Below are 71,684 nucleotides of genomic sequence, written 5' to 3'. Positions count from 1 at the left end.
AAGAGACTGTGGAGTGAGGGGTTATAGCTTGTTAGAGATCTAAAATCTCACCACTGGGATCTCTAAGGAAACAATGAAAGACAAGAATCAAGATTGGCCCGGCCCAGGTGGCTCACGCCTGTAATCGTAGCTACTCAAAAGGCTGAGATCTGAGAATCACAGCTCAAAGTCAGCCCAGGCAGGAAAGTTCATGAGACTCTTATCTCCAATTAACCACTAGAAAACCGGAAGTGGTGCTGTGGCTCAAGCGGTAGAGTGCTCACCTTGAGAAGAGCTGAGGGATAGCGCCCAGGCCCAGATGGCAAGCCCCACAACTGACAAAAAAAAAAAAAAAAGAATCAAGACTGAATTGATCTCTAGTGTGTACAAGACTCTTCTGCTTTCAGACACCCACAGGGAAGAGGTAGGGAGGGTCACTGCTAGCTAACACTCAAAGCTACAGTCAATGGTCACTTTGTTCTCCCAAGATGCTTTGATTGACTGTCTACTTGGGCACTGAGTCCTATTCTGCCTATAGCCCGGAGACCAACAGCTAAGGAAGAAAACAGACACATAGAAAGTATTCAGCAATATCTACTGAATGAATGAAGGAGATAATATGTGAATGGATGAATGAGAGATGGAAATGAACAATTTCTAAGCTAGTATAATCCTTCTGAGATGAAAGATTTTCCTCCCAGAACAACATATTATCTTCCTAAGAAAACCATATCATACCCTCAAACACATGACACTGTTGTGTCCTATAGTAGAGGAATCAAATATAACGTTTGCTTCCAAAGTGGCATATCATACAGAAACAAAACTTTTAAATAATTCAGAAGTCTCTCTCTTGTTCTTTCTCTCTCCTGAGTTCAGTGGGTTGAGGTGTGAAAATGAGAGAAGACAGGAGGGACAGCAAAGTCCATTTGGAAGTGCTCTGGGGAGTGCTAGAGACACGTGTAATTTCCCACATACGTTGATGATCTCTTTTATTTAAAGGCTGATACCACTTCTTTTGGAGTTTCTATTATTTTCCTCCTAGATAGGTCTCCAACAAGTCAGACTGAGCCTCCTTTCTGTTCCAATCCAGCTTGAAAATGGCCTCGAGCATGTCACTTCCCAATCCATTGAAGAGGTTTTAAATTTTAGCAATCAAGAGTCCAGCAATGGAGATTCATTCCTGTAATCCTAGCTACTTGAGAGACTGAGATTAGGAGGATTATGGTTTGAGGCCAGCCTGGGCTAAAAGTTCATAAGACTCAAAAAAAAAAAAAAAAGAAAAAAAAAAAGCTGGGTGGTGGTCCACACCTTCCATCCCAGCAGGAACTGTAAATAGGATTGTGGTCCAGACTGGCTCATGCAGAAAGGCCCTGTTTCAAACCCCCGGACTGCCAAAAATAAATAAATAAATAGCAAGTTTAACCTTTCCCTGCAACACCATGTCAAAGGATACAATTGGGGATCTATAGGGAAAATAACTTTCTAGCCCTGGAAGCAATATGGATGTCAAAAATGGGTGAAGATCCAGGTATCAGAAGAAACGGCTCATGAATTAACCCTTCTTTAGCTGAATCTACGGAGATCTAGGCAGTTGTCAGTCAAGAGAGAGATGTAAGGCTTCTCTGCAGTTTGAACTAGTTGTATATGCTTCATCATTACATTGTACTCTGGCTTATCATTTGGGGAGCAAAGGATAACACCTCAAAGAGCTAAAAACCGTCAAGCCAATCTGGTGAGGTTCCTGTTGCTTGAGAAGCAAAGATAGGACAACTGCAATTTGAGGTCAGCCTGGGCAAAAACTTAGCAAGACTCTACTGCAAACACAAGTCAGACAGACTGGGAATGTGGCTTAGTGGTAGAAAGCTTGCCTAGCATGCATGAAGCCCTGGGTTTGATTCCTTAGTACCACATGAGCAGAAGAAGCTGGAAGTGGAGCTGTGGCTCAAGTGGTAAAGTGCTAGCCTTGACCAAAAGAAGCTCAGGGATAGTGCCCAGGCCCTGAGTTCAAACCCCAAGACTGGCAAAAATAAATTTTGAAAAGTCAGGCATACCGGCACATACGAATTATCCCAACTTCTTGGGAGTTAAAAGTGGGACATTTACAGCCTCGCCCAAGCAAAGGAAAATGGAGTGTGACTCAAGTGGTAGAATGTTTTTTCCAGCAAGAGTGAATGCTGGGAGTTCAATCCCCAGTGCTGCAAAAAAAGAAAAAAAAAAAAGAGAAACTAAAGCTAAATGTCTTTGAGCTCCAAGTAAAATCACTTAAAAGAATACAACAGCTTATCAACTTTATCCATCTCCTATTTAGACGTGAGAAATGCTCCAGAGGGAATTTTCCTGAGCAATGGCCAGGACTGACTGTATGTTTCCCACCAATAGGGCTCACTGGTTTATTCTTCAAGAAATGAAGCCCACAGGACCCACCAGCAGGCCCTGAGGGCAAAAAGGAGTCTAAGCCAGATTTTAAAATCCACTTCAGGACTTTTTTACTGCTCAAATGGGTTGGAGAACTGTCAATGGGCAGGAAAATCACACATCTGGAATGTGACTCTGTCCCCATGTTGGCTGGTATAACTCAACCTATACGTCAGATCTTTTCTTTTTTTTTAATGGCCAAGATTTATCTGGCTTCTATTCATTTTTTTTAAAGTCCAGGGTGAATATGACTGTTAAGTTCTATACTTTTACATTTGTGTAAATTAAAAGCCATATTTCACTACTGAGCAGATGGCTTGTTTGCCTTCAAGTTAAAAAAAAAAAAACTTTAAAAAGCAAAACTAAAGCACTAATCCAAGACACTCATTATGCAACTCATTCTGATGACACTAAAAGAGAAAATTTTTGTCATTTTCTTCACCAAAGCTTTACGCCCTTTGTGCCTTTATAAAATCTGTCTCTGAAAAAGTCACTGCCAAGATGCTCAACCAAGAGTAGACATTTGGACTAATTGAATCAGTCATGTTCTGACTGTGGCAGCAAAAAACTATTATAGGCATTTTGTACAGCTAGCAAATTGGTTTATAAAACTGATAGAGCGATTTCAACTTCTAAGGAGATTTGAAAAGAACATGAGTGGACCCTTCTGGATAAAGATATAGCCTCTTGCTTGTTTATTTGGCCAGTTTTGACCATGCGGAAGTATCTTTCTCATAGAAGTCCATACTTGGCACTCACTGGTAAGTTAAAAGCAAGAGCAATGTTATAAATGTTTGGTAACAACCCCCCACATACTTAGATTTATTGGCTAGTTAAATCTTTAATGGTTAAAGTTTAAAAAAAAAAAACACTTTTATTTCAATGGCCTGGGGATTTGCACAGCTGGAATGTTGCATTTTAATATATTCAAATTGGAATGGGAAAGTCAGAGTGACCAGGACATTGACTTCCTTTGGATGGCTCCAAGCTGGTAGGATTCTAACAATAGATAAAGCCTTGAGCCTGGGCCTAGTTCCTCACTCCAAACCAAGGCCAAAGAAGAAAAAAAGGAAGGGAGGAAGAATAGAGGAAACATGTTGCCGAGAACAATGTGGGTGGCTCCTTTCCTACTTAAACTCACCCATGTGTTCTCTATCAGCTCACCCAATGGATTGGTGATCTGGTCAGGAAAGGTGGTGCACAGCACCAGTGGACACAGGACTGAGGGAATTGACTTACCAGGAGTTGACCATGTGGTCAAGGATGATGAAAGGAAATAGGGAGAATGGGAGACTTTCAGAGCATTAATGGAAGGAAGATCGGAGAGAACAGATCTGAGAGAACCGATCTGATGGACATGACTGTTGCTGCCCACATCTAATCAAATGCTTACTCCAAAACAAATCATTTCATTTTACTACCTATGAATTCTTTCACTGACTTTCTAACTTGGTCCTATTTTATTCTTTGGTTTTTTTTTTTTTGTTTGTTTGTTTTTTTATTAGATTAGAAAACTGAAGAACACCCTATGACCCAACAATCCCAATTTTGGGCATTTACCCAAATGATCACAAACAAGACCATACTAAAGCTACCAGCACAACTATGTTTATTGCAGCATTCTTTACCATAGCTAAGATATGGAACCAACCCAGATGCCCCTCAGGAGATGAATGGATCAAGAAAATGTGGTATATACACACAATGGAATTCTATGCCTCCATCAGAATGAATGACATTGCCTCATTTGTTAGGAAATGGAAAGACTTGGAAAAAATTATATTAAATGAAATAAGCCAGGCCCAAAGAAACATAGGCCTCATGGTTTCTTTTATTTGCAATAACTAGTATATGTCTGAGTCAAGCAGAAAAGGTCAGATAAGTTGATGTTAGGCGAAATGAACTCCAAGATAAGTATTCAAATGTTTTTCCTTTCATGAGATTGTTTCTAATATATTTATAAGATGATTTCTTTGTTATTTTGTATGTCCCTCCCCCACAGTATAACCCCTGCTTTCGCCGTATTTGATGTTGGTATAATTTGTGGAGGGGAAGGGAAAAAACAAATCATTTAAATAGGGATACAGGTGGACCCATTGCAACAATGAGATGTGCAAGTCGTTATGTCGAAAAACAAACTTTACAACTTTGGCCGGGTGGTGGGGGGAGAGAAGGGTATGGGAGGGAGAATGGGGGGGGGGGGGAGATGTGAAGGGATAGGAAGGGGAAACAAAGGAGGAGTCAACAATGCTTGATAAGAAATGTACTCATGGGGCTGGGAAGGTAGCTCAGTGATAGAGCGCTTGCCTTGCATGCCTGAGGCCCTGGGTTCGATTCCTCAGCACCACATAAGCAAAAAGAAAAAAGCCAGAAGTGGCACTGTGGCTCAAGTGGTAGAGTGCTAGCCGTAAGCTGAAGAGCTGAGGGACAGCACCCAGGCCTAGAGTTCAGGCCCCACAACCGGACCCCCCCCACAAAAAAAAAAGAAATGTACTCATTATCTTGCCTGTGTAATTGTAACTCCTCTGTACTGTATTTTCACAATAACAAAAAAGAAAACTGAAGCACATAGAAGTTATGCAATTTGACAAATTTAGAAAGAAATAGAGTCATGTAATCTAACTGTACAACATAAAAATCTAACTGAGGCTTCAAATGGGTGGGAAGAGGAACACCAGGGGTCTTGGAAATTAATAAGCATAAAGGTTAGAATCACTGGTCAAGTAGGACCAGCAAGGATAGCTCCATTATTTTCAAGGAATTCTCATTCTTTTGCACACAAGTTCTATAAATGCACACCACCACATGACCCAGAGCCTTCACACACAGAATCAACGCGATCAAGGTATTTTCTGCACTTATTCCCTCACTTCACATGTTTCAGTAGCACATGCCATGGTGCCCCACTTCCACACAGATGCAATGCCACTCAGATTCACATCTTCCAGTATCATATATATATGCACACTCACACGCACGCACACACACATTTGAGCACACCACAGGATGTATACTAACTAGAGTTATCTCTTTTCTTGATATCTTTTGGAATCTAGACATGTCCTATTTCTCCAAGCTTGACTGCTGTTTGTCCAGCTGACAACAGTCCATCTGGCCAAGACTAAATCCTGAAGGATGAAGGATAAAGCATTCAGATCAGATGACCAGGAACAAAAGATGATCTAGAGGTTCTCAGGACAAAAGGAGGAATAATGGAATCTTCCACTCATCACTTTCAGCCTCACATCCTAAGAGTCCTTGGTTTCACCTTGAGAAATAGGCTTTGCTAGGAAACTTTGACATTTCAAGGTTCAAAATCAGATCTGGATTTTTAACTATCTGGGACCCCAGGATGAAGGCCACAGATAGTGAGGGCTTGGGGGCATTCTTATAAAGAATCTGCGTGCTGGAACCAGGGAGAAAAGCTTCAATGAAACATGTTAGGCTTTAGGTGAGTTTTCTACATCTAGAATGCTAATATTTCTCATAAGGAAAGTCAAGAATATTCTTAGGGTTTTCAATTTCAAGTCCATTTTTCTTTTTGATGGGATTTGATAGTCTCTGCACAACCTAAGTTAATCATTGATAGAAGGCCAAACTGCCCATGTGGAGTTGTGGCTCCAGTCAGCAGGACCGCTAAGCTCATTTTACCCACAGAGCTAAGATGCTGTATTCCCTGAAACCAAAGTCTTTACCATTTTCAGGAAGTTGAGAAAGGAAAGAATTTTTTCAAATAAAAGGATGTCAATTGCAGTCAAGGACTTGGAAACAGATGTTCCTCGCCTGAACCAAGAGGCTCATGCGCCCCTCCATCTTCCGGGTTTTCAAAGTCACTTCTTGTCAGGTGCCCTGGTTAAGAGAGAGAATTAATGTGCTGGGCTGCATTTCACTGCTACCCCTCTGATGTGGAAGCTGTGTAAGGAAGGCTTCATGGACAGGCCAGCCCGGCCCCCAGCCCTTCCTCCGGGGCTGAGCCTGGATCAAAGTGAAGAGCAGCTCAGCTTTTATAGCAAAATGATTAAAACCACGTGAGGCTTGTTTCCTCACACGTGACCTCCTGACAGAGGGCATGGAGGAGCAGAGGAAAGGTGAACCCAGGGGTCTTGGGGCCAGGGAAGAGCAGGACTCAAGAGGCAGAGATCACAAAAAAAAAAAAAAAAAACAGACATTCAGATACAGGAGCAGCACGAGCACGCGCACACACACACGCACACATACACACAAACACTGATATTCATTGACAAATAAAGTTTTTTTTTTTTTTCCTACAAGTTGAAACAACCTCAGAATGAGCAGAGGGCCTAATTAGCTATATTAGTGAGGCCCACATACATACATACATACATACATAAAGCCTAGTTACTTGATCATTCCTGGTCCTTGTAGAAAGTAAAACTGGATTATACTTCCAAAATAAGATTCAATGCCTCTGCTGTGCCAGGGCAAATAATTCAACCATCTCCAGTCTTGGCAAACTTGGTTGTACCTGAAAATTACAGCTCCTACATTAATGGGTTTGGTTACTCCATGAATGTGTAATCTTTCCCCGTGGAGTCAGGATCGGAGTATAGTGATTTATTTATAGGAATTAGAGTGAGGCCAAGGCAATAGGACATCACTTCCAAGATTATAGCATAGGGACTATAGCATCTTTTCTGGGCATGCGCTTTTAATCTAAAAGAATCCAGCTGCCATGTTACAAGTTGAACAAACCCAAAAGGCAAAGACCTCAGAGATACGAACAGCCTGTAAAGAATAAATCCTGCCAACAACTACTACTGCAAACTTGAAAGCACCTCTCTCCCCATCCCATGCCCTGCTATATATATCTGTAGCCCCAGCGACACTTCAATGGCCAATGGCCACAGCTCTCTAGGAGATCCAGCTGGGCTGAGAATGTGGCTTAGTGGTAGAGTGCTTGCCAACCATGCATGAGGTCCTGGGTTCAATTCCTCAGAACCACATAAAGAAAAAGACAAGTGGTACTGTGGCTCAAGTGGTAGAGTGCTAGCCTTGAGCTGAAGAGCTGAGGGACAGTGGCCAGGCCTTGAGTTCAAGCCTCAGGACTGGCACAAAAAAAAAGATCCAGCTGTGTGTGAATTCTTGACTCAAAGGAACTGTATAATAGCAAATGCTGGCTGTTTTAACTCCTCATTTGGCAATGATTTCATAGGCAGCCACAATAACTAATACATGTGTCTGGCTCCTCTCCCATACCTGAAAATTGCAGCTCACTCATCTTTTTCCTTCTGTGTGGACACAATGGAGGCATTTGTCTCAGTCCATCTGGGCTGTTATAACAACATTTCATAGACTGAGTGGCTCATAAGCCACACACATCTATTTCTCATAGCTCTGAAAGCTAAAAAGCCCAAGATCAAGGCATCAACAGATTCAGTGTCAGGTGACAGCCCAGTTTCTGGTTCGTGGATTGCACCTTCAAATATGTCTTCATATGGTAGAAGGCAGCTTTCTGGGAAATCTTACATAAGGCCAAAAATCCCATTCATGGGGGCATCTACCACAGGATTTAATCAATTCCCATAGGCCAACTCCTACCACTGTCACCTTGCAGGAGAGAGGAGAATTTCAATGTCTGAGTTGGGGGGAGACACACACATTCCTGCAGCAGCAACATTCAACAAGTACTCACTGGATAATAAATTAGAGAATGGAGATTCAGATCTTCTATTTTCTAAACACTTACTATTACATAGGGAGCTCTTTACTCAAGTTATCATTCATTCTCATGACAGCTCTTCATGGTTGATATTCCTCATTTGTCAGAATTTAAAACAGGAGGCTGGTAAATACTAGGTCACTCAAAGTCCCCCACTCAAAGTCTCTCCCAAGGGAGAAAGTGCTACTGCAGGCTTTTTCCTACACTTTCTCCGCAGCACTGTGTTGGATGGCTCTTTAAAGTTAACGATCTGCTTTCAAGGCAGTGATCTCATCTAATCTTTACAATGACTCAAAAAAAAAAAGAAGAATTATAATTATAGTCTCCATTCTGATGGAGATAGGAACAAAGCTGGGAGAAGCAGAATATTTGCCTAGTTGACACAGCTGGCGAAGAGCAGAGCCAGCGTTTCTTCAGTTCATGCAGAAATTTGCTGAGCAAATGCCAGACACCATAACTAATAAGATACGGACCCCTTCAAGTTCTGTGGTTCCCTGCTCTCCCCTAGTCCTGGGGAGCAGCATGTTAGCCACTGACTGCTCATTCAGGTAAATGTATATACTTGTACCTGTCAACTCTGGTGGCCAGTCATCAGCTGATCAGGGATGAGCTAAAGGGAGATTCACAAGCAAGGGCTGGAATCACTGGAAAAAAATGAACCAGAAAAGATGATGAGGGTGGGGGGAGGAAGTTTTAAGGATGGAGCCAGAAGATGTGATGACAAGAGAAGGCTGAAGTGTGTCCCTAACCTCACTCCCATGACCCAAAGCAACTGTCTCTACGTATTTGATATATTAGTATTATTTCTGCTTATTTTATAAAGTGCTCATTTGTCTTTTGCAGAAGTATCTGTATTTATGCAAATAATGTTACACTGTATTCTCCTTTCATTTTTCAGTGCTACGTTTCAAAGATCCATTTTACTTCAGGTAATCTAATCTATTACTTCTGTTACAAAATATGAAATGTGGGGCTGGGAAGGTGGCTCAGTGGTACAGCGCTTGCCTTGCATGCATGAGGCCCTGGGTTCGATTCCTCAGCACTACATAAGCAAAAAGAAAAAAAAAAGCCGGAAGTGGTGCTGTGGCTCAAGTGGTAGTGCACATGCCTTGAGCTGAAGAGCTGAGGGACAGCGCCCAGGCTCAGAGTTCAGGCTCCAGCACTGGACCCAAAAAAGGAAACAAAATATGAAATGCAGTCAGGGTAAAATAGCACAGGCAGAAAAGTCCAGAGACTCTTATCTCCAATTAAAAAAAAAAAAAAAAGTAGAGCTATGTCTCAAGTGGTAGAGCACTAGCCTTGAGTGGAGAAGGTATATGTGCCAGGCCCTGAGTACTGACATGTGCGTGCATGCACGCACGCATGCACACACACACACACACACACACACACACACACACACCATGTACCTTCTACATTTTATCATTCATCCATTCCTCAGGATGACATTCAGGCGCTCCCAACCAACAGGGCACATCCTGAGCCCTGTTCTGTGCCTGTGTGAGAGGATCTACTGGCTCATAGGATACAATCATAATCCCTAATCCTTCACGCCCTGAGACAGTCCCAGAAGCAGATGCATTTTTATATCACCATGCCAGTGTTTGGTGCTGATAGCAAATACTGGCAAGTCTGTATTGCTAGCAAATGCTAGGATTGCATCCAGCTCCTGGCTCTCCTTAGTTCAAGGATTTTTTTTTTTTTTAACACCATACTGCCATGTCCACCTGGACTGGGACCATCAAAGGAGGCTTCCGGGGAGATGGAACAAATTACACTGGACGTTGAAAGATGGAAACCATTTATGAGGCGAGCCCAGAGGCAACCAGAGTATGTGGAAAGGGAAGTGCCAGGCCCAGAGCGCACCAATTCATGGGAGTCTCAACCTCCCCAAATGGAGCTGTCAGAGGTGTTCTTGGAAAAGGGGCAGAAAGAGTGGCTAGGGAAGTGCAGAACAGCTCTCCAACAAAGCTCTCTTCCTCCTTTAGGAGTCGTCCCTCCCCACAGTTCTCTGTGCCCCCAGATTTATTTTGCTTTCTTTCGCTAAATCAAACTTTATCAGACAGTTTTACTGTCAGCCGTTAAACCAAAATGTGTTTGTGCAACAGTAAACACCTTGTTACTGCAGGGACGGATTACATAAACAACGGCAGGACAAGACTAACTCCATACCCAGAAACCCACTGCCTCTGTGAGGACTGGGAATGGTACTCAGAGTACTACGTAGTGTACTACAAGGCCATCCCATAGCCAGAGGCCAGGGGACAAAACTCACTCTGGCCTGGACTTCTGCTGTAGCATGATGGGCAAATATTCCTCCAGACAGAAAAATGGGATCTTCCTTTACAGATGGCAAAGAGGGACATGACCTCACCAGCGCCCTGGGGGAGAGGCAGCTCAGAGAGGGGCAGACCAGCCAGGCAAGAGAGGGAATCAGGCTGCTGTGGATTGGACTCTGGTGAGATGATGGTGGGTTAGGAACTAAGTAGGGGTAGAGAAATGGTCATGTCTAGAAGGCATAATGAAAGGCAAGGGTTGAGGTGTGGGGAGAGGGGAGAACAAGAATGGTAAGGAGGGTGTGCCCACAAGGCTGCTTGCTGGGACCTGAATGATTGGCCAAAGAGAGGATGACTCCAGGCCCTGTTTGGGATCTGTGGGGACATGGATGTTTATACTGGGGGGTGTCAGAAGAGCACAGGGCTAATGGGCTGAAAACCATCTGGGCTGCCCTCTCCCCAAGTCTGCACTCCCTAAGTCTGAGTCACATTTGCTCCAAGACCTTTTCCTCAGAGCTTCTGATGAGCCAGAGAGCCACACTCTAGGAGCCCTCTAGAGGAACGCAGAGCAGTCTAGGTTCTAGGGAGGCCCCAAGGGCTGGGCAGAATGGAGAGAGCTGCCCGGGGAGGCACCAAGGACTGTGCTAGGAGCTTCTGTACCACTAATTCATTTTGACTTTCATAGCCACGCTTAGAAAAAACAATTGTGTATGCGTATATGTGTGCGTGCCAATACTGTAGCTTGAACTCAGGGCCTTAGCTTTTTCTGCTCAAAGCTGATACTCTACCACTTGAGCCACACTTACACTTCTGCCTTTGGAGTGGTTAATTGGAGATAAGAGTCTCAAGGACTTTCCTGCCCAGGCTGGCTTTGAGCCACAATCTCATATCTCAGTCTCCTGAGTAGCTACGGTTACAAACACAAGCCCCCAGCACCCAGCTGGAACAGAATTTTTTATCCTCATAAACCAAGCTAGCTGTTCACATCAATTATCTTATTCCTCCTACACAGATAACAGTTGTTTTGTTGAGTGTTTACTACATGGCAGGTACTATGACTATATTACTATTGTTAATTCTTACAACCAACATATGAAGAAGGCAGTTTTTATTATTTCTTATTTTTATAAATGCAGAAACTAAAACTCAGAAAGGGGAAGAAATTTGGCAGGGATCACCCAGCTACTAAATGCCTGAGCCAGAATTGGAGACCAAAGCCCATGTTCTTCCTGAGTCTATGCTAAGAGGGCTTGAAAGAGGGGACAGTGACACAGTAAGAAGGAAACCAGGTACTGGTAGCTCACTCCTATCATCCTAGCTATTCAGGAGGCTGCAATCTGAGGATCACAGTTTGAAACCAGCTCAGGCAAAACAGTGCCCATGAAACTCTGAGCTACAATTAACTACTCAAATACCATAAGTGAAGCTGTGGCTCAGAGTGGTAGAGCACTAGCCTTGAACCAAAGAACTCAGGAACAATACTTAGGCCCTGAGTTCAAGCCCTATGACTGTTCCCCTCCCCCCCCCCCGCCAAAAAAAGAGAAGGGGTGGGGGTCATACTAAAGGGTTTGTCTTGAACACAAGGCCTGCAAATGTCCTCACTGAAGAAGAGAAAGGAGATAGGCATCACTAAAGGTCCATTGGAGGATGTTCCTGGGCTAGCAGGGCCCCAGACTTCTTCAGACACCATGATCTGTCCTTCGGAGCCCCAGAAGCCACTGGCCATTCAGGCTGTCCATAGGATACCAGCTTCACCTACCTGAAGTTCACACCCTGTGAAATTCTAATCTGAAGGCTGGATCTCCTTCCTTTTCTCCAAAGCCCAGATCCTGGCTGTCCCCTCAGCCCTGCCATTGTCCTTCTAAACTGTTCTCCAGGCACCTTGGCTCCTCATCACCACCTCACCACCCACTTCCTAGCCCCTTGCCACACACTGACCTATCAGCCAGGCTCCAGCCCTGGAGCCTGAGACCAAACAAGAAAGGTCAGCATGATCTGACCTCAAGCCCTTAGTTCTCTAGGACTTCAAGACCTCAGATCACCACAGTCTTTCTGCTTAGTTCCCAAGCACACACAGGCAAATCTCAGCACTCCATTTAGCAGGGTTTAAAGGACATGCCTGGGGTCCCACACTCAAAAGAGCCCATGTTTGGCTTACTATTCATGTGTCACAGTCTCGAGGTTTTTTTAATGAGCACTGCAACTTGTATGGTTAATGCTGCCTAATATTATAACTGTCCCTATGGCCTAAGCTCTCTTCTTGGATTGCCCAGGGCTAGTGCCAGATCTAGAAAACCTGGTGTGGATAGAGGCCTGCCCTAGCCATCCCCCAACACCCACTCACACTAAATACAGAGGGTGAGTCAGGGCTGGTCCTGGAAAGGGCACAGTTAGACTGTTTTCTAGAACTCTGGCATCTGGCACCATGGGGATGGAGGAGGGGAGGAAGAAGACTGCGGTTTAGGGAAAGGTAGTTTAGGAGAGAAGACAGACTGCCTCTGTGAGTTGAGGCCAGAGAAGCTTCGGAAATGAAACTATCAAAGAGCAGGAAGACTTCCACTCATCCCAACTCCCAGGTCCCTGGGATCCTGACAGCAGGGACAGCTGCAGGCCACAAAGGCTGGACATGTGGACTCAGAGTAGAGGGCAAGAGTTCAAATCCTGCTCTGCAGTAGGTGTGGTCTTGTTTTCTCATTTGTACATGATGACAATCAGAGGCACTATAATATGTGACAGCTCTTCAAATGCCTGCTTCATGGATAGGCGTAATACTCAATCCACATCCTTGGAAGGCCTCAATTTGTAAGGTGGAAATTGAGGCTCAGAGAGAAGCCCCTGCCCAGGGTCACAGGACATCGAAGGTGCAGGACTGTGGTGTTCTAAGCCTGCTGGGTACCACTGTCCCAGACCATCAGGCAGTGGGGCTCTGTCAAGACATGACATCAGGGAAGTTCTTCCATGAGCTATTATTTAAAGTCCTTCTTTTGGGGGAAAAAACACTTCTAGAAGGAAAAGAATAATTAGAGACCATTCACTCCATCTCCTCTTCTTATCATCCACTACCCAGTCTGAGACAGAAATGAACAGAAGCTACCATCATGTCTGCAGGTGAAGAATGCCTGCCAGCAACCCAATCTTTCCCATAAGCCAACTGCACTTTTCCCCCCTTCCTAGTATTTTTGGGGGGATTAGAACTCACATACTAAAAGACCTAAATACATATGTTATTTGCTGTATTTTCACAAGCAAACAGATCCATGTGACCAACTCAAAAACAACAACAACATTCCCAGAATTTCAGCAGTTACATTCTCCCAGTAACAACCCTATCTCATCTCCAAGAGACTGACTTCCAACACCATTGATTAGATTTGTCTTACCTGTTTTAAAACTTTATATGAATGGAATCAAAACATATGTACACTTGTATCTGACCTTTTTGCTCCACATGATGTTACAAAGATAAAATCATCTAGATTTTTCCTATGTATACAATTGCAATTCATTCACCTTGCTGAATAATATTCATTTTTATAAACATTTAATAAGATACCTATTCTAGCTGATTGAGTAGTTCTCCATCACCTACAAGGTTTTTAATGCCCTGTATCACTAAAGGATAGGCTCTCCCCAAAAACAAAACAAAACAAAAAAACTCTTTAAAGGTAAGGTTATGGTTCATTACTGATGGATGTTTTAAGCAAAGACTACAAAGATGTCTTTACTCTGAAGCTTTGTATGAGATTCTTTTCAACTCCAGTGGAAGTTCTAAGGAAACAGGAACTTAATAAGTCACCTTGAACAAATACATAAAAGAATTCTGTAGACATCTATTTTAGACAACTACAATAATGAAATGCCACAAACTAGGTAGTAACTTAGAAAATGTTAAGTCTTACAGCTCTGAGTCTGAGATCCAGACATTGACTGATTTGGCATCTAGTGAGGATTCACTTTCTAGTTGACAGAAGCTGCCTTCGAGCTGTGCTGTCACATGACAGAAGGGACATGACAACTCATTAGAGTCCCTTTTAGAAGGGTATTAATCCATTCCTGAGGACTAGACCTTAATGACCTAATCATTTCCCAAAGGTCCACCTCCTAAGCCCATCACCTGGGGTTAGGATTTTCACACGTGAATTCTGGAAAGACCCAAAGGTTCACATCATAGCAGTATCCCACGGAACCTTCTCTTAGAAACCATTACTTTCATGGAAATGTTGCGGTTTCTTGTTAGCATACTATTTTATGAAAGAGAAGGGCAAGAGAGCTTGGAACCAATCTAAAATACCCCCAGGACATGAAAATTATGTAGGATCTACACACACACACACACACACACACACACACACACACACACACACACACACACACACACACACACACACACACACACACGAGACCAAAGGAAGATACTCTTAGGGAAGGAACACAAATAAACTCCAAAAAATAAAAACAAAAGGTTTTGTTTCTCTTTGTTGTTTTGTTTTGTTTTCTTTTCGCCTTGTTTGTTCATTTGCCTGTCTTTGGGAAGTTAAGGGGGGCATAGAAATGGAGGAACTAAGAGTGAACAAATGCAGCAGTGATAGTCACTGGACACTATGTTGAAAAACCTTTTGGGTGGGAACAGAAGGGAATAACTGCGAGGGAGCAAGAGAAGGGGTGTCATTGTCCAAAAAGAAATGTACTCATTACTTAAGTAACTGTAATCCCTCTATACATCACCTTTACCATAACAATAAAAAAGTTTTAAAAAGAGAACATGAAGGGGCTAGGAAGGTGGCTCAGTGGTAGAGTGCTTACCTTGCATGCATGAGGCCCTGGGTTCGATTCCTCAGCACCACATAAGCAGAAAAAAGCCAGAAGTGGCACTGTGGCTCAAGTGGTAGAGCGTTAGCCTTGAGCTGAAGAGCTCAAGGACAGCACCCAGGCCCAGAGTTCAGGCCCCACAACCAACAAAGAGAGAGAGAGAGAGAGAGAGAAAGCATGAAACCAAGTAAGATTTTATAAAATGTCTCTTGTACAGAAGAAATGGTAGGAAGACATTTTCCATAGGCAAATGATTGTTATTTTCTTTCTAAAAATTTCTGGATTCATGAATGTGACTTAAATGGTAAAAATCCATTTTTCTCTTATATCGTGGTCACTAGAGGAGAAAGAAAGGGTAAGTAGCATACACAACCATGGTAAATTAGCAATTTCCTTTGCCCTGAGTTTCCCAGTTGCTATAATGAGATAACTTAGGTTACTGAAACTGCCTGAGGACTCATTTGACCCCAAATATCACTAAAAATGTAAGTTACTATATTATTATCATTGTCATCATCACCACCACCACCACCACCACCACCATCATCATCATCATCATCATTTTTTAACTTATTATTGAGTTGTACAAAAGGGTTATAATTCCATAAATCACGTAAAGAGTGCAATGCTTCTTGGACAATATCACCTCTTCCTTTACTTTCCCCAAGTTTTTCTCTCCCACCCCTGCCCACAAGTTCCATAGTTCATTTTTTACATAATGTTTTAATATATACTATGTAATATTCAATATTACTATGACTGCATTTGTTCACCCTTCCTCCCTCCATTCCTGTGCTCCTCTATTATTATTTCTAATACTTTTCACTACCAGGACTGACATTTATCAATTGCCAAATAAATGCATAAAGAACCATAAAAATAGTGGTCACAAATTTTACTAGAGCTAGGTGGCCAATAAGCTCTCCTTCTGGAGCTCTTGCAAAAAGAGGGAAAGATAATGGATGTTACCTGCTCCTATCTGTGGCCTGTTCACTTTACTTCCCTGACCTTAGTTTCTTTATCAATAGAATGGGGACAATAATAAATTACTACAGTCCAGAACTGAGCCCACAGTAGATAATTGCTTCATAAGAAGCATAAGCAGCAGTAGCAGAGGGAAGAGAAAGATTCCATTGACAAATACTATATAAGTAAAAGTTAATTAGATATTATAACTATGTTGTCATAGTTATCATCATTATGCTGCTAACATTCCAGTAAGAACACTGCATTCCAGAAAAAGCCGGAAGTGGTGCTGTGGCTCCAGAGGTAGAGCGCTTGAGCTGAAGAGCTGAGGGACAGCGCCCAGGCCCAGAGTTCAAGCCCCACAACCAAAAAAATAAATAAATAAAGTTAAAAAAAAAAAAAAGCACTGCATTCCAGAAAGTATTACAAATCCCGGAAATGAAAAAAAAAGTTAAGAAAAACGAATTTGATATTGAAAATGACTTCCCCAATTGGTCTGACATTTCACTTCCTACTCATGCAACAAATATTTAACTGAACATTCCAAATGGCACTTGCAAAAAGATGCTTGCAAGTGTGGCAAATGATGACAGATTCTATGAATAAATTCAAGATGATAGTAGAAGAAATTTTTAGATAAAATTGCTGGGAGAGTCTCAGCAAGTGACATGAGGGATGATGATATTGATAAAAAGAAATGTACTAGCCAAGCGCCGGTGGCTCACGCCTGTCATCCTAGCTACTCAGGAGGCTGAGATCTGAGGATCGTGGTTCAAAGCCAGCCTAGGCAGGAAAGTCCGTGAGACTCTTATCTCCAATAAAAATCACAAAAAACCGGAAGTGGCGCTGTGGCTCAAGCAGTAGAGCGCTAGCCTTGAACTGAAGAGCAGAGAGGCAGCGCCCAAGCCCAGAGTTCAAGCCCTACGACTGACAAAAAAAGAAAAAGAAATGTACTTATGACCTGACTTTTGTCACTGTAACCCCTCTGTATGTCACCCTTACAATTAAAACAAATAAACAACAAAAAAAAACAGTTCATTTAAGAAAAAAGATGAAAGACAAAAACTAAACTGAACCCACCAGGCTAAGAATGAAGGAAAGGTGTCCTAAACAGACGGAATAGAATTTGAGGAAGAACTGAAAATGACTGCGATCTACAGGGGAAAGAACAGGAAGAGGAAGAGTAGGCAGGGGAAGGAAGAGGAGATGAGGATATAAGGTCACGGCTCAGATTGCACAGGTTTTGTAAACCAGGGTAAGAAGCTTGGCTATTCCTTGCCTGTGACTATCAACCAATTTTTACCTTTTCAAAAGAAAAAATAATACTCAAATACATTTTTTAACTCTTCCAATTAGTTTTTTTAAATAAGTTTCTTTTTTTTTTCTTTTTTTGTCATGGGGCTTGAACTCTGTGCCTGAGCGCTGTCCCTCAGCTCTTCAGCTCAAGGTGAGCGCTCTACCACTTGAACCACAGCACCACTGCCCCAATTAGTTTTTTGTTTTTGTTTTTTTTTGGGGTCCGGTCGTGGGGCCTGAACTCTGGGCCTGGGCGCTGTCCCTCAGCTCTTCAGCTCAAGGCTAGCGCTCTACCACTTGAGCCACAGCACCACTTCCGGCTTTTTTTCTTTTTGCTTATGTGGTGCTGAGGAATCGAACCCAGGGCCTCATGCATGCAAGGTAAGCGCTCTACCACTGAGCCACTTCCCAGCCCCCCAATTAGTTTTTTAAGGCAAAAATATACTGCTCCCTTACTGTTCAAACCTGATCTTTTGATATAAATTCAAAAGTCTTTTCTGCAAGCTTGTCTCAAAAGTTCTCAGGCCATTGATTAATTTTCTCAGATTATTAATAAAAGCAAATATCTAAGATGATACTGGTTGAATAGTACATAAGTCCTTGAACCTTTTTCTGCAACTCTCTTTGATTCTATCATGACTTCAAATTTTAAAAGCTTAAAAATAATAACAAAATAGTAGACAGGACAAGCATGTTGATTTATGACTGTAGAACATGACTGAGGAATCACAAATCATAGTGACTTTTTTTTTTTTTTGGTCCGGTTGTGGGACCTGAACTCTGGGCCTGGGCGCTGTCTCTCAGCTCTTCAGCTCAAGGCTAGCACTCTACCACTTGAGCCACAGTGCCACTTCCGGCTTTTTTTTTTCTTTTTGCTTATGTGGTGCTGAGGAATCGAACCCAGGGCCTCATGCATGCAAGGCAAGCACTCTACCACTGAGCCACCTTCCCAGCCCATCATAGTGACTTTTGATCAATCTGAGCTAACTAGCAAAGTCTTATCTCAAACAAAACAGTAGATAGTCCTGTCAACTTGGGGTTTTGATTCATCTCATCATCAGGTTATGAGATGAACATTTCAATGTTATCTACATGATCAGATGGCATTTTAGACTCTGAAGCTGAAAAAAAAGGTCATTCCTTACATAAATTTGTTATCATTCCACACAGCAATATAGAAATAGAGTTTCTGAGCACCGCATCCAAATTGCAGGGGCTTGCAAGCCGTCTGAGACTTACAATTTGCAAAACATCTACTTTTCTTCCATTTGTGGGGGGAGAATTTTGGAAACTTTTCCCCACAAAAGGATTACATGGACAGACCAAACCATGCCCTATAGTTTTGCACAGTATTTTGGTTCTATTTACATCTGGGAGCAGATTTTTTTTTCTTCTAAAACTATGTTTAAAACACAAGTACAGAGTTCTGCTAAACATATATTTAGGTTGTCTGAGTTTGCAATCAACAAGAAGGAAATCTCTTGAAATGGAAATTTACTAAAAATGATCAAAAGTAGTGACATCTTTTTTGGTTGGTGGCCATTAATAGGATTCTTTCCAGAAAGGCATTGGAGTCCCTGGGGTGATACCTTCATTTCCCTCAGTCCCCAGGAATGGCCAACCATTCATGTCCAACCATGTACCATCCACTGGTCTAGCTGCTGGGAGGAGCTGTTAAGTTAAAAGCCCACTTTCCAATGTTTTGCCCATGCATTTCTGGACAGAAATTGGACCCTTTCTTCACACAGCCTCTCAGCGATAGACGCAGACTACTGAAATTCATAGACATAAACATGGAAATCAGAGTACCAATGTATTCAATTCACAGAGGATTGATCCTCATTCCCTTGTTAGCAACCAGAGTAGGTATGCAAGTATACAGAAGTTGTTGTAAGTGAGGACCCAGAAGCCCACCTCCCTGGGTTTGATACTTAGCTCTCTCGTTTGTTATTTGTCTGATCTTGAGCAAATTAATAAGCCTTCTATGCCTCAGTTCTATCATTCTTCAAATCTAGATAGTAATAAAATATATAATTAATATAACATAATCACATTAATCAATGATATGGGTTACTATACCTTGATATAGGTTACTGTAGCATTGATTAATGCGATAATTAAATGAGACAATGCATGTATAGCAGAATGTTCTCTACCATTGCTCTCCATGTGCTTGGGAAGTACTCTTATTATGAAGTGAAATTCACCAGAAGGCTGCTGATTCTAGTGAGCCTAGAATCTGAATAAAGGGCCTTGGATAGATAGTTCCCCTTAGCTCAGGAGACATTCATGAAACAGCCCTTGTCCTCCCAAAACACCCTCTAGTCATCAAGTTGCCCTGGGACATCACATCCATATTAGCTTGCCTAGGATCAGGTGGGAGCTTAATACATCTATCTTTTATCTATGACTCTCTTTTTCCATTTGAACAGCTTCTTCTCTGTTGGCTCATTTTTCTCCCTTTATGCCTAAAGTGCAATGGCTTCCCATGGTCCTGGTAGGTATTATATCTCTGCCACATCTCAACCTGCTTGGTTGAGTTCAATTAGGGTGTTGGTTCAATTAGAATCACTCTGAGCTGTGGCTAAAAGCACTCAAAAGTTAGAGCCTGTGGGAACAAATCATCATTTCAAATTGGCGTCATCAAAATTTTACAATAAGAGATTTGCATGCAATCTACAGTTATATAGTCTTGTTTTGTTTTAGAGGCATTGTTTTCTTCTTGGTTTGTTGTTATTTTGTTTTGGTGGTACTGAGATTTAAACCCAGGGTTTAATCCTTGAGCCATGTCCCTAGTCTTTCTTGTTGTTGCTGTTGTTTTGTTTTTTACTTTAGAATACCTGTAATTTTATTTAATTCCTATGACTTTGTCTCACAAAGGAAACTTCATAGGTTTCCATATCTTTCCTTGTTGCAGGTTAATTATGCTGAGATAGCTTATATTGTCTCCATTGGTCTTAGTTTTCTTGATTAGCTGAAATTCAGCTATTTTCCTTCTGTGCTGTGTTTGTATAACCAGCTATGAAAAAATTTCTTAACTGTTGGCATTTTCCAAAAACACCTTACACTTGATCCATCTAAGATGAAACTTACTATCCTACCCTCAGATATTCTTCCAGGATAATCTCTTCTGAATTATGGCACTTCCATCCATACATCTGGAAAACCCTTGACCTACTGATCGTTCTTAGTACCTCTCTCTTGCCTGCTATATGCAATCCTTCTCCAAGATTTGAACTCGTAAATACCTTCTGAATCCATCCACTTCTTTCCATCCTCAAAGCCTCAGTGCTAATCAAAAAACATTACTTTCTGAACTAGGCTATCACAATAGCCTCCTGAAGAGTCCCACTGCCTTCCTTCCCGGTACTCTCCGTTGGTACTTTTCATTCTCTTACTGTCTGTTATCAACAAAAGAAGCCTACTGTTTCCCAGATTGTTTACTTGTGGCATCTATCCGCATTACCCAGAAAATCACCAGGCATCTTTGCTAAAAGGTAAGCATCCATCTATGGAATTTTAATTCATTGGATTTTGAGGGATATTTTAGTCCATCTATTTAATAAGCACCTTAAAATAATCCTGATTCAGCTAGTCTGGGAAGTAGCATTTGACCACCAGCTACAGCTCACTACCAGCATTCCTGGCCTGTTTTAGAGATAGACATTCGCCTTTCCAACCTGAATCAAGAAACTGCTACCAATCTGGTAAGTATTTATTGAGCCCTCACTATATGTCATACTGCTTGGGCCCAAGGGATATGGCGAGTATATAAAACAGACAAAAGTCCTTGTCTTCAAGAAGCTTCATGGAGTAGGTCTCCTTACGTAAGAGACAAACATAACAAAAACTAAAATAAAACACATGGAAGGTTAGAAGGCAATAAGTGCCATGGAAACAAATAAAGCAAGTTGAAGACAGAATGATTTGGAAAGGGAGAGACAGGTTGCTACAGGATGGCCTAAGGAGAGCTCACTGGAAAAGAGGTGGCTGAGTAAAGATTCAATGAGAGGACAGTGACTTAGGCTGATGACTGGATGGTAATGAGTACAATGCTTCTTGGACAATGTACCTCTTCCTTTACTTTCCCCAATTTTCTCTCTCCCGTCCCTGCCCACAGGTTCCATAGTTGATTTTTTTACATAGTGTTTCAATATACACCATGTAATATTCAATATACTATGACTGCATTTGTTCACCCTTCCTCCCTCCATTCCTGTGCTCCTCCATCATCATCATCATCATTATCATCATCATCGTCATCATCATCATCATCATCATTTCTAATACTTTTCACTACCAGAACTGACATTTATCTTTTTTTATTTGTTTCTTTTTTTTTGTTCTTCTGTTTTGTTTTGTTTTTGGTCAGAAATGGGACTTGAATTCAGAGCCTGGACACTATCCCTAAGATTTTTTACTCAAGAGTAGCACCCTACCACTTTGAACCACAGCGTCCCCTCTGGTTTTTTGGTGGTTAATTGGAGATAAGAGTCTCATAGACTTTCCTGCCTAGGCTGGCTTTTGATCCTCAGATCTCAGCCTCCTGAGTAGGCAGGATTACAGGTATGAGCCACCAGTGTCCGGCTTTTTCTTTCTTCCTTCCTTTCTTCCATCCTTCCTTCCTTCCTTCCTTCCTTCCTTCCTTCCTTCCTTCCTTCCTTTCTTTCTTTCTTCCTTTCTTTCTTTCTTCCATTTTTGCTTGCTTGTTTGCTTGCTTGCTTTTTGCTTTTTCTCAACAAGGGCCCAGGTCTTCAGTGCCTCCTTAGTTTCTCAGGGGTTATTCAACAAAATTCTGCCCAGAGTGAGAAAAACAGGTTGAGAATCCTCTTGGGAAGTATGGGAGAGTAACTAGGCTTGGAAGTGAATTGAGCAGGGATCCAAAACTGAAGAGGTTTCCAAAGGAGCCACATCTCCTGAGTTGACCAGAAATAGACTTGGGACCATTTGGCCCCCTGGTGCTGCCAGAAACGGATCATTCAAGGTGACCCCACTACTCAGGGCCACCATATTGTTTAGCTCCCAGGATACCATTCCTCCCAGGCTGCAAGCAAGAGGTCTTATCCACTAAGCCAATAGGCCTGAAAGGAAGAGCATTTGGTCCCTCCAGATTCCTGTTAATGCACGGCACAGAAACTCCCAACCCTATGGCAGTTTATCTGTCCTCCCTCACCCCACTTTCATCCTATATGTCCCTCACCCTCCACCCCCACCCCAAGAACCACTGGGTTTTTCCACCACCTAAAGAACAAAACTTTACCATAGTGGGGGATGTTTGAGGAGCAGAATCTTGGGTTAGGGGATAAAAGACATAAAAATGGTTAATATATATATATATATATATAGAGAGAGAGAGAGAGAGAGAGAGAGAGAGAGAGACATATATATATATATGAAGAGAGGTAAGAAGTCCAGTTTGAGCCCTGACAGGCCTCTGATTCTAGGAGTTATAGAAACTTGACACCAAAGCCAGGTCCCCAACCAGGGCGGGGGAAGGGAATAAACCATCTTCCCAGAACAGGAAGTGAGGGAGAGAGGGAGCTGGGGGAGCTCTCTGCTTTGTTTTCTTTGGCCTCTTCCAGCCCTGGGAGAGAGGGAGAGAAGCCAGAGGGAAGAGAGTTCCGGCTTTTGTGTCCCACTCTCTCCCAGGAGATGGAGGCTGGAGGAGGATGGGAGGGCGCTAACGGGACCACCCCAGCCAGACCAAGGTTTCTTCCTGCTGTTTCCTGTGAGACAAAGGGAACTGGGAAAACAAAACCCAAGAATCAGACTCCAGTCAGATGAGAACATGGAGTGGGGCTTGAAATGGATGAGCTGGAGGTGGAAGGCCTGGAGGGTTAGATGTGAGAGAAATGGAACTATCCTAAAGCAGAATGCAAACACCTTGATGGGTAGGGGCTTGTATGTGTGTGGGGGGGGGGGGGGGGTGGAGGGGGGGGGAGGGATGTCTCTAAGACTCTAAAATCTCTCAGATTTGGTCTCCTTGATGTTTCTAACTCCAGGCTCAGGAAGACAAGCGCAGCCGTTAGGAAGCTGTATCTGCAGCCTCCTACTGTGTCTTCTGGGTTTATATTAAGACATAGCTATATGTAGTTGTTCTATTATTCAAGGGCAACTATCCATAAGCACTTCTGCTAAAAACTTCTATTCCAGCCCCAGTAACACCCATCCTTATTTATAGTAACCCTAAACCAGTCCCAATTCAGATCTCTCCAAATGACTGAATTCAACATCACATCTTTATCATATGCAAATCCTAAACCTTACTGTCACCACTCCCTATTCTAGATTCCCACCTAATAGAAACAGTAAACTTGATCTATTTCCAGGTATCTTTTGTGAGGAGGGAATTAATAAGGACGAAGAGTTGACATGAACTGAGTATTTATAAAGCTTTTTTTCCATATTCTACATATTTACCTCTGTAAATGCAAGTACCTCTACATGACTATGATCACCACTTTACAGATTAAAAACAGCAACAACAACAAGTTTAGGCTGACTACTCTGGTAAGAGGTCTCTAATAGAAGCTTTGACTGCCATCAGCAGTATCTCCAGAGTGAGCATGGAGCCTTGGCTGGAAAGTCTGCATGGGGAACATGATGACTGCTATAGAAGCCAAACCAGATCCAGATGCAGTCATTAATGCATATGTTCAATTATCCAGTGAGAGTCGGCCCTGAGGCCTCAGAGCCTGAAAATGTTGCAAAGTGACACGAGTCATTGTATAGGTAGGAAGGATTGGACCCAGGAAAATCACCCCACACCTCCACATTTGCTTAACCCCCCAGCTCCATAGAATCACTGAGGTTACCATCATTGCAGTCTTTACCCTGCCACTTTGGGGTGCTTTCCTTGATTGGCCTGTCTTCATTGGGCCCAGTTAGTATTCTGATCCATTCTAGGCACATGCCAGGCAAAAGGACATTCTAAATCACAAGGTCCCAGAGACTTCCAGAACACACTGAGGGGATACCTCCATTGACCCAGGGCTGCCCACCTTCCGTACAGGGTATTTTATCCCACACATGCATCACAGAGGGCATGTTCATGTACCCACCCACCCACTGTCCTGCTCAGAATCTCCCCAGTTTCTTCTCTCTGCCCCAAACCTAATGATTTCTCTAGTGCAATAAGAAAAGCCATCAGGAAGTCCCTCACCCTCCTCCCAGAGGACCTCACTCAGGGGACTGACTTATAAAATGCCAGGGACATTAGCAGGTCTGAGCTACACAGAAGAAAGTAACTGCTCCCTGAGCCATCCATTCCTTTCTGGGTCAGGCTTTGTGTCAGGACATCATGGACAGAGAATCTGTTCAACCATGAAGGACCACATCAAAAAATACTTGGCAGCCGGCGTCTGTAATCCTAGCTACTCAGGAGGCTGAGATCTGAGGGTCGAGGTTCAAAGCTAGCCTGGGTAGAAACATCCCTGAGACTCTAATCTCCCATAAACCACCAGAAAACTGGAAGTGGCACTGTGGCTCAAGTGGTAGAGGGCTTGCCTTGAGCTGAATCGCTGAGGGATGGCACCCAGGCCCAGATTTCAAGCCCCATGACCGATAACAAAATAAAATTTAACAAAATTTTAAAAATCTTGGCACAGGGCTGGGAAGGTGGCTCAGTGGTAGAGTATGTGCCTCACATGCATGAGGCCCTGGGTTCAATTCCTCATCACCACATATGTAGAAAAAACCGGATGTGGTGCTGTGGCTCAAGTGGTAGAGAGCTAGCCTTGAGCTGAAGAGCTGAGGGACAGTACCCAGAGTTGAGGCCCCATACCCTACAAAAAAAAAATCTTGGCACACTCCACCCTCACTACTCTCGATAATATTCAAAAAATGACTTACCCAGGCCTGGCGCTGGTGGCTCATGCCTGTAATCCTAGCTACTCAGGAGGCTGAGATCTGAGGATCACAGTTTAAAGCCAGTCCTGGCAGGAAATTCCCTGAGACTCTTATCTCCAATAAACCACTAGAAAACCAGAAGTGGCGGTATAGCTCAAGCGGTAGAGCACTCACCTTGAGCTGGAGAGCACAGGGACCACACCCAAACCCAGAGTTCAAGACCCACGACTGACCAAAAAAAAAAAAAAGGTCCACCTATGAAACTATAGCCATAAAGAAGTGTGATCAGAGGCCAGGTGAAGGACCCAGCCTATGGCCTAAGGTGCTCTGGCTCAAAAGCCAGCAGACTCGTGAAAACTCCTAGCTTATAAGCACTGAACACTTGGTCACACAGCCCTTGCCCCTTGTGTTGCATGTTGACAATACCCATATTCTTACTCAAACCAGTCTGGGGATTCGCCCAGGGAGCCCAGAGTGGCCTTCCAAAGCCACCTGTGCTCATCCCACCTTGCTGTTCCCCCATCCCTCCCTCACATTCATCTCCCTCTCCATCCAACCTATCCTGCTGTCAGTAGCCATAATAACCACAACTGGTTCCAGGAAGTGGAGAGGCAAATGGTGTGAGTAGAGTGGGACCAGGAGGGAGAATGCCTGAAGAAGATGAAGTGGGGGAATCAGTCCCCAGTTGTCTCTGCCTGGAACTAAAGAGCCAAGATCTCATAATCACAGAGAAGCAGGGACCTGGTAGATTGGAGTCCTTCCCACTTCCCCTAGAAAGTGATAGTTCCTTGGCTTGGACACTCAGTATCCACAGATTCCCTTCAAGACTCCACAGATGCAAGTAAAAGTCAGACTCAAAATACTGTACGTGGAGACAAGCAGCTGCAGATGTGGCCATCAGAGCCCCAGATGCGGCCCAGCCATGGCTGCTGTAGATGTGAACAGGAATGCAGATCCAGATGGGGTGAGGATGGAGGCCAAAGGAGGAGACAGAGCTGCTTCTGGGCTCCACAAGGGGCATAGCTCTGTGGAAGAAAGGTCTAGTATCTGACTTTACAGGAAACACTCAGCCTGTTCCTTGGAAAAAGAGGTTCCTACAAATAAACATGTCACAGTCAGTTGCCCCCAAGCCCTGTCACTCCTCCATTTCATACTTATCCATTCTGACCTCCAATTCATTGGGACCCTTCTCCTTGGGCACCTCCTACCACAGAGGAAAGGTGAGCAATAGCTGCCTCTGCCTCTGAACTAGGGAAGGAAATGTCCATTTCAGCCTGGCAGATCAACCTTTGTCCTAGGTTTCACTAATACTCAGCAATCCAGGCACCATAAAGATGAAGGGGCCTCCAGTCTTGCTCAGGGGGCCCCTGTACATAAACACCCCCAATGATAAAGCTCCCTGAACTGTGGCTCCCGAGGCCCATTCACTTCCTACTTGGTTTTGAATTTTCATCTCAGGAAAAGTCTGCAAACGGCTAACAGCAGGAACGTTCCAAAAGCTGCAAAACAGAATCCATCCACTCTCCGCCTTGCTTTGTCAATTTCAAACTGAGCTTTCCCACAGGTGTGGCTACCAAGCAACCAAGGGAGCTGGAGGCTGAAGGTAGCTGGCAGAGCTTAAGGTAGAAAGAAACCAGGCAGGTCTCCCTTGCCCCTGTGTACTCTGTGGGGTTCCTAGCAGCCAGAAACACAACCTGTAGGTGAGCTGGAATTTGCCCTTGTGTTACATGTTGACAATACCCATAGAGTTTCTCAAACTAGTCTGGTTTGTGAAAAGACGGAGATCGGCCACACTTTCCTATTCCGGGAGGAGTTGGTATCTCAACAGAGAATATCTCTTCAGGGCCAGAAGTTTGTTTTTTGGGATGTGTGTGTGTGTGTGTGTGTGTGTGTGTGTGTGTGTGTGTGTGTGTGTGTGTGTGTGTGTGTGTGTGTGTGTTTAAATATAGCCTCCTATTGCTGAAAGAGCCACATCCTTTGGCCAGGTTTCAGGAGGACTTGGAGGAAGACAGCTGCCACCAGCCTCCACTGAGGAGCCAGAGCCAAAGCACTGGGACTGCCAAGGCTCCCGTCTGCATGTCACTTTGCCTGCCACACACATCTGCTCATCTGCAGAGACCTGCTTTGGAATCAACCAAGCCCCCCGTGAAAGTCCTAAGACTAGGTTTTCCAGTGTCACACACTGTCCCTTTGACAGGCTCTTTGGGGGACAATAACTACAATTACTACAGGACACTCAGACTCCTGAGTAGCTAGGATTACAGGAAAATTAGTGCCCTGCTTCCAAGCTCAGGAATATGTATAGAGTACCTGCTATATATGTCACATACATTAGCCCACCTAATGTCGCTGCTACAGCATCGAAAGTGTGAAATAATATATTCAGTACAAGTAAACCACCATTGGGAGGATTTGTTTTTAAGTTCGCCTGAGGTGACACGGCTAGAAGACAGCTCCAACGCTGAACCCAGCTGTAAGCGCTCTGCACTGTGCTTCCTTTACCTGTCACACTTCCATGTGAGCAGGCACAAGAGCTGGTCCCTGACTCTTCATGAAACATCCCAGCATCCACATCCATCACTCTCAGGTCCTCAGACCTGCGAACTGTCTTGGTGTCTTCTTGATAAGTAAGCCTCACATTCACACCTGGACTCGCATCTGCCCACAGCTTAGGTCCAGGGCTCCCAGAAGGCAGAAACAACACTTCTCTCTTGCAGAGGAGAATGGCTTTTAGAGTTCCACTTGCAATTACAGATTTGGGGGTATTATTTTTATCACATAGCTTCATTGTTAGTGTTTTTTGTTTTGTTTTGTTTTGATTGGTGGTGGTGGTGGTGGTGGTGGTGGTGGTGGTGGTAGTGGTGTGTGTGGGCGACTATATTAGGGCTTGAACTCAGGACCTGGATACTGTCCCTTACCTTTTTTGCTCAAGGCTGGCACTCTACCAATTGAGCCACAGCTCCACTTCTAGCTTTTGAGTGATTAAATGGAGTTAAAAGTCTCACAGACTTCCCTGCTGGGCTGGCTTTAAACCATAATCATCAGACCTCAGACTCCTGAGTAGCCAGGATTAGAAGCCTGAGCCACTGACACCAGCTCAGATAGATTTAAACCAGAGAAGACTCCCAGGAAAAGGGGGAGACCATGGAGCCCAGTTTTACAAGGATGTAGAATTCTTTAAGGCACAAAGGAAGAACATGCAGTTTCAGCTTAGATAAGGGTTTGGATCAAAGCTGCTTCCTCTACTGTGTTTGGTGAAGGAGAAGGTAGGGGGCTAGGAATAGACCCTTACCCTGTGGGGTTTGACCAGCCATCTGCAGTCCTCCAATCCCTGAACCTAGAATCTGGCCCTGAAGTGGCTGCATAGCCCTTCTCAAGCTCATGTGGTCTACTCCACATTCCTCACATTCTTTACGCTCAATTAAGGAGAAATAATCAGGGGAGCAAGCAAGGCCACAGCAAGCAGCCATGCCCCCATGCTGCCCGCATCACGTGTGTGGAAGCGGCCTGCGGCAGTAGAGCTAAAGGAGACCTTGAGACCTCAGAAGAGAGAGCCAGGAGGAGGGGTGGGGATGGTGGCAGCAAGAAGTAGGGATAAGAGTGTCCCTCTGCTCTCCACAGATACTAAGGAGAGTGAAAGTAAAAGAGCGAGCAGATCTGGAAACAGCAGAGAGGGCATGGTCAGAGCTAAGGAAAGTCCTGCAGCCAAAGAGGGAAACCATCTACTTCTGACACACTATTATCTCACAACATCCACCACACATCATCACACACCCCTTGAGAGCTTCCCAGATGCTCAGCAGTACGTGTACTGAGTGTCATGAGTATGCTGCCTCTCCATGGACTTCAGAACTCACTGTCTTAAGTCTTCAATAGGCTATCTTCTTGGCCTCCATGGGACATATGTGTTCTTTCTGCCTATTGGACACAATTGACCTGATCAGCCAAGCAAATGCCAACTCCCGCAAACCTCTGTTCAAGGCTTTTCCCCGGCAAACTCAGAGTCTCTTTCTCATTTCTTCCTTCCTTTGGTACATGTAAATAGTATAGTTCTTAGCATTCTGTTTTGTAATTTTAGATGAGCATTTTTGGTTTTGTTTTTGTGGTTCATGGGGCTCGAACTCTAGGCCTGAGTGCTGTCCCTCAGCTCTTCAGCTCAAGGCAAGTGCTGTACTACTTAAGCCACAGTACCACTTCCGGTTTTCTGGTGGGTTTTTTGGAGGTAAGAGTCTCACGGACTTTCCTGCCCAGGCTGGTTTTGAACTGTGATCTTCAGATATCAGCCTCCTCAGTAGCTGGGATTACAAGTGTGAGCCACCGGCACCCAGCTAGGTGAGCATTTCTTTATCCCAACCAGAATGAGTAAAACTGAGTCACTATGATTTATTGAGCAAGTTCTATGCGCCAGTCACTGTGGTAATATCTGAGTGATGACCTTTTGACATCCTGGAGACTATCAGTATTCTTATCTCCAATTTGCCCACAAGGAAGTTGTGACAGAAAGATTTAATACCTGGGTCCAAAGTGATCCAGCTGGTAAGTCAAGGAAGGGAGACTTGAACACAGGTAAAATAGCCAAAGCCCATGCTATTAATCCAATGCTAAGATGCTTAGGGACAGGATCTGAGTTTATTTAGCCTGCTACATACATGGCAAAGAATAGGTGCTCAATAGAGGAAGGAAGGAAGGATGGATGGTTTGGTGGATGGGTGGGTGGGTGGATGACAATGGACTTAGAGTTTTAGTCACAAAACTGGGCCATCTCCCTTATCATCAATAGGCCAAACTTGTGAGATAATGTGTCAGACCAAAGACCCATGCTTTGTTTTTTTGTTGGGTCTCAGATTGTGACTACTGTTAGAAGATAGTTTCCAGCCACTTACGGTTGGTGACTAAATGGAGCCTTCAGTGTATGACCAAGTAGGGTCTGCATATGAAGTATGCCCTTTACAAAGGCACATGTGTTAGAGCTTTGGTTGCCACCTAATAGGCTTTGGGGAAGTGATGGGAACACAGGATTCTGACCTAAAGCATAAATGAATCCAATGGTGGGCTCACAATCTGATTAAAAGGAGGGGGTATGAACTAAGAGATGAGGCCAAGCTGAAAAAAGTAAGTCACTTGGGGCCAGCCACATGCTCCCATGATACCTTGCCTTGCCTCCACTCAGCCCAAAGCAATAAAGTCAGCCGGCCATGGGCTGAAACCATGAGCCAAAATAAATCTTTCCTCCTTTAAGTTGATTTTCTCAGATATTTTGTCACAGTGATGGGAAGTGACTAACACAGCCACTTTGGGATCTCGGCCTATAATTCATAATCAGGATTATGGGCCCAGCTTGGAGAATCAGTCTGCAGCTAGTGGAAGAGAACATGTCTCTGCTGACTTAGAACTGAATAGATTATGGATAGTTTGCAACCAGAGTCCCTTGTTACTGTTTCAAGCTGGAGAGATAATATGTGTGAAAGTAACAGATTATGTGGGAAAGTACAGGCTGAGTGTCCTGGGAATGGGGGTGAGGGGCTGGACCCATTAACTGCGGGCTCTGTGTGCTTTGTGAGAGTGGGTGGTGTGGCACATGTGTGTGCTATGAGAGCTGGGATGACAGAGGCTGGCTAGGGTGTGGGAGAGAGGAGCACACACCTGTAATAACATTGGCTTCAGACGCTAGGAGAGAAGAAATTCCCCCAACTGTTTTATCAGAGCTGAAGTTACCAAATTACGTTGTTGTTTTAAATTTGAGCTTCTCTGTCTGCAAATGGGGGAATCTCAGGTTCATGAGCTTAATGCTTGGCTGGGCCTGGAGCTCCACTTCCCAACCCAACCAGGGCTCCCAGAGCTCCCAGGCCCAAGGAACAAAAGTCTTCTCTCTCAGAGCTTTGAAGTGGAAACACTAACTGCTCTCTTTAATTAGAAAGAAACCCCCTATTGTTCCAGCTTTATTACTGATGGATGAAGACGTAGCAGGGGGGGAGATTCTGAAGAGCAGGGGTGCAGTGGGGGGTGCTGAGGAGGGGGCAAAAAAAAAATCTCTATTGAGAATAGAGAATCTCTATTCTCAATGCACCAAACGAGGCCTCTTTGTCCACTTCCTCAACAAAGATTTTAATGGGTACCCAGCCTTTAATCAACCATTATAGGAAAGGTGGAAGACAGAATCACAATCCCTCAAAGAGTTTATAATCTAGGTAAGGGAGACAGGACAGAAGGGAGAGAAATGAAAGAACTGATATTAAAATCAGCCCTGTCAATATAGGCAGTAAGAAGCTAGGATGGAGTGCAGAGAGAATATAAGACAACCTTCTAAAACAAGTCTGTGTTGGCGGCTGGATGCTGCCCTCACAAGAGACGTCAGGGAGACCAGATGTCATGGAGAGGATGCTCCCACTGTGTGGAGGGGCAAAAAATAGAAATAGGCCAGACTTCTTTGCAGGGTGGTCAGGCTTTAGATTGTAGAGAAGGGTTAGAGGAAATCTCAATGGAGGAGCAGATAGAACACTTTGAGAGCACCCAGGGAGACTGGTCTTAATGACTTGGCTTTGCTGGGTAAGACAGTGGCCCACTGAAAGTCAGCCCTTGGGGAGGTTGATATGGCAGTCCTGTGCAGGTAGACATGGAGGGGAAGGAGGCCAAATCAGGAGACACCAGTGGGAAGCTCCCACAGATGCCCAGATAATGATGGCTTACACCAAGATGACCACATAAAGCCAGGAAAGGAAGGTGAAGACTGGGACAGGTTTCAAAGAATGAAAGAAGATGTGGTGACAGAACAGCTCTAAGGGTGAAAGGGTGGGAAAAGTCAAAGATACTTCCAAGATCTCTGCTCTGAGTGGCACAAAGAGGGAGGGAGAGATAACTTGTCCTCTAGACGCAGTAAGGGGCCAGAGGAATGAAGAAAGGAATTCACATGTTCATTCTCCTTTCCAGATCCAAAAGAGATGTTCCAAGCCCAGTACTGGGAATAGGGAAAATCATGCTCCTGAGACCCACAGCGTGGGTAATAACCACAACCTTTGTACAACCTTTCTTTCATGCACTTCAAAGCGATCCACACCTGTGCCTCATTTAATCCTCAAAATAACCACAGCAGGTGTTCTTATCCCCATTTTGCAGATGAAAAAAACTGAGACCCAGAAGGCCCAAATAGTTTGCTGCAAGTCTCTCCACTAGTATAGGGCAGAGCTGGGAACAGAAGCCTTTCTGACTTTAGCTCAGACCTCTCCTAGTGCCTGTCAGCAGCCCAGAGAGAGGAGGGGCCCAGGATAGCTTATGCCCTAAGTCACTGGGAACAAGGATCTGAGGCTCAGTCCACCCCAACTTTAACCACACCCTCAGTCTGCTCCTCACGCTCACATAGGGCGTAAGTCGGCAGCCCAGGGTTGGAAACGCCAAGTTTAATCAGACTTCACAGCCCACAGATGGTTTGAATCAGTGTACTACCTTGATAGGAATAATGAGGAGTCCTGAAGACAGTCTTATGCCAGCTCCATGTGCCTGGACAGAAAACTCCCATCTTCCTTGAGAGTTATCCTGTCCAGAGTCCCATACCATCCAAGCCAGGCAAATCCTTCTGAGGAAATCCCCTGGCCCCATATCACATCTGCTCCCTGCCACATCCTCCCCACCCCCACCCCCCGTCACACACACACACACACACACACACACACACCATAAGCCACCCAAAGCTTTGACAAAAATCTCTGGCCTCAGGTTCTGATTTGACAAACTGGCTTCTCAGACCTTCTTTGAGGTCAGTTATGGTTCCTAGGGAGACTGACCAATTAACCGTGGGTGACAAGCTGGGAGGGGGGACTGTGTGGAGAGGTAGATAGAACCCGATATAGATTCATGCAGACCAAATAGCTTACCTACTTCTTGGAAGAATGAGTCCCTCTCCCCATGTTTACGCTTGCACTCATTCCACACGACCAATGTTTTCATAACATTCCATGAGATACTTAATCTAGGCTGCCTAGATACTGCGGAGACAAGGATTAATGTAGGAGGCCACAGAGCCTAAGGAATAGAACTAGATCTGTTACTAGGGGAACTCAGAAGAGCCAGGCCTCAGAAGGGCAGCAGCCTCTTTCAGGAGAGCACATGGTCTGGGACCTGCTTTAATGAAAATCTGGCCCTGCCCAGCCCCCTTGCCTTGCAAAGCTTGTTTTGAAGCTTAAAAAACAATGAAGTTAATTTTTAAAAACCTTCAATTGAGTTCCATGAGACCCCTATTAATTTTATTGTTTCAATAAAGCATTTATTTAATTGTCTCCAGAAGGGCTCTGTTAAATGCACAGATGTTACCTGAGTCAGAAGAAGGGAGTGGGAGCCTTTATTTCGCTCTTTCCCATTAGCACATTAGCCAGATTCTGTTACTGGATTAACTGATTGTCACCTTAAAAGTCATAGTGTAGATAGATCCCTGAGGTAAGGAGACATAGGCAGGTAAACTCTGAGAAAGGGGCCAGTCACAGCTGCAGGGAACCGGGCAGCCGGGTGGGTGAAGAGGCTGGGTTTGGTTAAGACAAGAAGGATTTTCTTCCTGCTGATGGGGAGATATTTGCCATTTAACTACTGACATATGATTGGTGTTTCTGGAAAGAAATCAGAAGATGAGAACATCACTAAATACATGGCATCCAAACCATAGGAGGGGAAGTGTTCAAATATAGTGTCAAAAGATCTGTGGAATGTCACGCTTCATCCTACCACAATTATTACTAAATGTCTACTGAATGTTATGGTTGCTTGGAGCTGTGAAGCCTACAGCAGTGAACAAAACAAAGAACCTTCTCTTACGGTACTTCCATACTAGTGAGGGGAGACAGATGACATAAAAAGTGAAACTATGATAGGCAGAACAAGATAATTTCAGCAAATGTTAAGTGTTCTAAGGACATAAAACAGATCAGTGTGGTAGACAGTGGCTAAAGAAAGCCTGATAATGTGACATTTGAGCTTGAATAAAGAAAAGGAGTCAGCCACAGGAAGGACTCTGAAGAGTAAGTACACAGGTTCTGGGTGCTATTTAAGAGAAGCTTCATCCAATTCCCAAGCAATCAGTGCGGTGTGATGGAAAGAGAAGCCCCAGAGTTCTCTTTCTTCAAGAATATTTTAGAAAATGTCACAGGACAGAGACTCCATCATTTACCTTTGTGTTTCTAATTGTTTGGTACCTGTCCAAGTATATAATTGATAAACAGAATTGAAAGGGGCGAAAGGAAGAAAAAAGGTGAACACATTAGGGAAACTTCACTGTATCAGATTGTTTTTTTTTTTTAATTGGCAAAGCAATTAAAACAGAAGGAGAAAACAAAAACAATTTCATTTCTATACTAGGTTCTTTGTTACCAAGCTGGGGGTTGAGGAAGTGAAGGGAAGCCATGGACAAACTTTCAGACAAGTGGAAAAGAGTGTCATCCAGAGGGAGTAGCAGAGCTTGTTCTAAGATTGCAGGCAGGCTGCATATGGAGTCAGAAATAATTGTATATACAAAAATCCAAGAGGTAGGTTGTGACTGACTTTAAACGCCAGGCTCAATGATGGGGAAATCATCAAAGATTTTTAGAACAGGGAAATGATGTGTTGGAAGCAATGTTCTTGGCAGAGGAATCTGGTGCCCATACACGCTTTGAGGTAGGCGAGCACTAAGGAGACCCAAGCCACACAGCAGATGTGGGAGGAAGAGCCTAAACTGGAGGAACGGCAATGAGGGATCAAAGGGACAACTCCAAGAGATCTCTTTAAGCAGCATGGGACTTGGCTTTGAGCTCAGGAACATCAAAGACACTGTGGTGTCTAACCTTGGAGCCTGATGGTACCAAAGTGACAGAAACCAAGGAAAGCTGGCAAGGCAGGGGATGATGGGTACTGGGCTATCTGACAGAGCCTTTGCACTCTGTGGTGATGGGGTTGGATGGGGGGGAGGGGCTGGAGTAAAATGGCTGTCCGGATGATGGTCCTCTTACTCTCGGCAAGCCTTTTCAACGGAGTGATTTTGTATCATTTTTACTTCCCTTTACGTGCTTTTTGGAATTTTTCAAAAAAATATTCCAATTCCACACAGACTCCTAGCATCTCATTAACCCTTTTGTAGACCATTGCTCCTGATTTTGTTCTCTGCTTCCCATCAAGAAAGAAAAGGGAAGAAGAAATTATCAAAGCGTCTTCTGGGGTCTCTGAGAACACCTTGCAGGAATTTAGTGTCTGCTCCTGGGTTTGTGGTTCTCCCTTCAATGGTTCTCCCCTTTCTCCCCTGGACCTGGCCATTCCCCTTCCCCACCAGGCTCCCCTAAATCCTTTAAAGGCTCTACCATCATCACACACTTCTATTTTAACCAAGACTGGAATGCTGGTGCTGGAAAGACCACCCACCCATGGGATTTTTGTAGCTGAAAGCAGCCAAGCTGAGCCCAGCCCCTGAGCTAAAGGGGGAGACAAGAAAAGGAAACACTCATACTCTGCAGCCAGAGGCATCTGTGCCCAAATCCTGCTTCTGCCTCCAAACAGATGTCTCTGGGCACCTCACCACCCTTACGTCAATCTCCTCATCATGGAAATTGGAGATAATAGCAGCATTTATCGCCTACGTTGTTAAGTGGATTAAGTGATCATGAAAGGCATTTAATAAGTGTGCCCTATCATTAGTATTAATAAGAACAATAAAACAATAAATCTTTATGACCAAGCTTCGTTGCCTGGAGGTAAAAATGACCTTAATGAACTTCTAGGCCCTAATGTATTTTCCTCTCTGCCTTTCCCTTTCACTTATGAAGTCTTCTCAGTTTCAGGACTATCTGCTCTGTCACACGGGACTCTTGATGCATTCAACGGATGTCTGAATCTCATGAGGCTCTACTCCTTCATCTGCAAAATGGGTGCAATTATGCTTACCTCACAGAAAGTAGCAAAGGTCAGACCCTTCCTGGTGTGCAGCAAGCTCCAAGAACATGGAAATTCTCCATCTGTGTTCCAGGTAAAGGTTTATGCTTTTTAAGTTCTTTCTTACCTATCCACCCCACCCCTAAACCTTTCACATTTACTTTAGGTTCTGTGAATGTTTACAAGTACATTGCAAGCTCCTGAGAGGAGAAGATAGGCCAAAACCCCTTTGATTGTGCAGAGCAGCTTTTCCCCTGAGCCTGGGTCCCCACCTCTGAGGGAGCCAGAGAAGAAGGAGAACACTGTCAGCTCTCTAGAAGCTCAGAGCCAAATGAATAAACTCAGCCTCCCTTTCTTTCCTCTTTATCTCTACTTCCCAACCTACATCCCTGAGGCTGCTCAAAGGGAATTACCTCTTTCTCCATTGACCACGAAGAAGAAACACTGATTGCCCCAACAACTTGGCACATTTAGATTGGTCAGAGGTATATTATATTATTTTCTAATTACCTCCCTGGCTCCTCACCAAGAGGAAGGCCTCTATTCCACTGGCCCTGTCATCAGGATCCATGTATCACACACACATGCCACAGTCAACTCCTGTCCCTATGCCTGCCATTTCATCCAGCCAGGAGAACAGAAGAGCTCAGCCTTGCTGAGCTCCTCTCCATCTCCCAGTCTTCAGGACAGTCTCTACTTAAGGCATGGTCTCAACCCTAAGGAATCACCCTCTTCATGTTTCTGCATCTTTGTCTATCTCTGTTCTCTCTCTCTCTCTCTCTCTCTCTCTCTCTTTCTCTCTCTCTCTCTCTCTGTCTCTCTCTCTCTCTCCTCAGATAATTTCTTAGGGACTCTGCCTTGGGGCATCTCCTCTCCAGTGTGTAGGAAACCTGACCTTCATCATCTGTTTTTTATATTTTGGAAATGTCAGCTTCACTTCCTACCTGGGGGAGGTGGGGGTGTTGGAGCAGGCTGCCTGGCTACACCTCTTCTCCCCTTCCTTCCAGAATCAGTCTCCTCACCCAGTGCCTGGCCCTAGGGAGGACAAAGCTGAAGCCAGGGCCCTGCTCTTGGTCCTTGTGGCATCAAGAGGCTGGAGCCCAGGCTCTGATCCATAGTCTTCCCTCTATAGTTCACTGTTGTCTGGACACGAGGACCAGAGAGGCCCCTTTCATCTATTGCTGGTTTGCTGATTTGGGAAAAAGTAAAACTTCCAGGTCCACAGGGAGCCCAGGAGGCTGAGAAATTTCACCAATAGGAACCAAGATAAAAAGTCATTAAAGTCAGTCATGCTTCTAAGCAGAAATATAGCCAACCAAGTTGCTTAACATGTCAAAGACATGTTATTTGTTCAATATTATTAATACTAGTAGTAGGTTACACACCTTAAGGGCTTCTCCTCGGCCAGGCACCTTATTTTTACATTTCACCTATTCAACCGCTGGATAGTAAGTACCATTGGAATCCCCCATTTTCCCGATGACACTCCCCCTAATACTCAGGAAGGAGTTAACTAAATTTGCCCACAGAGACATGACTGTGGCCAAATCTTGAAGCCCCAAGCTCTTTACACAAGTTTCCCAATACTTGAATATATATATATATATATATATGTATATATATATATATATACGTATATATTCTATACATTTCCTTTGAAAGGAAATACAACCATGGGATTCTAAGATTATACCCTCCAAATCCCAGGCACCCATGTACTACAGATACAGAAACATTGTCTCTAGTTTACTACTTCCAGAAGATCTTGAAGAGGCTATTGGTGAAACAAAAGAGCAGAAAGGCTGGAAGCAGGCACTTCAGACTCAAGAAGAAAGATGATAGTGGATGGGGAGACAGCATAGACATCAAGTGTGGCTTTCTTCAGGGGAACAGGGAGGAGAGTACAAGGCTGGAGGCAGTTCATGGAGGCCTGTGGCCCAGTTCCATGTAGCCTCCAGGTTTCTAAGGAGAGTGACACTCCAAAATAAGACCTGGATTGGAAGGGAAGTATGTTGACAATAAAGAAGGTTGCTGGGGGCTGGGAATGTGGCTTAGTGGTAGAGTGCTTGTCTAGCATGCATGAAGCCCTGGGTTCAATTCCTCAGTACCACATAAACAGAAAAAGCCCAAAGTGGTGCTGTGGCTTAAGTGGTAGAGTGCTAGCCTTAAGCATAAGATACTCAGGGACAGTGCCCAGACCCTAAGTTCAAGCCCCAGGACTGACAAAAATAAATAAATAAATGTTTAAAAAAGAAGATTGTTGGGAAATGTTGACGCAATGATATAGACTGCCTGTGAGGACCTAACAACATGAGGTAAGAAGGTATCTGTCACACTTTCAAATAAATAAGCCACGTCGAAGTCTGGGCCAGCTGCGTCCTTCCCAAGCATGGATACACGAGTTTGTGTTTTGGATGAGAGGAGTACAGGTGGGGAGAGGAAAGCAAGAAAACACAGTGAGTCTGAAGCCTTAATCTTCTTGTGCTAACACAGGTCTGAGGACTGACTACTGGCAGCTCTGGGATGGGTGGAGGAGCCTCCAGTCCCAAAGCTCTAGTGGGAAGACAGGGCAGGGGACTCTGAGGAGAACACTGGCCTAAGCATTGGCCTGTGAGACCCAGGCTCTGGGCCTTGTCTTTGGGTGGGTGAGCAAACGTGGGGCCTGCAGTAGCACAGCATATTATTTCATGCCTTCCAGTTCTTTAAAATGATTCTTCTCCCTGGGTGGCATACATGCGCGCGCGCTCGAGCGCACACACACACACACACACACACACACACACACACGCAAGCAAACAAGTAAAATTTGGTTAAGAACTGCCAATTCAAAACCTCTTTAACTATACAAAAAGTTCAATCCTTTGTTGCTCAGAAACTAAAAACCTACTTCAATTGTGGATCATATACATGGGTTGGGGAGGTCCAGTAAGGGGGGAGGCAGGGTAAGTGTGAGACCACTGAAATGTCTGTATTCCTGGATATGAATCTCCTGCTTGGTGGGCTTCTGTGTGAGCACTGTGTGTACATTTGTGCCTCTTTCTCAGGCCCTTGTGTGCATTGAACTTTCAAACCATAACAGAAACACTGAAGCTTGGCAGAGATATCACAGGAATAATTATCTAATTTCAGAACATGTTATTATAATACCTACACGATGTGTAACGAAGTTAACAATGTTCACGTTATACTCACCCGCTCTGAGCTACAGTCCCACAATGCCAAGCCCTCCCCACAGAGGCTTCTCAAAGACATGAAAGCAGGGCAGGCCCCAAAGAAAAGCTCTTCGAGGACTGTCCCACACACATACCCCCATGGCTTCCTCATGGATGAGATGCTTGGCTGAGCTATCTAGCTCTGGGGAAATTGCCAAAAAGAAGGACAGAGCCTATTTTAGGATGGCAACTACTCCCCGAATTCCCCCTCCCTCCCCAGTAAACTGTGATAATAACAGGGAAATGGCAACCATATTGGATCCTATAGACAAGAGTTTCAGCTGTGGGCCAAGGGGCTTCTGATCCACCCAGCTTTTCCTTTGGGATGGGAAGGGACCCTGAATTGGACTGAGGCTGAGTGTGAAGGGAATGTTTGCTGTTTGCTGCTGTTCCCTGTTGACTTTAGCCAGTAGCTCTGTTTACAAACCCAGGTTGGTTTTCCCAGCACAGTTAATTAGACCAAAGACATCTGGTGTGAGGGCTGGGGAGGGCATCTGCTCAGAGCTTCCCCCTGCACAGCCAGCAGCCAGGGACTAGCTCAGGACAGAGCAGCTAAACAGGAACACGGCGAACAGCAAACCCGACTCCATCACACACAGAGCGCTCAGGGGCCATGGCTTCTTTCACCTTGCCTCCTCCACGCCTCCTAACTTAGCCTGCACCTCCACTTTCTGAGTCTTAAGAGACCAAAAAGGCAGAGCCTCAAAGCCTACTTCAGTGAGATTGGGATCCCACTGACCATAAAAGACTTGGCCTTTATCTCCCCATTCCTATATCCAAAAGAACTGGGAGAAATCTGACCCCTTTCTAAACACAGAAGACCCAGAATTCTGTAGGTGGGGAACTCCGGGTCTCTTCCAAGGATATCTCCCCTCCCTGGATACCTTTTCAGAAAAGGAGGTTCTGGACCCTTCTTCTTCCGTCCCCAGTCACCCCACCTCCAAGCGAATCCCTGACACTACAGGGAGGAGAGATCAATCCACCCTGGGGGAGCCCCCACCCGGAAGATTGAAGGGATCTTGACAAGGGCAGTTTCAGGGCCGTGGGGAAGAAGGGGAGGGAAGAAAAAAAAAAAAAAAAGACCCTGCGAGGGGGAGGGGCAGCGGCTTATCTCTCCCAGGAGCAGGGCGCTCACTCCAAACAGCTAATGCACTGGCGTGTGAAAGCCCCTCAATTAGCACTAATGATGCAATCAGGGAGGGAGAAGGAGGGACCAGAAGTTCTGGTGGAGTCAGCACCAGCTTAGACGCCCGACACACACTCCCTTCCCGGGACCCAGTAGCCCCTTCCCACCACCCCACCAGAGCACAGAAGTGCGGGGGCACAAATGCATTCACTACGTATGGTTAGTAATCTGCCACAGACCTCGGGGATTCCGGGGGGGGGGCAAACCTCCGGCTAGATCTGAGGCCTCAGACACAAGGAAAACCAGAGTCTTGGTAGAAGGGAGTTGAACAGAGCACTTTACGCCCGGCGATGACCTCCTCCGAGCCCGGGGTTCCCGTCCCACGCGCGCTCGCAGGTGCCGCCTTCCTAGAAGCCCTCTTCTTCACCCCAGCCCAGCGTCCCGGGCTGACCGCCCCCCCACCGCGCCCCAGTCCCACCCGCCAGGGCAGGGCGAACCCCAAGCCTTCCCAAAGAGTCCAGCCCGCCTCGAGGCCCCACCGGGGTCCCCGGGAGGAGGAAGCTACGGGATCTCTCCGATCCCCGCACCTGGGCCTCAGCGGCGCGTCCCCTCCCCGAGCCCGTTACGCGCGGGCCTCGCCCCTTTATCTGGCCAGCCCGCTCCGCTAATGGGGCCTGGCGGTCCCGTTATCCGCCCTCGCCTGGGGCCGGGAGACCCCCAAGCCTCCGGGCCGCCGCCGCCGCCGCCCCCTCCCCCGCTCGCCGGCCCGAGCTAGGGGGGCCGCGCGCCGGGCAGGGCCGGAGCCGCCTCCGCGCCGCTTCCCAGGCCGGGACGCGCGGGAGGAGGTCCCGCTGTCAGTCAGCGGGGAAGGCCGGGCCGGGCGGCCGGAGGGGGCGGCGCCGAGGACGGGCTCGCGCCGGGAGCGGGAGCGGGAGCGGGGGCGGGGCGGCGGGGCGGGGGCGGGGGCGGCTCCGGGCCGTATAAGCGGCGGGGGCTGGGCGGGAGGGAGGCAAGTGTCAGGCCGATGTGCCGCCCGCCAGGGGCCGGGGTCGGGGCCGCCGGGGCCATGCGCGCGGGCTGGGCAGGGGGCCGGCGGGACGCGCAGCGGAGCCGCCTCGGAGCCTGAGCCGCCTGGGGCCGGGGCCGGGGAGCCGCGCGGGGCCGCCCGCCGGGGGGGGAGGGGAGCGATGCGGCGCCGGAGGGCGGCCGTGGCCGCGGGTTTCTGCGCCTCCTTCCTGTTGGGCTCCGTGCTCAACGTGCTCTTTGCACCGGGCTCGGAGCCTCCGCGGCCGGGCCAGTCCCCGGGGCCCTCGCCAGCCCCGGGCCCGGGCCGTCGCGGGGGCCGTGGGGAGCTGGCCCGGCAGATCCGGGCGCGCTACGAGGAGGTGCAGCGTTATTCCCGCGGGGGCCCCGGGCCCGGAGCCGGCCGACCGGAGCGGCGGCGTCTGATGGACCTGGCTCCGGGCGGACCGGGCCTGCAGCGACCCCGGCCCCCGCGGGCCCGGCCCCCGCCCGACGGCGCCCCAGGCTGGCCCCCGGCTCCGGGCCTGGGTTCCCCCGGCCAGGGCCCGCGCCTGGGCTGCGCCGCGCTCCGCAACGTGTCTGGCGCGCAGTACGTGGGCTCCGGCTACACCAAGGCCGTGTACCGGGTCCGCCTGCCCGGCGGCGCCGCCGTGGCGCTGAAGGCGGTGGACTTCAGCGGCCACGATCTGGGCAGCTGCGTGCGCGAGTTCGGGGCTCGGAGGGGCTGCTATCGGCTGGCGGCCCACAAGCTGCTCAAGGAGATGGTGCTGCTGGAGCGGCTGCGGCACCCCAACGTGCTGCAGGTACGCGGGCGGGGTGCGGGAATGAGGGGCTTAGCTGGGAGCGCCCGGGTCCTGGTCACTCGGGAAGAGAGCTCCAGGCGCCAGGGACTGCCTGGAGTACACCGGGTGCAGACCCGAAGTAAGGCACTGCACACTGCACCACCCTGCCTCTCAGCCCTGGGTGAGCCCCTCTTTACCGGCAGCTCCTGGGTTTCTCAGCTTGCACACATCCCTTAAAGATAAGAGGCCCCCCAAACTCCAGCTGGCGCTGAGGTATGGAACACTAGGATGTTAGATCTAACTGCCAAGTAAGGCACCAAACATCCGTGCCTGAGTCAGCTTCCAGTGATCAGGTCCCCCGTGATAACAGAAATCCAACCCCCACACCTTTAAACTTCCAGGGGACCCAATGTGGCTTTAAAGGTGGAGTGGGAAAGCAATGGAATTGAGAAGGGCTGGAAGGAGACCCGTAGTCTACTGGACTCCCAACAGAGGCCCACACATCCCACCCCATCCCACCCCACCCAGAAGCTACTGGAAGGAGTCAGCTAGAAAATGAATGCACAGCCTTTCCCAGAAATGACCTAGGTCTCCCAGGCCCTAGAATGGGTTCACTTGACCCACTGGGGAAGCCTTAGGTCTTAGGGAAGTAGTGGAGGGTCTGAGTGCCCTACTATCTGAGTGTGTATGGTCAAGAGCCTGCCAAGTTGAGAAGCCCAGGGGCCTGGTTTCCCACTGGGTGAAACTTGTCTATTTATTGGGGAAAATGGCAAGAGAGATGAGGTCCATGTTGTTCTCTCCAAGCTGACTTCCAGGCTGTTCTCATAGTATCTGCACTGCCTTAACGGCCCATTTCTCTCCTAGGTCTCTGTCCTTGAGTCTGTCTGGGATGAGAACAACTATTCCCTCTACATAAGTCCAAGCAGACTGAGAGGGGAACCCCTGAGAGATCTTGATGGGGAAAATACGGCATTAGCACAGGTTCCCCAGCCTTAAGCCTGCCTACACTTCCCATCTCTCAGCCACTCTGATTAATCTTTTTATACCCAGAAAGCTGACCAGAAGCCCAGCACTGCCTCTCTTTTCCTCAGGAGTGACATGGGACCCCAAACCTGGAGGGAGGGCAGTGGAAATTAGAATAGACTGGAACACCACGTCCACTCCTGCTGGCTCACAGTCTCCCTGGGACACCTTCACCCTGGCCAGACTCTATGACAGGGTCCTGTGCCTTGCACTGATGGTAGAAGATTGGGCAGAGCCACCTTTGTGTGTGGTTATGATGGCTGCATGGCTGACAACTGTGTCCCGAGCTTCAGGGAATGAGCGGCTGGTTACGTGGCCATTCTAACTGGGAGGATCTTACTCTCTTCACTTCCCAAGGGCTCTTGGGAAGTTTGTAGAAATCCTAGGGTGCCAGCCAGATTCAGCAGGGGCAAAAGGACCTTGAGTGGCTTAGCAGGATATTCAGTGTTGGTTGACTTAAGTCCTTCTCTTTAGATCAGGTTTGGCATTTAGCATGCCTTCCTGTATCTTAGAAACTTCTCCCTCACTGGCCTCACCAGACTTCTCAACAAGCATGTATACAGTCCCCAGTCCAAAGAATGGCCTGCCCCTGTAATGTTAGGCCCCTGATGCCAAGATACCGGAGAAATACCTTCTAATTCACCCATGCCCTGGTCCAGGCCTATCTGGGGTCGCTGAGGCTGGAGCTAGTGGATTAGCAGTGCTAAGCTAATAAGGGTCCCAGTGAAACAAGGGAGTCCATAGTATGTTTAGGGACTGTTATAGGGTAGGTCTCCCAATTACTGCCTGGCTCCCAGGCCAGTGTTCCTCTGGGTTCTTCAGCTAGGCTACCTCTGCAGGCAAGGAAGCCTGCAAATGGAGTCTCCCTGCTCAGGAGACACCACCATGTGCCAAGAACTACAGTTCCTGTTGTTTTAATTCCTCTTAATCATTCAAAATTTCAAAACCGTTCAACTGTTTGTTGAATCAGGGAGGAGCCAGAGAACCTTTCTAGAGTTCCCCATAGCAGGCTATTGAGGCCCCTTTCCCTGTTCTGAAGAGTCTAAAGTTGTGCTGTGGGCTCTAATAACAAATGCAGGACAGCAGGGTGAACTGGGCCCTTCCATGCTTGAGCTCTGGTCCATCTTTTCCTAACTCCAATACACTCTTCCCCAACCCCCTCTGCCTCTCTTGTCTGTCTCTCTCTCATCTCTCTCTCTCTCTCTCTTGTCTGTCTCTCTGTCTCTCTGTGTGTGTGTGTGTGTGTCTCTCTCTCTCTCTGCCCCTGTCTCCATCTATATCTTTCACACACAAAACAGATGCCTCTATAGCCCAGGGTCAAAGGGCACAGGGTTTTCCCTGACACATACCCATCATCCTGGGGCCTCTGGCTTCAGATGGGCCCCAGGCCTGCTTGGGTCCAGATCCTAGCCAAGCTAGAATATATTTCCTTTCCCAAACAAAAGATGGGATCGAAATGCTTAGCCTCATGCTTGGAGGGGGGGGAGGTGAGAGAGGTTAATGGTATCTTTTTATTCTTTCCTGAGGGGTGTTGATTAATACCTCGTTAACAGTGCATTTAACGACCTCGGGGTGTTTAATAACCATCAGAAGTTTCTCACAAAGGCTCAGTCTCTGGGCAAGAAAATGAGAACCAGTCCCCAAGACTACTCTCTTTACCTTTCCCCCATCCCACCCAGGGCCTGGGGCCTGTCTAGGTCGGTGAGGGATATGGACTAAAGACAAAAGCAGGGTCCTTGGGACTGCATCTGTCTTCCTTCAAGTCGTACTCCAGGGAATCTAACGACCCAACACTGAGTTGCTACCCTCATGAAGGAGAGTTGGCTGCCTTGGGGAAGGAGAGCCACCAGGACCCGCAAGAGGAAGGGGACACAGGGGGGCCCGCAGGATGAGCACGCTGGCCTGAGAGTGAAAGTGTGCAGGGACATCTAGCCCACAGACTCCGCACCCCTACCCCAGCCCTCCAACACTCTCCCTCATGTGGCCTGGACAAATTGGCCTTTGTGTTTCTACCCCACAAGCTGCTGTGGCCTGTATTGAGAGAGGCCAGCAGAAGCAGGGACCCCTGTGAACTCTGAGGTGAGTGTTAGTGACAAAGTCAGCTGTGCCTCCCCTGTCACAAGCCTATGCTTCAGATAGGGCCCCCTAAAAATCTCATCTTCCCTAAAAACCATCCTTCGCTATCACCTTCATTGACACTAATTAGTCACCTTCCCAGATAGGCAAAGAGCACCCAGGGTTGTGCCTCTGCCTTTTCTCCCACAAGACCAGAGCATAGGAGAAAAATTAATTAAGCTGCCAGAGAGTGGAAATGGTGAGGAGTAGGCTGGGACTGGCCTGTGTATTAGCAAATGGTATTCTTGGAAAGAACGGGGAGGTGGAACCTGAGTAGCATATAAATGTTCATTTGCGGTCCTATGTTTGTTAGCTGTGTGACCTTATCTGAGTCAGATTCCCCGCCTGAGATTGATGATTTCGCACCCATAACGCCTGTTAGGGCTATTATATGCATGTAGTGCATTTAGCACAGTTCCTGGTTAACACATGGTAGCCAGACCTGCCCAAATCCCTAAGTGGCAAAAGTTCAGAAAGTTGATAGAGTCAGTAAGAACTCTGGCTTCAAGAAAAGAAGGCAGGGTTGGGAAGGTGGCTCAGTGGTAGAGCGCTTGCCTTGAATGCCTGAGGCCCTGGGTTCGATTCCTCAGCACCACATAAGCAAAAAGAAAAAAGCCGGAAGTGGTGCTGTGGCTAGAGCACTAGCCTTGAGCTGAAGAGCTGAGGGACAGCACCCAGGCCCAGAGTTCAGGCCCCATGACCGGACCCAAAAAAAAAAAGAAAAGAAAAGAAGGCAGACTTGCCAAGCTGTTCTCCTCTGGCCTGAGCCCAAGCAATGGCATAGAGATGGCCTCAGAGCAGAAGGAGGGGGCATCTGACAGGCCTTCCTTGTCCCCACCCCCACCCTGCGACCTAATGACCTGCCCTGGGTTTCCCCTAGCTCTATGGCTACTGCTACCAAGACAGTGAGGACATCCCAGACACCCTGACTACCATCACGGAGCTGGGTGCCCCTGTGGAAATGATCCAGCTGCTGCAGACTTCCTGGGAGGATCGATTTCGGGTGAGCAGGAAGGAGGGATGGGCCCCTGGGCTCCTTGCTGGGATGGTTCTCCCTTAGAAGGCAGCCTTCTCCAGCAGCTCAGACTCCTCCTCAGCCTGGAGAGGCGGGGTCAGACTAGCGGAAGGGACACAGGCTGGTTTAGGCTATTGGCCAAAGGGTTAAAAAAAACAGGATACAGGATTTTACTGGCTATGCTTTGGCTTTCCCCGCAAGTATGTGTTCACGTACATGTGTGCCACACACAACACAGGAGGGCTAGTTTCCTGAGACCACAAACAGCCTTAAGATCAGTTTGACCTTCCCTTTATTCTAATACACTGACCTAAAACCACACTCAAGATATTCCCTCAGAGGAGAGATCCATAATCTCCAGACTGCCATCGCCCACCTGTTCTGTATTACACCTGCAGGGTCAAGCCAGCCAAGGATTAGTGGGAAGTCAGGGGCTTCCTCTCTAAAAAGCCCCAACTTTTATGGAGTACTGGAGCCTACTGAAGAGAAATGAGGGAGGGGATCCCAGAGTCCAGGAGGTCCAACCCAACCTGTCTGCCCCCAGATCTGCCTCAGCCTTGGCCGCCTCCTCCACCACCTGGCCCACTCTCCCTTGGGCTCGGTCACTCTCTTGGACTTCCGCCCTCGGCAGTTTGTGCTGGTGGATGGGGAGCTGAAGGTGACAGACCTGGATGATGCCCGAGTGGAGGAGACGCCATGTACCAGCAATGCTGACTGCACGCTCGAGTTTCCAGCCAGGAACTTCACTCTGCCCTGCTCAGACCAGGGCTGGTGTGAGGGCATGAATGAGAAGAGGAATCTCTACAATGCCTACAGGTGACCACCATCTGCTTGGGAACTCCAGCCTTGGAGGGTGGGCCTAGAAGGGTATGACTGGGCAGAGAGCTAACGTGGGGTCCTAGAGGCCTCTGGGGAGGGAGACTAGCCTTAGCCAATGGAGCCATGGAGCAGGGAAAGCCTTCCACCCAGTTAAGAGAGAATGTTCAGGCTTCTGATGCTGAGGCTAAAAATAGACCACTCCAAGGAGAAGCCGGGTTAGAGGGGGGCAGCTGAAGGTTTCTGAAAATAGCGTTGGACTCGGCCAAGGCCTGGTAGAACTGGCATATCCCCTCCCCACCCTCGCTCTTGACCTCTGCAAAGCTGCTTATAGCTGAGAAGCCCCAGCTAGGGGGCTGCTGTGATGCTGGGGTCAGTCAGAGGACAGTGTGGGCTGGAAGGTGGGGAATGGTGGGGAAGCACAAGTCTCAGATCTGTTTGGTCTGAAGTTAGTTGTGGTCACAGCTGTGCCCAGACCCATGGCCCAAGGCTGAGTAGACTGCCTGCGGGTGTGCCTGATCACTAGGGCTGAGGGATCTTGCTTTCCAGCTAGGCTAGTATCTGTCTCAACTCAGATTTTTTAAAAAGATGTATCCTTAAAAGCAGCACCCCACTCCACCCTTGGGCTGGGAATATGGCTTAGTAGTAGAGTGTTTGCCTAGCATGTATGAAGCCCTAGGTTTGATTCCTCACTATCACATAAAGAGAAAAAGCCAGAAATGGTGCTGTGGCTCAAGTGGTTTAGTACTAGCCTTGAGCAAAAGCTCAGGGACAGTGCCCAGGCACTGTCAAAACCCCAGGACTGGCAAAAAAAAAAAAAAAAAAAGCAGGCCCCTGACTCCCTGGTTTCCCTCTGCCACAGGTTTTTCTTCACATACCTCCTGCCCCACAGTGCCCCACTCTCGCTCAGGCCTCTGCTGGACAGTATCGTCAATGCCACAGGTGAGACTCAGACCCCATCTGCTTCCCATCCATCTGCACCTCCCCAAGGTGTGTGTGGGGACAGGAACCAACTACAGCATCACTGGACCCAGAATCCATCTTTTCCCAAGGCTTATTCTGTAGTAAAGGCCCTCCCCTCCCAGGCCACAGTTGTTTGAGTGTAAGGCCCGCCTGGAGGCAGTAAGGACAGCCTCGCTGCCCCTGTGGGGAGGAATGAGCGCCCGGGCAAGCCATCACAGGTCACACCTGTGCTGCACTCACAGGCGAGCTCACCTGGGGTGTGGACGAGACCCTGGGCCAGCTGGAGGCCGTGCTGCACCTGTTCCGGAGCGGGCAGTATCTGCAGAACTCCACGACAAGCAGCAGCATCGGTGAGTGACTCCAAAAGAGATCTGGTGACTGAGATGTGGAAGAGTGAGTGACGCCACCCTAGTTGAGCTAAGTGGCTCCCCGCCCCCTCCCCTCCCCCCTCCCTCCCCCCCCCCCCCCCCCCCCCCGCTTCCCCCCAGGCCAGGGGCCCTGGTCACTAAAAACCATCCTAAGAACACTTGAGTGATCCGATGACTCTGGGAGGTCCACTTGAAGATTCCATCTCTGACGAAGCAAACACACAACTCATTCTGTCTTGAACTGAATGTCCTCAGACCCCTCCATGTCCTGGCTGTGTAACTTACCCCCAAGGCCTCACTTCCTTCATCTGTGAATTGGGTGCAATATCACTCACCTCACAAAATTCTTATGGGGATTTTGTGGCCAGTGAGGTGTGTAAAAGCGATTAGCACAGTTCTTATTACACAGCTGGAACACAAAATGTGTTTGCTTCTCTTTCCTTCCTCTGTACTCACAGGGCTAGAAGAGTAACTGGAGGTGGAGGGCCCTTCCCCAAAGCCAGCCAAGAAGCTGATTCTCCCAGGGTGGGGGAGAATTCTAGCCACTGGTTATAGGCTGTGGTCCCTCCACAGAAGCCTGGGGTTTAGCTGTGGTTGGCAGGGGGGCAAGGGGTGGGCAGCCTCCTTATTCAAGGAGCCCTGGCCAGTCTTAGGGGTGGGGGAGCCCTCGTTAGCCCTGTAAATAAAGTTTAACGAGGTGAACAATGGCTGGCTCTGTCCCTGAGGACTCTGTTTATGGGGCTATAAATCACAGCCAGCCCTGGACTTTGGTCTAGTCCCTGGCAGGAGATGGAGGCCGGAGGGCGGGGTGGCCAGAGGCCCAGGGATTCTGCATTATCAGTTTAGAACTGGGGCTCCCTGCAACAGTGAGAAAGATGGGTGGACAAGAGGCCTGCAGCCAAGCAGCTCTCTGAGCCTCTGGAGCCTTCTGCATCACTGAGAGACCTCAGCCCCTTCCGCAAACACTCTAGCCATGGCTGTTGGGATTTTTTTTTTTTCATTTCATCATTTGCATACCTCTTAACCTCAAAACTCTATGAGTGCCCTCCCAAGCCTATCTGAGGTTAGGACCTCTGTCCCCAAGGCCAGAAGCAGATGTGACTTCTAACCAGCACTAGAAGCTGGTTAGAAATGCAGATTCTCAGGCCCTACCCAGATAAGATTCCCTGGGCCTGCACATGAACAGTGAGGTTTCAGAAGTCTGACTCTAAATGACTTAAATGCCCTGACCTCAGCAGCCAGCCTGAACAGCTGGTGGTTGTGTGTATCCACCTGTCTGTTTTTCTGTCCCACGTATATGTCCACTTGTGCTCAAGTGCCGTGGCCTTTGATTTGAGAGTTGTTTCTTTCCCAAAATCCAACTCTCTGTTTGGCCATCGTTGCACAATCAGCCTCTTGGGGTTTTTTTCTTCTTTTTTCTTTCTTTTTGTTTTTGTTTTGTTTTGTTAGTCAGAGAGCTGAACTCAGGGCCTGGGTACTGTCCCTGCAGCTACCACTTTGAGCCACAGCTCCACTTCTGGTTTTCTGGTGGTTAATAGAGATAAGAATCTCACAGACTTTCTTTCCCCAAGCTAGCTTTGAACTGCAGTCCTCAGATCTCAGTTTCCTGAGTAGCTAGGGTTACAGACTTTATCCACCAACACCCAGAAATCAGCCCACTTTGAACAGAGATCTACCTGCATCTTTTTTTTAGGGGTCCGGTTGTGGGGCCTGAACTCTGGGCCTGGGCTCTGTCCCTCAGCTCTTCAGCTCAAGGCTAGCGCTCTACCACTTGAGCCACAGCGCCACTTCCAGCTTTTTTCTTTTTGCTTATGTGGTGCTGGGGAATCGAACGCAGGGCCTCATGCACATTTGCAAGGCAAGCGCTCTACCACTGAGCCACCTTCCCAGCCCTCTACCTGCATCTTTTTGCTGAGGGTACTGGCCTACACATCAGCTTTCACCTAGCAAATGAGTCTCGCAGTCCTATTCAGAAAGTAGCCCTAGCCCTCAGCCAAGACACACAGTTCTCATTTTGCATTATCCCCAACCCATAGAGTACCAGCGTATCCCAGACAGCACCATCCCACAGGAAGACTACCGCTGTTGGCCATCCTATCACCATGGCAGCTGCCTCCTGTCTGTGTTCAACCTGGCTGAGGCTGTGGATGTATGTGAGAGCCATGCTCAGTGCCACGCTTTTGTGGTCACCAACCAGACTACCTGGACAGGTGAGCCAGAGGGAGAGGGCATTCTGAGGGAATGGCTAGACTTCGTAGGAGTACTGGGCAGAAACCAGAGGGAAGGCTGAGCTGGTGAGGTAGAGGTATCTGTGTGCTCAGGAGTCAATTTAGGTGGGTGGCTCTGCCTCCAAGGAGAGAAACATCCAGACCTGTTACCTTTTTCCTATGCTCCAAGGTCGAAAGTTGGTCTTTTTCAAGACTGGATGGAGCCAAGTGGTCCCGGATCCCAGCAAAACCATATATGTGAGAGCCCCTGGCTGATCTGTGAAGAGTTCAGCTGACCAGCTGACCATCCTCACCAGGTGGGCTTGCCTGTGGTGCAAGTAACATGCACTAGAGGCCCTGCCTGTCACCTGGGAATCCCTGCAAACAAGGCTGACATCCCAGACAGACCGATGTGACCAGGACAAATGTGCAATAATGCAACATGTTAAAATGTGAGTTTGCCAGCTTAGGTCTGAGACTGCTGGCTCCCAGACTGCAATGACTGGTTGAGAGACTGATTGCCTTTCCTGAGCTCTGGGCTGCGAGCAAGGCTCAGGCTCGTCTGAACTGGGACAGTTCATGGTGTGAGAATGTAGCCAGAGCCCTGCTACTGCTGCTGCTGCTGCTACCGCCACCGCCATCGCCACCGCCACTACTGCCACATGCCATGGCGGGCGGAGGCTGCGTGGGGATAATCAGTCATGGAATGTTCTCTCAGCTCCAGATGGGAGACTCGGTGAAGGGGGTAGAGATGATCCCATTCCTGCAGAGTCTGCCTCTGTTCTCCTGACAGGGGGCACTCCCAGGCCAGCCTAGGGGTCGGGGCAGCAGCACACACGACCATATGAGCCAAGATAAGAGTGGAGGAGCAGGTTGCGTTTGAGCCAGGACCTGGGGTGGGGGTTGAGCCAGGGCCTTTCTGCCTCATTTGCTTTCAGTGAAAGCCACAAAGCAGCCCAAACCAGGCTCTCCCCCTCCTGGATTTTGTATATCCAGAAGCTTTTGTACTTCTTGTTCATTAAATTGTTTATTTTTGTAAAAAACAAAACAAAAACAAAAACAAAAATTAATCCGCTAATAAAATGACATTTCTTGACAAAAACCCTTCTCAAGACATGGCTTCTTGGGCTATGATTTACTTACCTAACCTGGGTGTGTGTGTGTGTGTGTGTTTGGCAGAATAAAATCTCAGTGGCAAATATGGAATAAAAGGTGTTCTCAGATCCTCGTCCCATAGTACCAACCTCCCACCTTGTATCCCCTCCCCTTTCCCCTAGGAGGTTCTCATTTTAACATATCCCAGCTCCTTATGTACAGAGCTCTAACCCATGGTAGTGATGGGCTCATGGTGCGTTTTGGACACCTCCGTTAACTAGAGGGGAAATCATTCAAAAAGGAATTATGGAAAGCAGGTTCACTTTGCCTCTGCATGTGGTTAGAACATCACTGGCCATTATCACTACTGCCTACCACAAGCTCATGGGCACTTTTCTTTGTAAGAGCCTTTCTCTAAGCAAGAAATACATGAAGGGGACTGGGAAGGTGGCTCAGTGGTAGAGTGCTTGCCTTGCATGCATGAGACCCTCTGTAAAATTCCTCAGCACCACATAAGCAGAAAAAGCCGGAAGTGGGGCTGAGGCTCAAGTGGTAGAGTGCTAGTCTACAGCTAAAGAGCTGAGGGACAGTGCCCAGGCCCAGAGTTCAGGCCCCACGACCAGCAAAAAAAAAAAAAAAAAATACATGAAGAATGGGGAGAAAGAGAATCTACAGAAAGAGCACCCTCCCCTTTCTAGATTTTAGGACAGTTTATCAAGGGAGGGGTGTATGGACACATAACTAGAAGAGGTGGGGGGGAGGTCATTCAAAATCTACTGAAACTAGAGGCCCACACCTGCGCAGATGTGGTTGGTATCATTTCTCATATGCAATATAAGTAGCTGAGGTGCTAGAGTTGTAGGCTCCTCATCATGGACACCCCACTGACCCTCAAGGTAGCAGTCACCCCCATCCTCACCTCCAGCTCACACGTACATGTCTTATTTGTGGTGTCTGGGCTTACAATGGTGGGCAGAAGGGGGTGATCAGAAGCTCCACAGACCCTCATGCTGTGACTTGTCCCAGCCAAGTCCTGCCCAAGCTCTCCATCCCTTAGGCCTAAGTCCTCTTAAGAAGGACCTCAGCCTCCAGACCTCTCTCCCTGGCTGAACTCATGCACCAAAATGTTTGGCATGTGCCATCCAATGTTAGACGCACTGCCCAGGCTGGGCACCGGTGGCTCATGCCTGTAATCCTAGCTACTCAGGAGGCTGAGATCTGAGCATCATGGTTCAAAGCCAGCCCGGGCAGGAAAGTCCATGAGACTCCTATCTCCAATAAACCACTAGAAAACTGGAAGTGGCACTGTGGCTCAAGCAGTAGAGCGCTCGCCTTGAGCTGAAGAGCACAAGGACAGTGCCCAAGCCCAGAGTTCAAGCCCCATGACTGACCCAAAAAAAAAAAAAAATGCACTGCCCAGTTACTCTTCAAGTCTTATCTAGCCTGAGGGGCTCTGAAGGCAGACAGGAGGCTCCATGTCACCAAGCTGGGTGCTTGCTAGGAGTATCAGGATTGACCTGATGGAAGGGAGCTAGGGCGAGAAAACTGATGACCTCTCACAGTCCGAAGAACACAAGACCCAAGTTACAACCAGAAGAGAGCCCACAGGGCCCAGCATATGCATGACTTAGTAAGGAAAGTGAAGGCTGAAGATGGACCAACCCCTTTGGAGGAGTTTGCAGACGATGGGCTTACCCTCCCATCGAGAGGGGCAGAAGGAAATGACACCTAGAGCAGGCCAAGCTGTGGCCTCAGGCGATAAAATAATTCCAATTTTACAGACCTGAAGACTTAGCCCATGTCACAGCTGCAGAGTGATTTAGAGAGCATGCAAATCCGGCCATAATTCACAGCCCTGGCTCTGCTCAGCAGCACGTGCTGCCTCCTATACAGAGCTACAGCCAGAGCAATCCAAATTAGAGTTAGCTCCACCTTCCTTGCAGTGTGTGACAAGCTAAAATGCAGGCCCCAAATTCACAGTCTTCTTTAGAAAACTTGCCACAGGTGGCCAAAGGGATGATTACTCTTCCCTCAGACGGCCAGTCTTTCCTCAGAATCTTTCCAGGGTCAGAAATGGCCAGGCTCAGTCTGCAGAATTGAGAGGTGATGAAGTACCCAGAAAAAAAAAATGGGTAGTGAGTAAATAACCGAGGCAAAAATACCTCCATATAGGCACTCACATGTGGCCACCTGCCTACCATGGACCTTACAAATCCTGGTGCATCTTGTTTTTTCCTTCCTGTGAAAGCCAGGATCATGTCTTACCTCCCACACCCCCTTGGCAACACTAGTGATCCCAGCAGTGGCGGGATCCCTTCAAAGCCACAGGTGACCTGGGTACCAGGGGCTTGTGCCTATAATCCTAGCTACTCAGGAGGCTGAGATCTGAGGATCACAGTTTGAAGCCAGCCCATGCAGGAAAGTCTATGAGGCTCTTAGCTCTACTTAATCACAGAAGCAGCCAGAAGTGGTTCTGTAGCACAAATGGTAGCTTGAGCAAATGGAGCTCAGGCAAGCCACAGGTGACTGTGTCAGAGGAAGGAAGCCAAGGTGGGCTGGGAAGTGACGGAAGTAGGAACAATAGGGAGGGGACAATGTAGCTCACTGGTTCCTCCAGTGAGGATCCAGAGCCAGGCTAGGGTGGTCAAGAACCCTGGACAAAAAAAAAAGTTGTACTTCTTGACTTACTGTTAATTAGCTGTGACAACTTCCCTGAAACTCTGTTCCCTCATCTGAAAATTCCAGATGGATAATAACAGCTTTACGAGAGCCTTACCAAAATGGGATAAAATCCTGTACCTAAAGGTCTTAGCCAGTATCAGCCAACAGCAAGTGCTGTTGGCATAGGCTGGCTGACAGTCACTGCATTATTATTAGTGAGCTGGGAACTCGATGTTCATCTGTTATCTGGCTTGAAAGAATAACTAGGTCTGCTAAGGAGGACCAAGGCTGCCTTGCCTGGAGCCTCCCCCCTCCTCAGCAGAGAGCATTGCTGTTGGCTAGGGGAGGCGGGGCTCAGCTGCCCGGGTCAGTGCCCTCCACGTTGAGTGTGTGGCAAACAGAAGAAGGAAGAGGATTAACATGAAAGCAGAAAATGGGATTAGGAGGCCCCAGGATAATATGCCCACCGCCCCCTGGTCATGACAACAGCTTCTTGCTTTCATTCTATAGCTTTCTGGAGCCTGAAACATGTAAGACAAGGTTGCCCCTGCTCCTGGGGCAGAGAGCCCAGAAAGGAGACTTGGTGGACTCCAACTAGGAGATTACCAAGTTTGCTAGGAAGAGGGCCTGGGCCACGCCTGGCTGCCAGCCAGACCTCTGGCTGCCTTTCTGTGCATGTGTTGTTTAATCCACATGGCAACCATGGCACAGAGAGGTAAATAGTAAGATCCAAGCCCAGGCCTCTGCATCTAGAAGCTCTCATTCCTTCTGTTCTGCCCAGTACAGCATCTCCTCGTGATCAGTGATAAATATGCCAGATCAGCGATCCACTCACACCTGTTTCCCAGGCCCTCACCCTGCCTTTGACACTGTCCATCACTGTCAGGGGCTGTCACTTACATAAGCTGGTTTATACAATCTACATGATTATGTGTGTCTAGCTTTGAGGGGGGAAAAAATCAGGAGTCTTCCCTCTGGAAAAGGAGCATCATGGACATAGACATGAACCTTGTATGTTATGTTTAGGGAGTGAGAATTCTGTGGTAGAGTGAGAGGTCACCTAACGAGCAGGAAAGAAAGAATAATTTTGCTTTGCAGCAGTGTCCAGCCATTCATTTGGCTTGAGTATGTTATGCATATAAAGTAATGAATGTGGAAAGTATATATATCATGATTAGAAAGGGTGGGGCCTTTGAAGGAGAACAGGTCTGCTTCAGGGCCACTTTTACTTTCCCTGTTCCCAGCTAATCCTATCCCTAGGATGGGGAAAGTGCCATATTCATCTAGCTTTGTGAAGTATGTGGATCAAGATCTCTACTAAAATTCCCTCTCAACTTTTGAGGCTGACAATCATGTGGTTCATTTTCATTCACTCAAGGTCCTTTCTGACTCCTTTCTGGAATGTGGTCTCTTGTCCTACCCTACACCTTACATTCATTCACCTACCCATTTGTGGCCTCATTCCAGCTCCAGGATCTCTCCTAAGGTACAATGATGAGATAGTCCCATTCCATCATTCATAGGAAATAGCATAATGAACATACTATATGGTGAGCAAGGTGTGGGCACAAGGGAACCTAAGGGATAATAGTTGCAACCCAGGACCATAGGAGCTGAGTCATTACCACAAGCTGGAAGGACAGCCCCAAACCAAGGGAGTATTTCAAAAAGAGAAGGGACCAAGGAACATGGTTAAACAAGGTGGAACCTTGCAAAAAACATATGCTTTCCTCACACCTGTCTCTGTCAAGCCTTCCATTGGACAAATCCAATTGGAAGACACGAGGGCCAAGGTATTTTATATGAGATCCATGATATCACCCCCTTCAGATAGCAAGTGAGAAAGGAGGAGAGCAGACTACAAATATACTACCCACTTCATGTGAGAGCCTTGATCTACCTTGAAGGAAGGGCAAGTGAAGACTTCTTCTGTCTCCAGTTTCAGTCTTTAAGTATTCAATTATTTGCAGTTCTGTTAGAATGAAGTAACACCCTGGGCCCAAACAAACCTTCATGGCTCTCATGTATTCTCAATAGAGCCACTATCATCCCTAAGGAGACAAACTTGGTCCTTGGAAGATATTATACTGGTCTGGTCTTTCACGAGGACATAAACTACTATATAGAATCTCTATGTTGTTAAAATTCCAAGGGAAATGCCAGGGGGAAAAAAGAATCTTAAAAAAAAAAGTGATGGGGTCAGGCACTGGTGGCTTATGCCTATAATCCTAGCTACTTAGGAGGTTGAGATCTGAGGATCTCGGTTCAAAGCCAGGCCAGGCAGGAAAGCCCATAGACTCTTATCTCCAGATCACCACCAGAAAACTCGAAGTGGCTCAAGTGGTAGAGCACTAGCCTTGAGCTGAAGAGCTCAGGGACAGAAGCCAGACCCAGAGTTCAAGCCCCATGACTGACAAAAAAAAAAAAAAAAAGCGATGGGGCTCCAATGGCTCACACCTATAATCCTAGCTAGTTCAGAGGCTGAGATCTGAAGATTGCAGTTCAAAGCCTGCCTTGGCAGGAAAGTCCATAAGAGCTTACTAGAAAAAAAGCCAGAAGTGGCACTGTGGCTCAAGTGGCAGAACACTAGCTTTAAATAAAAGAAGTTCAGGGACAGCACCTAGGCCCTGAGTCAAAGCCCAGGACTGGCAAAAAAAAAAAAAAAAAGGTGTGTGGGGTGATGATGGTTGGTGGGGTGATAATAAAAAAAAAATGAAACACTGGATCATAATGGCCCATAATGCTTTCCTAGGCTGTCACAGAAAGCTTCAAATCAGTCACCCTAAAACAAGTCCAATCTTACTATTATCATATAATTATTATCATATATATATTATTTCCAGTCCTAAGGCTTGAACTCAGGGCCTGGGCACTACCCCTGAACTTTTTGTTCTCAGATCCACTTTCCTTTTTGGTGGTTAATTGAAGAGAGGGGTCTCATGGACTCTCCTGGGCTGGCTTCGAACCACTAGATGGTCAGCTCTCAGCCTCCTGAGTAACTAGGCTTACAGGCATGAGTCAGCAGTGCCAACTCATTTAATGTTCTATTCAACTTCTCTTTGTCTCTGCTGCCCATCTCTGACCAATCACCAGCTTATAACTCCCCCCCACTCCCCACTTTTTTGGTATTTCTAGGTGTGCAAGAACTCCAGTCATTAGCAAAGCAAAAGATGTCTGTGTGTTCCCTCTTCTCTTGACTGATGGATCTATGGAATATTTCTTGGATTCTAATAACTGTGGTGCCCCATGCCTTTCAAGAGTTCACAGTGTCAGTGGTAAGGTCACAAAGATAGACAGTCAACAAGGCAATATACAAGGTATGACTCTATGATCATGAGGTTTGTGAAGGCAAAGGATTTGATGGTCACATCTCAAATCATGGAGGCCAGTTTGCATGGTCCCCAGGAGCATTGGTTCTTCAGCTGAAGCTGTTGCTAACATTTTTTCCTCATCCAAAGAAAGATTTGTTTATCCTTGCTCTTCATGTCTTATCTCTAAGCCTATCCCCTGTAACCAGACATTGCTGCATTCTCCCCGTTCTCATGGCGCCTCAACTTCATTAACAGGCTTTGGTGTGGAGCTTTTGAAGGATTCTTAAAAGTGTAAATAGATTGTGTCTACTGTTTCCCTCCCTTATCCATATACTTATTTGACCCTTCAAAAAGCTCTAGTAGATTAGCGAGGCACGATTTCTTCTTAGCAAAGACAGGCTGCCTTTCCACAGGATGCAGGGTTTGCTCAAGTGCTCCATAATCCTGCCTTTATAGGCTCTGTTGACTTGCTTGGTGTCCAAATAAAACCAATGGGCCATTTCCCAGAGACATCTCTGGTGTCTTTGAGTCTTCAGCATGGTAATCGATCTGGAGAAAAGGCTCTCATTCTTCATATGATATTGATCTTATTTATTGGCTGCAGAGAATTGATGGAGATAGAGGAGGCAAATAAAAATAAAAACCTACAGTATGCTTTGCTGTCCATTGCTTGGCGATGTAAAGTGCTTGTACAGAAGTAGTGGGGAGTTATCTGTATCCTATTTCACTTTATGACATGCCACCTTGTTTACATCGCTCTTTAAGTTGTATATAGGATATAAATTACCTTCAAATGCCCTGGTCTTATTCAGTCATTTATTTTCAGCCATCAATAAAAATTTTAAAGGCGGCAACTGTTCTAAAAAATGATTATACTTAGAACATAGATATTACTATAATTGAGAAAGACAGTTCATTCTATATCTCTGTCTCCTGTATCCGTGTGTGTGTGTGTGTGTGTGTGTGTGTGTGTGTGTGTGTGTGTGTGTGTGTGTGTGTGTGTGTGTGTGTGTGTGTGTGTATGAATGGGTAAGTGGGCATGCATGTGCAGGCACCAGTACTGGGGCTTAAACTCAGGGCCTGGGCAATGTCCCTGAGCTTTGTTCCTTGAGCCATAGCTCCACTTTCAGCTTTCTAGTGATTAATTAGAGACGATCTTGTGGACTTTTCTGCCTAGGTTAGCTTTGAACTGTATTTCTCACATTTCATCCTCCTGAGTAGCTAGGATTATAAGAATGAGCTATAGGCACTCCACTTTCCTGTATCTTTTTGTTTTGTTTTGTTTTGTTTTTTGCCGGTCCTGGGGTTTGAACTCTGGGCCTGGACACTGTCCCTGAGCTTCTTTTGCTGAAGACAAGCACTCTACCACTTGAGCCACATTTCCGGCTTTTTTGAGTATTTTACTGGAGATAAAAGTCTTGTGGACTTTGCTGCCCAGGCTGACTTCAAACCGTGATCTTCAGATCTCAGCCTCCTGAGTAGCTAGGATTACAGGCGTGAGCCACTGGCACCCGGCTTCCTGTATCTTTTTGAACCAGGCTTTGAAGCTATGAGGGATCTTCTGACTCCATCATTGAGCTATGCAGCATTTTCTAGTTAAGAGCAAATGAGTTTCTTCTTTAAACATTGACCTCTGCTTAGCACATTTAGTACTATTTGACTTAGGTCTCAAGATAGTGCTATTCCTGGAATGAACTTACATGTTGAAACTTAGAAAAACATCCACAGTCCTATCACATATGCTCAAATGACCTTTCTTTTCCTATAGCCTCTGCAACAATTTGCTGAGATGAAGGGAATTCTACAGGGCACTTTTAGGTTAGGAACTTCCAGGTTAACTCTTCAATGCTCATATCTTTATGTAACCCATTTGTTGCTGCTTATGAAAATACATTCTGAGAAAATGACACAAAATGTGGAGAGATTCAAATGTACACTGCTGTTCCTTGCAACGTAACTTAGATTCATGAAAAAGAAGGAGCAAGTGATTAATATGAGAAAATGCACAAATGATTGTGATAAATTAAAAAAAAAAACCACAAACCTAAGTATGCAACTATGTTAAAATAAATGTAGAGAAGACTAGAAGTACATAGAACCAATACTTTCATAAGTATTAAAAGTTAGTATTTTTCTTTGTTTTCAGTTATTATACATGTTTTAAAGTGTATTGTTTTTGTTTGTTTGAACTCTGGGCCTGGGCACTGTTCTTCAGCTCTTCAGCCCAAGGCTAGTGCTCTACCACTTGAGCCACAGTACCACTTATGGCTTTTTCTGCTTATGTGGTGCTGAAGAATCGAACCAAGGGCCTCATGCATACAAGGCAAGCACTCTAACACTAAGCCACCTTCCCAGCCCTTAAAATGTTTTATACATGGTGACTTTTTGTTTTAATTCAATGTTCATGAAACCAAAATTCATGGCTCAATTCAATGTATTAAAGGAGTAGTTCCATGTTTTTACCAAAGTGAGAGGATGGGCACCAGTGGCACATGTCTGTAATCCTAGTTATGCAAGAGGATGAGATCTAAGGATCACAGTTCAACACTAGCCCAGGCAAAAAATGTCCATGAGATGCATGTCTCCAATCAACTACCAAAGAGCTAGGAGAAGAGCTGTGACTCAAGTGGGAGAGCATAGTCCTTCAGCAGAAAAAGCAAATGGACATTACCCAGGTGCTGAGTTCAAGCTCATGTACACAGAAATGAGACCCAAATCATCTACTTTGTTTATATAATTTTTCCTTCAACTGGACTTTGGGAAAGTCAGCCCCACTCATTCTCTCAGCCATGCAAAGCAGGTAGAATCCCAAATGACAACTGAAGCCCAAAGCGGAAGAAGTGATTGTTCCTCGAACCATCTGGAGCACCTAGACCTGAACCACTGAACTATTTCAGGAGAAAAGTCACATTATTGGGACTTTCCTAATATATACATTTGAGACCACTCATTAGAATTCTACATCAGAGAACTTCGTGGATCCAATAGAATATGCCTACAAGTTGAATTCATGGCAGACAGTTTGAAACTTCCAGTGTAAAACCCACCTCTGAAGTCCTAGCCAACTGCCTGATTTCCCAGCAACCCAGCCTCCCCACTCCCACCCCGTCCCTCTGTTCCCTCTTCAGCACTGAGCCCTGCACTGCCATACTGCTTGATGAGGGCGATGAAGCATAGTAGTCCTCAGAATTGCAAAGGCGTATGAATCTGTCCCTGGTTGGAAGCATTGCTCCTGCCAGAATGTGAAAGCTGGCGACATTTTTGGTATTAATTTGTTTCTCCGTCTGTCACTTACAGTTAGTGTGGCTGTGAGGAATGGATTTGATGCTGTTCAAATATGCCCAATTTCATCCTTAAGCCCCTTCACAGCTGTCAGATGGTGCCAGCCAGTCCCAGGATCTGTTTGCAACTTGTTTGTCAATCAGGCTTCAGTAGTCAATGTGTTTATCACTGTTTATTCCAGCACCACTGCCCTGCCTGGCACCATTGACCAGCTGCAGAAGATGAATGCCAGCATATGGCTGCCTTGAACTGGGAAGGGAAGGGGGAGCCGCTTGGTGGTAGAGCGCTTGACTAGTAAGCACAAGGCTTTGGGTTCCATCACACACACACACACACACACACACACACACACACACACACACACACACACGTGTGCGCACATGCACACAAAGGGGAGTGAGTGCATGCGCACATCTTCTCCATCCTTACTCTCTCCCTTTTCCCATCTGTCTCTGGGAGTACTCTTGGCACCAGGACCACAAAGGGATTCTGCCTGCTTCCATGCTTGGCATTTGCTTCTGACTTCTTATGAGGGCATCTGGGCAATCGCCACATCTAGAAAATGACCCTTTCCCCTACAGACATTCTTAAGATTTCCCACACAGAGTTCTTGGATATTTAACCCTACACTTGCAATAAGGTATACTCATCCTCAGCTCTGACAGTCATTCTTAGCACCTGTTACAGTGATTCGGCTCCACAGTCAATGCTTCCTTGGGATCAGGACAAGTTGCATCACTAGGGTATTCTAGAGCGTGCACTGATGAATGCATTAATCACCCATCAATAAACAAATGAGCTGAGACTCCTCGTGTAGCCATGTTGGTTTCAACGTAGTGACATGCCCCTTCCAGCCTCATCCAGGTCCCCTTGTGGTCACAAACATCTCCTATTAGTTCTTCGTTTATTCTGGGCACTAAAGATGCTGCCAGATGTTTACTTTTAACGTGAAGAGAATTACACTGCTCTTGTGGTTGTGGGGTGGGGGGAGGAAAGGGAATCTCAGGACTTCAGGGCTGGCAAACCTCCCTATAGCCCAGTCACTGGGGGCTCCTTCTCCTCCCCTCCAGATGTGGCCCAGCTCCCCCACCCCATAATGCCAAGTCAGCAGATCTGCAGTATTCCAAGCATGGAGGGCCTTGCAGCCTCCAGAGCCCAGCAGCAGCACACATGGCCTGCCATGTGGGGTGCATGTGTGTAATTGAGGTCACGCCTTGACTCCACCAGCCCTCACAGTATTGGGATAGAGACTTTGACTAAAGGGTCCCTTTCTTAGCTTGCCTTTTAGAACAGCTCCCTTCTGGACAAAATGGAGACACCCCATTCAAATTCTTTGAACTTACGAAAAGACATGGATGGCATTTACAGCCATGAGAGGACCCCAAGACTAATCTCAAGACCCCACAAAGCCTGACCCACTCACAGCCACACCTCCGTTTCCTGATCCCATCGGGGTTTATAGACCAGTCCAGGGGAATTTTTGCTGCTAGGGAGTAAACTGAGGGTAACAGCAGGGTCTGACTTCTTATTTCCCCAAGAATAAATAAGACACAGAGATCCCAAAGCATAGATCCAAGATGGAAGGGTGAGATAACGTGGTCGTATTCCTGTCTGCCTATAGCCCCCATCCTGAACCTTCTCCCTCCCCTTCATCAAACCACGGTGTAAAATCATCTAGTCGGAGACTGATGTATCTCACACACAGTAGTCATTTTCCTTCTTTCCTTCCTACAGCTACTTTTGGGCAGAGGTATGCCAAGGTAATCTATACTACCACCTCCCCCACAAAGCCTTCCATCTTCTCCCAATGACTCCTGAATCCTTATGGCATCCTTTCTTCTTTCCAGTCATATATTTCACTCATACAGTTTCTGAGCCTTCTAAGAAAACAGACCCATCAATTAGTCATACCTTCACACAAGTCCCATTTTTCTCCTTTTGTTTAACCATCAGTTACCACTGGGTGATAGCCCTTAAAACCTTTAATGAGGGGCTGGGAAGGTGGCTCAGTGGTAGAGTGCTTGCCTTGCATGCATGAAGCCCTGGGTTTGATTCCTCAGCACCACATAAGCAGAAAAAGACAGAAATGGCACTGTGGCTCAACTGGTAGAGTCTAGCCTTGAGCTGAAGAGCTGAGGGATAGTGCCTAGGTCCAGAGTTCAGGCCCCAGGACCGACAAAAAAAAAAAAGCAACCTTTAAGGAGCCAGAGTAAGGGAACACAAGGGAAAAAGAGTCTGGGTACTCATGGGGAAGACTTGGGAGATATGTGACTCTAGACTCGCTCGTAACAGTGACCAGAAGTGAGGTTATTCCTGCCATCTCTAAAGTAAACAGCAAGTAGGCACCGCCTTAAGCATTCCCCTCTGGATGGGTTGATCTCAGGACAGGGAGAGGTCATTGGAAGCAATGGAGAATATTGCCAGAGCCTTTCTTTGGTTCAATGGTCATGAATTTGAATTGTCAAGTCAACCACTCTGGATTTGAATCCTAGCTCCATAACTTAGGTCCCAAGGGGGCCTGACCTGGACTTGCTTAAGATCATCCATCCTTGATTGCTACACGTGTGGAGAAGGGATATTGTAACACTTAGCTCATAGGGGAACTATAAAGTATACACACAATAATCTTGGTAAATCATTGGGCCCACTACATTGGAAGATCTCAATCAACATTAGTTATTATTACCATTATGGTGTGTTACATTCCACTTCTAGACCCAGCCCTCCCCTAGCGGATCTAGCTGTGTACGCCAGGGCCCATCCAGGCTATGCTTGCTTTCTATTCAGCCAGATGTGGCCAAGTGAATAGGGCAGATGGGGCAGGCTGGGAGGGCCAAGAATTGGACGGGACCACCCATCAGGCTGGGGAAGGTACTGGCAGGACAGCCGGAGCTGCAGCTGCTGGGCAGCCATCCAGGGTGAGAGGCATGAGGCAGTGAACAAGGGTGTGGAAACACAACAGGTGGCAGCTCAGTAACAGTCGGCGGCTGGTGGGGAGCAGCAGGCTCTCTAGCATTTGCTAACAGGGTGTCATTCCCAGCAGGTGAATCACAGCAATGAGCAGTTCCAGAGGGGTCTTCTGAAACCCAAGCAGGCAGACTCCAACAGGAATGTCTATCTTCAGATTCCACAAGGCAACAAAAGCCTAGGTCTGGGGGTATGGACATTGTGGGTAACCAAAGAAAGAAGCACAGGACCTCATGCCTAGAAAGACCACCTAGGGTACCAAGATGAAGTCACAGGGACAGGTTACAGGAAACAGAGATATTACTAGAGTACAGCTAGCAGGAGAGAAGGATGTCATTGATAGGGATGTGCCAGGTCAGGACAACCAGGGCAGGTCTGAGACTACTGTTCCCATAATGAGGGTACAGGAGAGGAAAGCTAGACTAAAAATAGCTTCTTTTTCCTTCTTGGTCCCCAGGAAATGGTAACTCATAACTAGCCCATAAATAGACCTACGAGGCAGAACAGACCAAAAGACCAGCAACAAAAGGTACTTGTAGCAGGAGGTCATAGTGAAGATAATCTCTCTCTCTTTCTCTCTCTCTTCCTCTCCTTCCCTCCCTCTTCTCCTTCTACCTTTTCTTCCTCCTTCCTTCCCTCCCTACTTCCCTCTTCCTTCCTTCCCTCTTCCTTCCCTCCCTTTTCTTTTAGTATTCTAGTTTTACTAATTCTTGCTCTTTTTATCCCCATCGATCATGGGGCTTGAACTCAGCCTGGGTGCTATCCCTGAGCTCTTTTTGCACAAGGCTAGCACTCTATCACTTTGGGTCACAGCACCACTTCCAGTTTTCCAGTTATTTGGAGGTAAGAGTCTCATGGACTTTTCTGTCCAGGCTGGCTTTGAACCATGATCCCCAGATCTCAGGTGCATCAGCCCTGAGCTCTGGCTGAGCCCCTGCCTCCTCCCTAGCAAGAAGGACTGAAGAGCTCATGACCTGGTCTTGGTGGGAACAAGGGCTGCCTCTCAGTTTGCCCTCTACTATAGAATGTGATTACAGGAGTGAGTAACATACTAGCCTTCCTGGAGCTGTGCCTCTAGGAATGAAAAAACTGGGTCACAGAACCCCACTGACCTCCAGGACTTCCTAGATACTTAAAAGGCAAAAATGTCCCATGATATTAGCCTAGATCTTTCCAACAGAGAATTTAATTGAGAATCAGTTGCACACATGATAAAACTAAGAGGCCAGGGCTGGGATGCGCGGCCAGGGAGAGAGGTGACATGTGACTTCAGTGGAAGCCGTAAAGAAGTCTGATTCTGCCAAAGACACTATGAGACTCAAAAGCCATCTTAGCCTCACACAGATGGGAGGCTGCCTCTGGTGGAAAAGACATCTTCTTAATAGAAGACTATTGTGAACATTTATCAAGCAGGATGCTACCCCTGGGCAGGTAGGGCGGGGGGGGTTAGTAGAAACCTGGGCATTGCCTGAAACAAGTGATACCCCCCCCTTGGAAGTCACCTGCGTTTGTGTCCTAGTTAAAGGCTGGACTGGGTCTGCTGTCTGGAGGCTCTTTGAGCCTTGAGAAACAGTCAGGTATCTGGCTGTAGATTAGACTCAATGTACTCTTTACAGATGACCAGAAAGCCTTCTCCTCCATCTCTCTGCCTCCTGCCCTAAACCCATTTGGTCCAACTTCCTTCAGTCTCTTCAAGTTGCTCACCCAGGGCAATTCAGCCTGAGCTGGCACTAATGGCAGGCTCTACTGTGTGGCCCTTATTCCTTCTAGGCATAGCACATGCTCCTTTTCCACATTCACCCCTGCTATGGGAATACCTTCAAGGCTCTCAGCACTGGGGTCCTGGGAATGAGGGTTAGGGAGGAGACAGGGTGGAGAGAGGGAAAGAACATTTCTAAGATTCCTGAAAGCTTTTCTGGCCTTGCCCAGCATGGGCTGAGAGTCTGAATATGAGCCCAAGAAAGCATGTAAAACAGCATCATCTCCAGCCCTGTCTAGACTACCCTTGGACAATCACAGTGTAATCCTGCCCAAACACGGGCTTTTCAGCTTCAAGGTGTCAGGTATGTCTTGTGTGCTCTGCTCACAGCCCTAGAAAACCTATCAGCCATAGTACAAAATAAAAATGTGGCACTCCCTGTTGAAATTTATTTAAAACAGTTGATGTGGAGCCAAGTGGTAGAATGCTTGTCTAGCATATATAGGGCACTGGCTTCAATCCTCAGCATCCAAAATCAAAAGGTTAACATTTTCAAGATGGAAGCAATAGAGCATTCAACCAAGGGCTGGATCCTTTGGAATGCAACTGCAAAGGTTGCAGGCCCATGAAGCCAGCCTGGTCCTAGATGGTAGATGTGGTAGTTGCCTCCAAAGATACCACCCTCTGTATCTACATCAAGAAATGGAAGCCTAATTCCTCTCCCTTGACATGGAAAGCAATGGACAAGACATCCTTGCACCTGAAAGACAAGTTATAAGAAACCTTACAAAAGCTAGGCATAGTAGCATACCGTTGTAATCCCATCCACTTGGAGACCAAGACTGAAGGATCTGAAGTTAGTAAGTTAACAAGATACAAACAAAAGGGCAGTGTGGTTCCAATGGTAGAGCATTTGCCCTGAATCCAACTCCCAGTACCAAGAGAGAGAGAGAGAGAGAGAGAGAGAGAGAGAGAAGCTTTACAGGTTTTTCCCTGACATTATGGAATGCTTGCTCTTAGGATATTCTTTTTCAGAACCCAGACACCATACTATAAGAAACCAAAGCAACATGGAGAAGCCATGTGTAAATTTACAGCCCTGACTGAGTCCCTCATGGCTAGCCAGCATCAAATACCAGTGAGTAGCCTGGATCATCTAGGCCCCTGGTCTAGATGACTTGAGTTGACATCTGACTACAACCAGAAGAGACTCCAAGTGAGAGCCACCTGGCTGAGGTAGTCGACCTATAGAACCATAAAATACAGAATCATAAATGGCTTTAAGCCGAGAAGCTTTGTCATGGTTTGCTCTACAATAATATAGAACACTGGGATGTGCTCCAAGCAGGAGTTTTTCCTTAGAATACAACAAGAACATCCTGGATGACACAACAGCACTGTTAGCACACAGTAGGTTAGCACACAGTAGGAGCTCACACCAGACATATGGGCTCCCTGACCCAGGCTGTGCCCTCTCTCTCTCTCTCTCTCTCTCTCTCTGAGACACATACTCTTCAGGATAAAATATTTGCCATCTGGTCTCAACCTGACTTGTCCCTGGCTAATGAGGATATGGATACTGCTGTCTCCAGAGATTCATGGCCACATCCTCCCACCCACCCTTCCTATCTCAGGAAATGAAAAGCAATTTTTTTCCCCAGGGCCTGTTTACCCACAGCAACATTACAGGATTCCACCCCCCATCTCACAGCCAGTTCCAATCTCTGCTTTTGCTGTAATAATAATACAGATGCTGCACCTGCCCAGAGTCCTGTTCTTTGCTCTGGGGTTTGTTCATTTGTTTCTCCAAGATCTTTACACATCTGATTAAATTTCATGCTTCAGATGGAAAGTTCTGAAGATGGATGAGTAAGAGTATCTGACTTTATAACTTTTGGCAGCCCACTTTGTTTGCCAGCTTTTTGCAAACTCTTCTGTCTGTCTCTATTCTTCCCTCCCTTCCTCCCTTTTTTCTTCCCTCCCTTCTTTCTTCCCTTTCTCTCTTCCTCCCTCCATCCCTCCTCCTCTCTTCTCTCCTCTCTCCTCTCTCCATGAAGAGAGTGCTAGGAGGAAAAAAGAACTCCAGTGCTAGGGGGAGAAAAAAACCCTAATTGCAAGACAGGTTCCCAAGTAGTTCTCATGTGTATTATTAGTTGTTAGTTGTACCATCAGGTGAGCAACGATCTCAAGATCAAGCACTGTAATCCAGCAAGAACAATTTTTGTTTTGATAGTACTGGTATTTGACCCTTGTGCTTGTTAAATTGGTGTTACTACCATTTGAGCCATACCTCTTGTCTTACTTAGAGACAAGATTCTCTCAGGTTTGTCTGCCCAGACTGCTTTTGAACTCTGACCTCCTGAGTAGCAGAGGTGTGTTCATTTGGATTTCTTTTAGAAAGATAAGGTTAAAGAAGATGCACTTGAAAGGAAAAAAAGTTCCCTGATTTTCCAGGCTCAAATCTCAACCCAGCTGCTTATTACTTGAGTGATTTAAGTCAGCTTACTTTATTTCTCTATGTTTTTGGCTTCTCAGCAGCAAAATGTATCATGATAACCAATATTCCTCAGGCAGTCAGTGAGAAAATTAACTCCACAAATCAAATAAAACTCTATATAAAGCCGGGCGCTGGTGGCTCATGCCTGTAATCCTAGCTACTCAGGAGGCTGACATCTGAGGATCACAGTTCAAAGCCAGCCCGGGCAGGAAAGTCCATGAAACTCTTTATCTCCAATAAACCACTAGAAAACTGGAAGTGGCATTGTGGCTCAAACGGTAGAGCGCTTGCCTTGAGCTGAAGAGCACAGGGACAGCTCCCAGGCCCAGAGTTTAAGCCCCATGACCAACAAAAAAAAAAAAACCTCTATATAAGCATACTTATCCTTATTAATGTTTAATGACCACTTGTATTTCTTTCCAGTGAATTATGTCCTTTGCCCATATTTCCACTGGCTATTCTTCTCCATTTCTGCAACAAAAATTCTTTATATATTTAGGAAAATAACTGTCAATCTGTCCAGTTTGCCCTTATCACTTGAACTTTGCTGTTGGAAGTAGAGGTGGTCATGTAAGGAACTCAGGGCCTTGATGTTGTCCTTGAACTTTTTCACTCAAGGCGAGTACTCTACCACTTTGAGCCATAGCTCTACTTCCAGTTTTCTGGTGGTTAATTGAAGATAAGTCTCCCAGAAGCTGGGTGCCGGTGGCTCATGCCTGTAATTCTAGCTGCTCAGGAGGCTGAAATCTGAGGATCACAGTTCAAAGCCAGCCCGGGCAGGAAAATCTGTAAGACTCTTATCTCCAATAAACAACTCAGAAAATCGGAACTGGCGCTGTGGCTCAAGTGGTAGAGCACTCGCCTTAAGCTGAAAAGGTGAGGGATAGTGCCTAAGCCCAGAGTTCAAGCCCCACGACCAACACACACACACACACACACACACACACATACACACACACACACACACAAAGTCTCACAGACTTTCTTGCCCCAGCTGGTTTTGAACCTGTTTCCTTGGATTTCAGCCTCCTCAGTAGCTAGGATTACAGGCGTCAGCCACCAGCGCCTGGCTCATCTCTTGACTTGTTTTTAATTGTATGTACCAACTTCTCCTTTCATGTGTTTTGGACTTCAAACTATGCTTCAGAACCTTTACATTTTTTGAGCTATGAATTAACAGAAACTTGCCCAATGAATGAGTCAAGTTTGTCCCTTAATGTCACTTCAGAGGTTTCTGCACAGTTTTTTCCAACTGTCAGCTGAAGATTCTCAAGAACAGCTCTAATGAAGACACTTCTCTTGGAGCTCACGAGTGCTCAATAGGTCTCTATTGCCCTCTGAGTCAAGAACAAGCTTCTCTGTAGAGGCATCTACCCAGATGTCACCAACTTACCTTGTCTACTGCTCTGATTCCCCTAAACATCCCCTATTAAAATTTTCCTCATTTTTCAAGACTTGCCTCCAATCTCTATAAAGTCTCCACTGGTCCCCATCAATCACAGATGAGCTGTTCTACACACCTTGTTCTTTTGTTTTCTTGAAACATGCACCTGAATCCACCTTTAAAAAATAGCCCATGCTAAGGCTGGGAATGTGGCTTAGTGGTACAGTGCTTGCCTGGGTTTGATTCCTCAGTACTACATAAACAGAAAAAGCTGGAAGTGGCACTGTGGCTCAAGTGGTAGAGTGCTAGCCTTGAGCAAAAGAAGCTTAGGGACAGTGCCAAGGCCTGGAGTTCAAGCCCCAGGCCATGCTGGGCTGAGATGTAGCTCAGTGGCAAAGCACTTGCTTCACAAGTGCAATATCCTGGATTCAACTCCTAGTACCAAAAAAGAAAAGACAAAATAAATACAAGTTAAAAATAATAATAATAGGGGCTAGGAAGGTGTCTCAGTGGTAGAATGTTTGCCTTGCATGCATGAGGCCTTGGGTTCAATTCCTCAGAACCACATAAGCAGAAAAAGCCAGAAGTGGCGCTGTGGCTCAAGTGGTAGAGCGCTAGCCTTGAGCTGAAGAGCTGAGGGACAGCGCCCAGGCCCAGAGTTCAGGCCCCATGACTGACAAAAAAAATAAATTAATAATGATGATGATGATGATGGGTGCCAATGACTCATGCCTGTAATATCAGCTACTCAGGAGGCTGAGATCTGAGGATCATAGCATGGTCAGCAACGTCTATGAGACGCTTATCTCCAATTAACCACCAGAAAACTGGAAGTGGAGTTTGGCTCAAAGTGTTAGAATGGTAGCATTGAGCCAAAAACCTAAGGGAAGCTGTAATCCTAGCTACTCAGGAAGCTGAGATCTGAGAATCACAGTTTGAAACTAGCCCATTATCTCCAATAAACTAATCAGAAAAAGTCAGAAGTGGCACTGTGGCTCAAGTGGTAGAACGCTTGCCTTGAGCAAAAGAAGCTCAGGGTCAGCGCCTAGGCCCAGAGTTCAAGCTTCAGGACCAAAGAAAAAGCTCAGGGATGTGTCCAGACTCTGAGTTCAAGCCTCATAACAAAACAAAAACAAAAACAAAATTTAAAAAGCCATAGCCAGGTTCTGGTGGCTCACTCCTGTAATCCTAGCTACTCAAGAGGCTGAGATCTGAGGATCTCGGTTCAAAGCCAGCCTGGGCAAGAAAGTCCACAAGACTCTTATCTCCAATAAACCACCAGAAAACTGGAAGTGGCACTATGGCTCAAGTGGTAGAGTGCTAGCCTTGGGCTGAAGAGCTAAGCGCCCCACTACTGACAAAAAAGAAAAAAAAAGCCTTGATGTCGGTATAATTTGGGGAGGGGAAGGGAAAAAACAAAATGTTTAAATGGGGATACAGGTTGACCCATTGTAACAATGAGATGTAGAAGACACTGTTGAACAACGAACTTTACAATTTAGGCGGGGGGGAGGGGGGTAAGGGGGGGAGTAGTTGAAGTGGGAGGGAAGGGGTTGTAGGGGAAAAACAAAGGAGGAAGCAATAATGCTTGATAAGAAATGTACTCATAGCCAGGTGCCCGTGGCTAATGCCTGTAATCCTAACTACTCAGGAGGCTGAGATCTGAGGATCACGGTTCAAAGCCAGCCCAGGCAGGAAAGACCATGAGACTCTTATCTCCAATAAACCACTAGAAAACCAGAGTGGCGCTGTGGCTCAAGGAGTAGAGTGCTCGCCTTGAGCTGAAGAGCGCAAGGACAGCGCCCAAGCCCAGAGTTCAAGCCCTATGACCAACAACAACAACAAAAAAGTACTCATTATCTTGCTCATGTAACTCTAACCCCTCTGTACAGTATTTTCACAATAAAAATTTTAAAAAAGAAAAGAAAAAAAGCCATGCTGTGTCTCCCCTCTACTTAACCAAGAACTCAATGGAAAATTGGGGG

The 71,684-nt window shown here is 46.6% G+C and overlaps 1 protein-coding gene across 1 annotated transcript; it reads left to right on the top strand.

The window, feature by feature from the left end:
* The first annotated feature begins 41,664 nt into the window (after positions 1–41,664).
* On the top strand, positions 41,665–51,846 carry Pkdcc (protein kinase domain containing, cytoplasmic). Its single transcript, XM_042675510.1, has 7 exons — positions 41,665–42,317; positions 46,315–46,437; positions 46,994–47,265; positions 48,128–48,207; positions 48,471–48,578; positions 50,633–50,806; positions 50,994–51,846. The coding sequence occupies exons 1-7, from the start codon at positions 41,679–41,681 to the stop codon at positions 51,077–51,079; spliced, it is 1,482 nt and encodes a 493-aa protein (XP_042531444.1). The 5' UTR covers positions 41,665–41,678; the 3' UTR covers positions 51,080–51,846.
* The last annotated feature ends 19,838 nt before the right edge of the window (positions 51,847–71,684 follow it).

The sequence above is a fragment of the Dipodomys spectabilis genome, unplaced genomic scaffold (genome assembly GCF_019054845.1).
Source record: "Dipodomys spectabilis isolate Male_0828 unplaced genomic scaffold, ASM1905484v1 ptg000026l, whole genome shotgun sequence".
Lineage (NCBI taxonomy): Eukaryota > Metazoa > Chordata > Mammalia > Rodentia > Heteromyidae > Dipodomys > Dipodomys spectabilis.
Note: the sequence above shows the minus strand (reverse complement) of the source record. Positions and strands in the feature narration are given on the sequence as shown.

What these genes read in the sequence shown, in the direction of transcription:
- Pkdcc (XM_042675510.1), top strand. Translation starts at nt 41,679, where the DNA reads ATGCGGCGCCGGAGGGCGGCCGTGGCCGCGGGTTTCTGCGCCTCCTTC. An exon ending in GGCACCCCAACGTGCTGCAG is followed by an intron (nt 42,318 to 46,314) that starts GTACGCGGGCGG and finishes GGTTTCCCCTAG; the next exon opens with CTCTATGGCTACTGCTACCA. An exon ending in CCTGGGAGGATCGATTTCGG is followed by an intron (nt 46,438 to 46,993) that starts GTGAGCAGGAAG and finishes GTCTGCCCCCAG; the next exon opens with ATCTGCCTCAGCCTTGGCCG.